Here is a 72,089-nt window from a genome sequence, read left to right as displayed (position 1 = left end):
GATCTTGTGTGATTGGTGTGCTTCTAAAAATAATAATATAATTTTATTAATTTTCTCTCTTATCCATAATTATTTATATAACTAGTTTTCAACATATATTGTTTTAGTAATTCAAATGGGAGATTTACAAGGAAATAATAAAGAAAAAGAAAAAGAGAAAGAAAACTATGAAGCTTGGACCAAAGAGGATTCCGATGAATTATTACAATTGATAGTAGATGCTATAAAAAGAGGATAGGATATTATGGAGAATTATATATTATTATTATTTATCTAGACATTATTTTTTTTAAAATTTTTGTCTTTCTCTTTTTAAATTTGAATGTATGAATTTTTTTTTAAATCTTATCAAATGTCAAAATTCCACAAAATTTCATAGAACCCATTAAAATCCTGATTTAAAAGTCTTGTAGAATCCATTAAAATCCTAATTTTAAGTCTCCTAGAATCCTGCAAAATCTTAAAAGTCATGAAAATCCTACAAAGTCTTTTAAAATTCGCAGAAATTTTTTTAACTAAAAAAGTCCTTTAAAATCTTAATCCAATACACCCCCCTTAGTGTACGAAATTATACTAAATTACAAATTAAATTGCTCCAATAATATTATTTATTAATATAGAGAAAGAGGTACTTCATGTCTCTATATTTTAAGAATTAGAATAAAATATAAAATAAAAATAAAAGTGAAAAAAATAAAATAATTACTACTTTTATAGAAAGAAAAAAAACTCTCAAACATAATTTTACAGTTATTTTATTTTTAAGTTATCGTGATTTTTTTTTTTAATTTTATTCTTTAACTAACAAATAAAAAATATTAATAGATAAAAATGTCAAACAAAATTTATATACGAAAATGGAAATTTCTCTTTATATATGTAATTTTTGATTATTAAGTATTAATTTTGCTAATTTTGATATTAAGTAATAATATGTCCCTTATTATACTATTTTGATAAATAAAAAATAATTTTGATAATAAGTAATAATATTAAATATTATAATATTATTTTTTCTCTATTTTTAAATTAGTCGATTTAAAATATATTTAATGAACAATAACAATTAAATATAATGATTTTATAAATACGTTGTTATCAAAATGATTAATAATATATTATTTTAATTAATAATTATATGAAGAAAAATAAATAAATAAATAAATAAATATATTATATATATATATAAGTATATTTTATATTTGTGTGCAAATAAACATTATTCGATCAAAATTTTAACTTTATAATTGTGGTTGGTAGCATGTAATGAAATTTAATGGACATAATTGAATTTTAATAATAAAATAAATTGTGTAAAAATAATATTTTATTAAATATTATTAGTTGATCAAAACTTTTAATTTTATAACCGCGGTTGGTAGGATGTAATTAAATTTAATGGCATAATTTTATTTCATAATAAAATAAATTGTTTGTGAAAATGAGACTTTATTAAACATTAGTCATAGATTGAAATTTTAACTTTATAACATCCGTTGATTGAAAGTAATTAAATTTAATGAAATTAATTGTATTTAATAACAAAATTAATTTGTGTGTGAAAAAAAAACTTGAATAAACATTAGTCATTCATCAAATCTTAAATTTTATAATAGATGATGGAACTAAATTTAATAGATCTAATTGTATTAAATTGTTGACATTAATGTCATTTATTATACAATTTTAGTAATTAAATATGAATTTGATATTTTTTATCTAAGTAATAATTTCTTTATTTTATTGTTAATTTTGATTTATTAGAAAATGAATACTGTGTTGTTTCTCCTTTAGGACTTTGTTGGTATTGTGTGTGGGTAATGTCAAGGCACACGTGTTTGAAACGACAATAGTATATGGGTTAGTTAAGCTATACTGATTACAAGTGATCAACCGAGTAAAATATAAAGTCGGAAACTTAGTTCCTAATTAAGTATCGAAAGGTTATAATATTTGGAGGATAGTCAGTGAGCTAATTCTATAGGAGGCTTAGTTAAGGTAACTAATGTCTTGGTAGGCTTGTACCCAGCTGTTCTATCCTAACATAGTACTATACTTCCTTGTTTAAGTGACGACATCCGAGAAACCGAGTTGTAGTGTTGGAGATTTTTATCCAATTTGTTGTTAATTGCTAGCAAGCAAAAAAAAACACCATGTGTTATCGGTTCGGTAGGATCAAGCCTCTTCAACTACTCACCCTATGTTGTAGGAGATCTCCTAGTTGAAATGTGTGACAACACATATAGTTACTATGTTGAGCATACAATGTGTTGAGATGATTGTGTTGTTCATATGCTGCATTGAAATGTGATGAAATATGTTGTTGTGTTGATTTGTGTTGTATGTTGTGATGCTATGTTGTTGTGTTGCCAAAGATGTGATGATCTTGTGATATTCCTAGGTTGTATATATATATATATATGTTGTTTCTTTTTCCTAGCTTACCCTTACTTGTTTTCATGTAGTTTGGATTGCGATAATCATACGTGATATGGGAGCAAGGCAAGGATAGGCCTAGAGTGTTGCAGCAGAGGCCATACAATGGCACAGGAGTTGGATGGTTTTGGTGACTACCTATTGTTGATAGACCTTTGTAGATAGTTATAGTTGTTTGACAGGTAACATTAGTTGTATATTTACATTTGCAGGATTACTGTATGTATATTGCACATATTGGAGTAGTTGTTTCATCCTAATATATATGCAATATTATACTTGTTATAGTATTTGTAAAGGGTTAATCACCTATACACTGTCAGTGTAAAAAATTTTTACACTGACAATCAATTATATCTTTTAATTGTGTCATGTCACGGTTAAAAGTAAATGTGTTTATAGTGACATGACACACTTAAAAGATATAATTGGTTGTCAGTGTAAAAAAAACTTTACACTGACAATATATAGGTGATTAACTCATTTGTAAATATTTAATCTCAAGTTAATAGTTATGTTATTTAATGTTGAGACATTGATAGATCATTACATTATAAATACTTAAATAATAATATATCTAAATATTTTAAAATTGTAAAAGTAATTATTAACATATATATCCAAATGTTTTTATATAATAAAAAGTTTATTATATAAGATCTTAAATAAATTATTTATCTAAACAAACACCCAATCTAATTGATGATGAACCTAATGACCAACGGGCTCTCTATAGCACATACAAAGTTTTACCTATTTATTTTTATTTTATACAATGCACAATAAATTATAAACTTAAGAGACAAGTGACTGCAATTGACAAAATAGTGGAATTGAATTTCAAAATTAATAATAAACTTCTATTTTTTTTTAAAGATTATATATTTAATACGAAATATCTATTAATATTCTCAATGTCGACTAATATCTACTTAATGCTGACATACTTCCTTTAAAGCATCAAAGTTTATTGTTTTATGAAGACTTATATAATTTAGTTGACCGTGGGTTATGAATTTTTTTTGTGAGAATTTTTTTTTTTGGGTTCAATTTCTCGTATGAGCTTTTTTCTTAATGACTTAGACATTTCTAATTAAAGTATACTAATATAAGGTAGATTAAATCACACATTTTCACATTCTTGTATTCATTCTCTGAAGTCTTGATGTTAGAACACCCAACAAAACCCATCCAATATAACCCATAACCTACCAAGTCTAAAAATAAGCCAACTCAAGAGTCAAGAGTTCTATAAGGGACAAAAAATTACAATGGTGGGATTGGTCATTTTGGACCTGTGACCAAATCATCATCAAGCCTAGTGCACATGAACACGCTTTCTGTAGCACATAGATGGTTTTAATGTTTCTTTTTAAATTTATATAATGCACAAGAAATTTTATATTATAAGAATATAATTAATTAATTAATGTGTAAAAACTATTATTAATATTTAAATTTAGTCATAAGTATTATTAATGTTATCGAAAGTAAAAAACTTATAGTGTAATATTAACATAAAAGTTATTTATTTTTATAAAAATAATAAATAATGAAACTGACTAAGATTATTTTCAATTAAAATTTCATTTTATGTTTATTCAATACATTACAAAAAAAATGTTACATATAATGATATTTTTTGTATGTCATTATAGATACAATATAGATAGGGATATATCTATTTGACATATAGTTACACATAATTTTAGTGTTAATTTTGAATGAGATTTAACAACATATTTTATGTGTCATTATAGCTATATTCACATTTTTTAATAATATACCAACATATATTATATTTATTATGTGGATAATTTTTAGTGGTATGTATAGTGTTACTATAAGGTGAGTGTTACTACATGACAATTTTCATATAATGATAACATAAAATTATTAATAATTAATAAATAAACAGCTTAAAAATTATTATGATTTTCTTTACTGAAATTATACCAATATATCATTTTATAGAGGGAATAATTTTTATGAACTGCTTTTTTGGTCTTCATTTTTACTACATTATTTTACCCTTAAAAATATTACAGATTTATTAATTAACTTTTTTATTTTTGCACAATTTTTTGGTATTATTTGTAAGTTACTTTTTCATTTTTATTTGTAAACATAACGTATTACTCACTGTCTCCCTCGATCCCTATTTTCAATTGTTGACTCATTTTTGTAATTTCCCCCCTACTTTTTTAGACCACTAATTATCTAAATTTATAATAAATATTTATACAAATAAATATTATATTTAAACATATAAATTATAAATAAATAGATATTTTAAATATATAAATTATATTTTAAATTTATGATAAATAATTTCTATTATAACAAAAATTATTTTTATTTATTGATAATTTATTTTAAAAATATTAAAATTTAATTTATAAATAATTATAATAAATACAAATTGAATTAAAAATATAATTAAAAATTTATAAAAATTATTTCATTTAAAAAAAATTTCTAAAACATTCTCATATTAAAATAGTGGTGTGTTTAATACTAGTAGTTGATTATTTCCTTATTCATGGTTCTAATTTTTTGATTAAAGCAATTTTTCTGATATTTATTTAGTATCACGTAAACGTGATGTTTGATATCTATATATCTATAACATTACTAAAAGATACTTTATATCTTGGTGTTTATCTATTTTCTTTTTATCATTTTATTCCTTTAATTAATTTGTTTAACTATCTTTTTATTTTTTATAACTAATTATTATTTTTCAGTTAATTACACATTATTAATTTTATTTTATTTTATTTTTCTAGGTCGGTGCCTCACTTTCACTGGTTTGATGCATGCAATGGGGAAAAGCAAAAGAAAACTTTGTGTATGATGCTCTAATCTTATATAGCTGACTTAACCCAACCTAAAACTGATGTTGATTTGCCCTTACATTATTTATAGAAATATTATTCTCGGAAATGCAATATTATTCTCCAAACTGTTCCATATACTTAAAAGCTTTTCTATTTTCCCATATATTTTGTTACTATCTATTCATAAAAAAAACCTAATTTAATTAATAACTTGTTACTTGAAGAAAATCAAACTCATATTACTTGAAGCAGCAGACATTTTATATAAAGTGCATATTTGTGTTAGGTTCCTAATTTGCAAGGCAACAATATCTCTTAAATAAAAATACAATTTTATTATCAACAAGTTGTTAGTTGCATTGTTATTGGATTCGGTCCTTTTAAATAAAGTATTAAGTTCCAGTTTTATATATAAAAAAATATAATTAAAAAAATTTACTAAAAATGATCAACTAATTTTTTTTAAAAATAATTAATTATTAACAAAATTAATAAATACTTCGTATCGATGATATGAAATTTAATTTTCAACCAAATAAAGAAAAATACGATGCGATTAACTCAGAATTTCTATAACTAACTCAATGATGAAGTGAGTTTTTTTTTTCCTTAACAATGTTTGTCACTAAATTGATTAAAGAAAAACATACAAATCATTATTCACCAAAAGAAAAGATATATAAATCATTTAATTTAAAATTGTCATAATTTTAACTAATTTAAATTCAAAAGTAATTAGATATATATTTTCCTGTGTTTTGTAAAATTATCTTATAAGATAATTGAAACTTATAAACTATAAGATAGAAACTTAAAAATTAAAATATATAAATTAATCGATTGAATTAAATTTTTTTATATAAAAATCATCCATAAATGTAAATAATATGAAAGTGTATATATATTTGTTTGAGATAAAAAAAAATATAGTAAATTAATGAGGATAAAAAAAACTATAATAGCTTAAATTAACTAAAGTTTATAAATTATTTCAACTAATAAAAATAATATAGAAACAATTATATTAAAGTTATGTACCAAACAACTTTATTTTAGACAAATTAATTTATAAAACACACTAATATCATCTCAAACACATTCTTATTTTAACCAAATCTGCTAATTTAATGATTGTAAAAGTCTATATTAAGATATATATAAGGTGTCTCTTGTAATGTTAAAATAAAATAACTAATGTGCATATAGATTTCGTGATGGAACCTGAGAGTGATGAATGCAAGTACAATAGGAATTACACAAATATTGGAGCCCACAGGTGAAATGTAAAGTCCACTCCAGGAGAAAACTGTTTGAATTTTTCGTCAAGGGTGACATCCTAGAATCCCACGTAACTAGGAGAAATGTTCCTTCTTCTAGCTAAAAACAGTAGTTGAAAATTCTTCAAAATCATCAAAAGAAGACACATGTTAATTTATATAAGTAAAATATTCATTAATATTTAAATTTTCAATCAACAGTACACGCAGTCAGAATATGTTTCAGAAGGTAAGTTTTGGAATCATTTTTCGTTGCTAGTTGCATGTAGCGCAGCCTCTACTGAGAGGGACACTTAGTGGATAAAAAGCGAGTCTCATTTGGCAACTTGTGCAATTTTGACACGATTTAGCTAGATTAGACCATATCATCATTAATTATTTTATGTTCAGAATTCTTAACCTCTTTTGACTATTATATGCACTATTTCACTCCTTAATTGTCGAATCTTGTTCTTCAGGAGTTAGTTCATCAAGTTGCTGAAGTTAGTTTAACGTCCCACTTTTCTGATTGAAAAAATTCTTGTCATTGTTGAACTGCTTCTGTTTTTGCTGCAATCAAATTTTTCCATAGAAATAATTAGTTGTTGCCCTGAAATTTAGTCACATAGGAAAACAATGAGTGATCCAGATATTTAAATGCTGTCGTCTCATGTCTCATCTTTGATAAATATCCTGCCTTTGCAAATATCTAAAAGTCATAAATAGCATAATAAAATATCTGGGCTTGATATAGCACAGCATTAATTAGCAATTTGGTTTTATGAAAATAATATGTCATTTGAATTATAAATATATATAGGCCGCCACCTTCGAGTAGATTTGATTAGGTATTTATTTCTCCTTTTTCAAGTTACCACTTTAAGCACGCAAGTTGCCCTAGTTGAGAGCATGCTGATTGATATAATATAATATAATATTTCTTCTATTGGTAACAACAAGCAGACTCTAGTGACTCTTCAAAACACGTGAACTAAACTTCAAAGCAAGGAGAGTAGAATAGGAAATCACTGCCAAAAACATCAAATCATTTAACAACAGTTTATAAATGCTTTTAAATTTTTCATGTCTTAGGTAAGCTTATTATTTATTTATTTTTGTACTGTGGATGAATTTCTCTTCTGTTGGTTAATTAGAAGTTAACCTTTAGCATTAAGCAAGTCTAAAGTGAATTTATTAACTAGTCGAAAAAATAAATAAAGAAACAGATAGAAATTTTTAGAATGTTATCGTATATGATTCTTTGAAGTTTTTTTTTTTTTTAAAAAAAAGCATGTATACATTAAAAAATTAACTGTTAAAAAGTAAATAAGGATAAATTATATTGGAGGAAATAGATAAAAGAAATATAGAAATAAAGTAGTTAGTAGTTTAAGTATTTTGTTGTTTTGTTACCTGTTATTCTATTTTAATATTTCTGTTGTCGCAACTCAAAAATTTCTGATCTCGCGATCTATGGTTTAGACATCCATTTGAAAATCTCATCAATTAAGAAATGTCTGGACACTAGACTAATCCTTAATTGATGATTTTAAAAATATGTTCATGGAGTCGCTACTAATATTTTACTCAAAACATTGGAAAAAGAAAAGGTTTTTAAAAGTCCAATAATATGACCTTGATAACCAGAATTGGGTTCGGGGGTCGGTTACGTGTAGGGAAGGTATTAAGTACCCCTACAACGCCCTAAATCGGTATATGATGAAGATAACATAATAAGAATTAATAGTTTAAATATTTAATCCCCTTTATTAATGATTATTTACATGAAAATTAAATTACACGATGAACCCTAAGATATCTACATGATTATGTTTATTATAGCAATATATGAAATAAAAGAAGAGAAAGATAGAACAAGAGATTGATGAGTAATACCTCGTAGCAAACTTTATTAGATCTTCAACTATGAAGATTTTAGGTGCTTTGCGACAACCTTTCACACTACAATATGTCTCACAAAACTCAAGAAATACAATAAGAGAGAGAGAGAGAAATTTCGAGCTTTAAGGAGTCTTGGACAAAATTTTTGAGGCCTGAGAACTATGCCCGATGTATGGTACAGAAACATGAAGAGGGCACTCCAATCAAAGAATAAATTCAAGTTTGTAGATGGAAGCATCAAGAACCCAGGAACTTCACATCATCTTTATGATTCTTGGGTCAGATGTAACACCACTATTTTTTGGTGGATCACAAGAACCCTACCACAAGATATAGCTCAAAGTATAGTCTATTTTGAGAATGCACAAGATTTATGGGAAAATCTCAAGGACATATTCTCCAAAGGTGATTACTTTAGAATCTCTTACCTTCTTCAAGAAATCCATTCCATTAAACAAGGTGATAGATCTGTGTCTACATATCACACTGAATTGAAGACTCTATGAGAGGAATTGGAAGTCCTCAGAGAAACACCTTCCTGCACATGCAACGTCAAATGCAGCTGCAAATTTTCCAGCACTGTAAAAAGGAATAAAGAAGTTGAATATGTTATTTGTTTTCTCAAGGGTCTTAATGATCAATACAACACAATGAGGAGTCGAATTTTGATGATGGAGCCTCTTCCTTCCATAAGTAAAGCCTTTTCTCATGCTCTCCAACAAGAAAGACAATTGAGCAATCCAATCATCCAAGAATCAAGAGTTCTTGCAGCCACCACTAATACTGCTAATAATTGGAAAGGGAATTTTGTTGGAAAAGGTGGAGGATTTGCTGCCAAAAGTAGAAACAGATCTTTTGGTCAAAGTAACACACCCAATAAGGTTTGTACCTTTTGCGGTAAGGAAAACCACATTGTAGATACTTGCTATTTTAAGCATGGCTTTCCACCAAATTTTAAGTTCAAAAATAAAAACGTGCAATCTGCTGTTAATAACCTTAGCACAAGCAAGACACCTGAAATGCAAGAAAATGTGGGTTCTAATAGTAATTACAAAGATTCACCTATTAGTATCAGCCAAGAACAATTCAATGTACTTCTTGATATGATCAAGAAAGTCAATCTGCAACCTCAGGGGCCTACGGTTAACCAATTGACTCATAAGGACAATGATGAAACAATCCTTCAGTTTACCCACCAACAGCAGCATAAAATAGGTGATCTTCTCCTACCCAGTATTTGGATTCTAGACACTGGAGCTACTAAACATGTATGCAGTTCTTTGAGTTATTTTAGTAAATATCAATTTATAAATCCTATTCAAAATTGTCAAATGGAAATTTTTCTGTTGCACATATCTCTGGAACTCACTTTTCCTAACATTTTTCCCTTGATAATGTGCTTTATATACTAGATTTCAAATATAACATCATTTCTGTTCAAAAGGTTAGTGAAGTTTTAGATTGCAAACTAATTTTTGACAAGAATTTATGTGTCATGCAGGACCCAACTACCCATAGGATGATTGGGCTTGCTAAAGCTAACCAACACCTTTATTTGATGCATAATCCTTGTGTATCTCATTCCAATTCTATTTGTAATTCAACTTTTATTTCTAAGACATAGAATAAGAATATGTTTGATTTGTGGCATTTTAGACTTGGTCATCCATCTTACCAAGTTCTAAAAATTGTGAAGAAACGTTCTCCTTATGTTGAGTTCAATGACAATATTGTTTGTGATTACTGTCTTCACTAGTGGAAAAAAGGCTTTTAACATTGGTTATTTTCAACTTTTAAAATCGGTTCCATAATCGATTTTAAAAGAGCCGATTTTAAAAGTTAACTTTTAAGATCGGTTATTTTTGTAACCAATCTTAAAAGTGCTGGCTTTGAAAAAAATTAAACTGGAACGGGCCGTTCCAAAACTGGAACAGGTCGTTCCAGGTTGTTAATAAGACTACTTGAAGAACGGACATCAGAACGGGCCGTTCTACTTGCAGAACGGGCCTTGCTCCTTGCAGAATGGGTTGTTCTCCTTGTAGTACAGGCCGTTCTCCTTGCAGAATGGGCCGTTCCAGATTCAAAATTTACCCAAAATGAACCTACAACGAAAATAGAGACAAGAGAAGAGCATGAGAAAACGAAAAGAGACACAAGAAGAGCATGAGAAGATGAAAATCAAAACGAAAATGACAACGAAATTTACCTTATTGGAGACTTTAGAAAATGAGAGCGCGAGAGAGTAAAAAAAGGAATGGAGGGAAAGATTAAAGAGAATGAGAATGAAGGGAAATATAAAAGGTTTCTAACGATACTTTTATAAATTGGTTATTTAAGAACCGATTTTGTAAGTAACACTTTTAAAATCGGTCATAAAATAACCGATCTTAAAAGTACTTTTAAGATCAGTTAAATTTTAACCGATCTTAAAAGTGTTCATATTATTTACAAAATTGCCACCGTGTCACTTTTAAGATCGGTTACCTTGTAACCGATCTTAAAACTCTAATTTTAAAATCCAATTTTTGCACTAGTGCTTGCTAAACAATCTAGGCTACCTTTTCCTGATAGTAATTCTAAATCATCTTCCTGTTTTAAACTTGTTCACATGGATATTTGGGGACCTATTGCAATTACTTCTATTCATGGACATATATTTTTCCTTACTATTGTGGATGACTTCTCTAGACATACTTGGACTTTTCTTATGAAATCCAAAGCTGAAACCATAAAACTTATTCATAATTTTGTTGCTTTAACTGAAACTTAAATTAACAAGATAATTAAAACCATCAGAACTGATAATGGGGCTGAGTTTCTCATGCATGATTTTTATGCTCAACATGGAATCTTACATCAAACATCTTGCATAGAAACTCCACAACAAAATTCTTTTGTGAAAAGAAAACATAGGCATATATTAAATGTTACTAGATCCCTCCTTTTTCATTCTAATTTACCTAAAGTTTTTTGGAATTGTGTTGTTAGCTATGTTGTACATATTATTAACAGATTGCTCTCTCCTATTTTAAATAATTTCTCTCCCTTTCAAATGTTGTATGACCAGTCACCTACCCTATTGGATCTAAAGGTATTTGGTTGTCTTTGTTTTGCGGGTACATTGTCCCAAAATAGAAACAAACTTGATCCTAAAGCCTCCAAAGGTATTTTTCTAGGCATCAAGCATGGCACTAAAGGATATCTTGTGATGGATATATCCACCAGAAACATTTTTATATCCAAGAATGTTTTGTTTTATGAAGATGTTTTTCCTTTTCATAACAAAGTTAGTGCTTCAGATCTTGATCATGATATGATTAACACTAACAATTTTTATTTCTTATTTGCTGACATTCATGTTTCCACACATAATACCAACATTAATGTTATTTCTAATGATCATAATAACAACATAAACCATCATGATGAGTCTCAAGTTCCATTAGAGTGCAACTCACCTGATGCTACCCCTACCATTATCAAAAGATCAACTAGAACCAAATATCCACTCGCCTATCTCACCGACTATCATTGTAATTTGTTAACTGGTCATGACACTTCTATCTTTAAAGATGCCAGGTACCCACTTAGCACTGTTCTATCTTATAGCAATCTTTCTCCTACACATTCACATTTTACTCTTATTATCTCCTCTCTAATTGAACCAAAGAACTATTTAGAGCTAGCCATTAAATCTGAACATTGGATTAAGGCTATGCAAAATGAACTTGATGCTTTGCGCCTAAATAGGACTTGGTCATTAGTTAATTTGCCTACTGGTAAGGTGCCTATTGGCTCTAAATGGGTCTATAAAATAAAATATAAATCTGACGGCACTATTGAAAGATATAAAGCTCGTTTGCTGGCAAAAGGGTACAATCAAATTGAAAGATTAGATTATTTTGATACTTTTGCTCCTGTTGCCAAGATAACTACTGTGAGAATGCTTCTTGCTATTGCTTCTTGCCAAAAATGGGAACTTCATCAACTTGACATTAATAATGATTTCCTTCATGGGATTTAAATGAAGAAGTATATATGCAAATCCCACAAGGCTTAACTTCTCCCAAGCCTAACCTTGTATATAAATTACACAAATCCTTGTATGGCTTAAAACAAGCTAGCAGGCAATGGTTTGCCAAATTATCTAATTTTCTTGAAACCATGAATTACAAACAATCTCCTAATGATCACTTTCTATTTACTAAGCACATTAATAATCATTTTACTATGATTCTTGTTTATGTTGATGATTTAATCATTGGTGGCACTGATTCATCTGAAATTGTCTCCATAAAGGGCATTTTAGATGCTCAATTTAAGATCAAAGACCTTGGTCACCTCAAGTACTTTCTTGGTTTAGAAGTGGCCTGGTCACACCTTGGTATTCATCTTTCTCAACGAAAGTATGCATTGGATTTACTTTCTGACACTTGTTTTCTTGCAACCAAACCCGTTCCAACTCCTATGGTGAAAACCAACAAAGCTTCACAATCAGATGGTACTCCCTATGCTGACCCTGCTGGTTACAGAAGGCTTGTTGGCAAGCTTCTATATCTCACAACAACTAGACCAGATATTTCATTTACTGTGCAATAATTAAGTCAACACATTTCTTCTCCCTCCACTGCTCATTACATGACAGCCACCCGGGTTCTTCGATATCTCAAAGGGAATCCTAGTCAAGGTCTCTTCTACCTTGCGCAATCTCCATTACAACTGAAGGCTTTTAGTGACTCAGATTGGGGTTCTTGCCTAACCTCTCGTCGTTCTATTTCTAGTTACTGCATTTTCCTTGGAGATTCACTGATTTCATGGAAATGCAATAAGCAGTCCACCATCTCCAGGTCTTCATCCGAAGCTAAATATCGTGCCTTAACCAACACAATTTGTGAGATTCAATGGCTCACTTATCTTCTCCATGACTTTGTCATTCCTTTTACTTCCCCTACTCTCTTGTACTGTGACAATCAATCCGCCAAATATATTGCTACTAACCCTGTTTTCGATGAGCGCAACAAGAACATTAAGCTTGACTGCCACATTGTTCGAGAAAAGCTTCAAGAAAAATTGTTTCATTTGCTCCCTATCTGCTCCACTGAACAATTGGCTGACATCCTTACTAAACTTCTTGAACCTATTTCTTTTAACTACCTCTTATCCAAGCTGGGAATTCTAAATATATACTCTCCAGCTTGCGAGGGGTATTGGAGAAAATAGAGAAAAGAAATATAGAAATAAAGTAGTTAGTAGTTTAAGTATTTTGTTGTTTTGTCATCTGTTATTCTATTTTAATATTTCTGTTAATTAGATTCTATTAGGATTAGTTATTCCATTGGAAGTTTTAGCTCTTGTATATATAACCCTTCTATTGGTGTATCCGATAATGATGAATATACAAAAAATAATTTTCTTTTACTTTCTCTTCTATGTACTGTCATAATCTTTTAAATTATGTAACCAATGCTTTAATTACATAATAACAAATATTACAAATGTTGTAAATTTTGAGCGTACACTAGTGCAAAAAAGGGTATTTACGTCACCCAATTTACGTCGCAAACCACAAACACCGACGTTGTAAAAACGCGGTGGCAGTTTCGTAAATAAGTGGAGACTAATTTACGTCGGACCTCTCGTAGACCGACGTAAATTAGGTAATTTACGTCGGGTACCTCTATTCCGACGTAAATTTACGTCGGTCCCCTTTAGTCCGACGTAAATTTACGTCGGTCCCACCCACGTCCGACGTAAATTTACGTCGGAGTCCACCAAGGCCGACGTAAATTTACGTCGGCGAAGCCTTATCCGACGTAATAGTTCTCCTATATTGCCCCCAAAGTCCCATTTTCATTCCCGCGCTCACAGTTTATACGAAATCCTCTGAATTACTTGAGTCTCCCACTGCGTTTACGGCTACATTCAACGTATCCAAGTTTGTAAGTGTCAGCACGTTGGTCGTTTGAGGTTAGTTTGTTGTCCCCGTAATTTATTTGTTTTTTTTTTGCTATTTGTTCCTCTGGAACGGCCCGTTCTGCAAGGAGAACGGGCCGTTCTCCTTGCAGAACGGGCCGTTCTGCAAGCAGTACGGGTCGTTCTGCATGGAGAACGGCCCGTTCTGCTGGAATTTTTTTTGTTGTAATTTGTTGATCTGGAACATCCCGTTCTAGTTTCAGTACGGGCCGTTCCAGATGCATTAAAGAAGAGACTTTTTTAGGCATTGACCTTTAGTTTACCATCAATTTTTTTGTGAGTCGAACAGAAGTTGACCAAGCACATTTGTACATATTGAACAACACTGATGAAGTAATTCCTTACATATCAGAACACATAGATGAAATCAAGATAGCACACCCTCGGATGACTGAGAAATGGGTATTGAATGAACATAACAAGAGTTTTTTAGCTTAGTTTAAGAAAAAGGTTTATGGTGAGGTTAATGCTTCTGATACACTTTTGAGACTCGCGCGTGGGCCTAACAACGATGTCATTACATTTGGTGGGTATGACATTAACAAATATTGTTTCTATACAAAAACAGAAGATGACAAAAGTAGAGTACAAAATAGTGGGGTTACAATTCAGGCTGAGGCTGTGCACTTTGCTAGTTCAAAAGATAAAAATCCCATTACAGCATCCATGAGTTATTTCGGAGTCATAGAAGACATATGGGAAATTGATTATGTTACGTTTAGAGTGCCTGTGTTCAAGTGTAAATGGGTTGATGGCAATACAGGTGTGCGAACAGATGATTTAGGGTTTACTTTGGTTGATTTGAATAAGGTCGGCTATAAGGATGAACCTTTTATTATGGCATATCAAGCAAGACAAATTTTTTATGTAAAGGATCCATGTAATGAGAAATGGTCAGTGGTCCTCGAAGGAAGAACCATGCATGGAACTCACGAAGATGAGTCTCTAGATATGCATGAGACACCGTCTTTTTCAAGCAGATCATTTGGTCCTATTGCAGACAATGAAGTGGATGAAATACATGCTATTCGAAGTGATCATGATGAAGGAATATGGGAAAACATTCCAACCTAATAGGTTTCTGTTTATGTATTATTTGTTTTTTTATTAGTTATTTTGTTGCTATATTGTTATTATCTTTTTTACTTTATTTGTCTATTCAATTAATTCATTGTTTTAATAATGACAGTTTAATTTTTTCAGAATTATGGAGGATTCTGGGTCTGGCAGTGGAAGGAGGGAAGGTAGATCTGTCACTCGATTGTCTGGGTTGACAGCTGGGCGCATTGCCAAGGAGAGGACACCGGTTGAGGTGGATCCTCGTTCTGGCAAGGCATCAGGCCCAAATGCTGCCAAGTTTAAGAGCTATTTGGAAGTCCTAGCTCGACGACATGTTTCTATTATCATTCCATCATGGGATGACGTTCAGGAGGTTGATAAGAACCTCATGTGGCAGGATATTCAGGTATATACTTTCACATCCTTTCAATATTATATAACTTAAATACATTATTTATTATTTGTTGTTATTTTCATAGCAAAATTTTGACATTCCCAACACTGAGGGCATGAGGAGGAAGATGTTATCTGCCCTTGCCAGCAGGTGGAGAGACTTCAAGACTTTCTTGACACGAGAGTATGTATTTGGAGAGCGCCAAAATGAGACTCCCTGTCTAAAGTACCAGATCACTGATGAGGAGTGGATGCAATTTTGTGCCACTCGATTGGACCCTTCGTGGCAGGTTAGTTATTGATAACTTTTACATTGACACAAATACTTAAGGTATATTTTAATTTATCTCATTTTTTTTTTTGTATTATTGCAGGCTAAAAGAATAGCTGCCCAAGAACGACAAGCCAAGAATGATGCACCTCATCTATTGTCAAGAGGGGGATATGAAAGAAAAAAAAAAGCAAATGAAGAAGGCTAGGGCACAGGCAGCAGGGGTTGAGGATGCTGACCGTGTGGAGTCACCTCCCCGCCATGAGATGTGGATAGCAGCCCAGACAAAACCAGATGGGCAAATGACTTCTGAGTCTGCAAGGGTCGTTGCTAATAAAATAGTAAGTAAAAATATACAAATTAAGACTCTTCATTTCAACTCATTTAATTCATAAGATTTTTTAATCTTCCTTATTGTTGCAGGAGGATTTAGTTGAGCAGAGCACCCAGGGCTCATTTGTTTCCGATGGTCGGAATGATATCCTCACAACGGCCATAGGAAAGCCAGAGCACGGAGGTCGTGTGCGTGGTGTTGGTGGTTCTTGGAGCCACCGAGATTTCTTTGGTGGCCGATCATCGAGGAACACTGTCGACTCTTGCAGTCAAGAGGTTATACAGAAATTGGAGCAGAGATTGGAGATGCAGTTTGAAGAGAAACTGAAGAATATTGAAAAACAGTTTGAAGAGAAGTTTGAACTTTTGGCTCGTTCTCAGCAACAGACTGCAGTTGCTCATGATGGTGTTCGAGTCAGCACTAAAGGGAGTTGTGCTGCTCCAAATTCCTCAGGGGAACATGCTCACACTGATGTACCAAACCAGTGCGAGTTATATGTTGAGGATGACCCCCCACGGTTAGTGGCTATTGGCCGAGTATTTGAGGGTGGCTCAACCATCCATGGTGTCCCTCTACAGCCAGACTAGACACGGGTTGTGGTTGACCAAGTTCAAGATGCTGCTGCTCCAGTGCCTTTGCCCAATACAGAGGTTCAACTAGTGGGGCAGGCAACCGGCACATTCTTAGCTTGGCCAAAATGTTTGGTCATGCCGCTTTCAGCACGGGCAAAGGTAATTATATTATTGCTCTTTTAGATTCTTATAATTCTATTATTGTTTAACTAATTTTGATTATTTCTTTAGGATTTTATCGATCGTGGTAAGGAGGTCATGAGAGAACCTCATGTTCATGATGCTAATATCGCAGAAGCTGAGGATGATCCCATATCTAAGCTTCTAATCAAATTACCACGATTAAAGAAGCAACCAATTCAATTGCAGTGGGACATTAGAGTTTTTGGAGTTGATAGCTCTGATGTTCCACTATACATATCTCTGCCTGATGCATTAGAGATTATTGGGGGAAACTCCATGTTAAATATATCTGTCATACAGTTGTGGGCCATGTAAGTCATATTTTCTTTTATGAGTCTAAATTTACAATAATTACATTTAACTTATAATAATTATTTGTGTTAGGTACATGGACAAATTGAGTGTGGAGCAAGCACAAGCAGAAGTATATGGATTTATTGAGCCTCAATCCATCCAAAAATCAGGAAACACTCAGGTCCAGATCCAACAATATATGCAAACATGGATGAGTGACTCAAGAAGACATATATACATGGCTCCATACATTGACGGGTTAGTTTTTTAATTGATTTTTTAATCATGGTAATTTTTTAACTGATTTGTTTGTCATACAATGTAGGTCTCATTGGCAGTTAATGGTAATCATTCCTAAGGAATATACCGTGGTGTGGTTTTGTTCACTTCATCGAAAACCAAGCCAGGAAATTAAAAGCCAATTACATGGGTAACTAAATTTTTTCATTATGTTTTAACACTGTAATTATATATATTGGCTAACATTTATTTTTATTTCAATTAATTAGAATCGTGTCTGGAGCTAATATATTAAGTGGAAGAGCCAGATCATCAAAGTCATTGCATTTCATATACCCTAAGGTTAGCAAATTAATTCATACCGTCAATAATATTTAAATTTATTGACTTTGGAATTAATAGTTATTTGTTTCTCATTTTAGTGTAATAAGCAACAAGACTCGTTTGAATGTGGCTATTACATCATGTATTGGATGAAAGCCATAGTTTCTGCGGGTATTATTGATTCTTGGGCGCAGGTAATTCATATCAAAATTTATTTAACTATATTTACCTTTAGAATAATTAACATTGCATATTAATGACACTTAAATTACCCTTTCAGGTCTTTCAAGATCCATCTCCATTGCCCGAAGATGAGATGCTCAAGATAAGAGAACAATGGGCAACTTTTTTTCTAAGTTTAGTTAGTTAGATATTATGTTTATAGTTTGATAGTTAGTTATTTAGATAGCATTGACAAACATGTTTTATAGCTTTTTTAGGATAATAGGATTTACATTGTCATAATTTATGTTTTTTAAGATTTATATATTATTTTCTTTTTGTCATTCAATTTTGAAATACAATTTGAATTTCTATTCTGGACTACCTGGTTTAGATTTGGTATTCTGGATTATATTTATATGCAGGTGTTGGGTATATCAATTTACAAACGTTTTAAAAAAAAAAACTGCCACAATTTACGTCCGACATGAGGCCCGACGTAAATTTACGTCGGACAAGGCCACGTCCGACGTAAATTTGTGGCATGATTTTGCCCCTTTTTACGTCGGTCTGGAAAAATTCCCGACGTAAATTTACGTCGTCTTCCAGAGGCGACGTAAATTTACGACTCCCGTAGTAACGTCGGACCCTTTTCCGACGTAAAAGGGTCAAAATACACGACGTAAAACACCCTTTGTGTACTAACTCAATAATCTAAATTTAACTTATTAGAATATTAATTATTGTGTACGATTCTTTGAATTTTATACAAAAATGCGTATACACAAAAGAATTAACTAATAAAAATAAATAAGGATAAATTATACAACTAATGTTTTAACTAACATCCAAGTTTGGTAAACTTAAAACTTAATTTAATCATGTAAAACTAATTTATAATGTATAAATTATTTTTTATTTATATATACTATTTTAATTATATGATCATTCGACGTGAAATTTATAATACTCATTACTTTGACTTCACTTTAGATTACTTACAATCCAAATGAAATAAAAAAAAACCTCGTTTATACTATAATATTCGTTATCTATTGATTTGAGAAATTGAAATGATCACAATTTTCTAGCAGACATTCAACCAATTAACAATCAAGTGTAATAAACTTAAAACCTAATATATAATATAAAAATCATTTTTCATTTAATATATACTATTTTAATTATATGGGAGATTTGTAAAACTGACTGCTTTGACCTCACTTTAGATCACTTGCAATCCAAATAAGATGGAAAAGCTTCGTGTGTACTATTCTATTTTGCATTGATTTGAGAAACTGAAGCGATCACAATTTTCAAGCAAATTCAATCCTTGCACCAACATCTTAGAAAACCATGCAGGCCCGAGTCCAGATTCCATTGTTTAAAGCACTACAATAAAATAAAATAGAACTTTAGTAACATTTAATATTGTACCTGCTCAAGGATACACTCGTAGTCTTCTTGGTAAGAAGGGCCGAACGGATACTTCAAACGGATTCTTCAGAGGGGGGAGGCACCTGCAAAAGGCACTCCAACGCTCAAGTCAGGATAAGCACGATATTCTAGGATAATTAATGAACAGTGACATACCTTGTTACGTGTGACCTATTTATAGCATCTGACATGGGCCTGAGCGTGATGGGCCCTCTCAGATATTTACCAAATTAGGTAATACGGTACTAATTGGTCGTTTAGGCTTTAATCATGTACTTACCTTTCTTGATTGTGATTACTTGTTATGACTTGCTTAACCCTTCGGCAAGAGGCCGAGCCGGCTAATCAATACTAGTCGGAACGGCAAATGACCGAGCCGTCTAGTCCGTATACGGCAGCCTGTATACTTCCGGTATGTTCTATGTCGGAACGGTACCTGACCGAGCCGAATCGATGAGTGATGATGGTCCATATTTGCATTAACCAGACTGATGTCGGTTCTCGGCCTCATGCCGAGCCGACGTTGATGGTGATGCTTGTACGTGGCTATGCATGGGTGTCTGACGAAATGGCACGTGTTGGCCCACGTGACCGATACGGTCTCTCCGGTACACAAGCCCCCCAGCCTTTGAGGAACGAAGCGACGCGAAAGGTTAATGAAATAAAAAGAGGATTTTTGAATCGGTGTCGTGAAGAAGAAGCCAAGGGTTACAACTGATGGTGGGATATGAAGGGTTGTGACCGTTGGGTATTTGATGGCGTACGCGAGAAGTTATGGTGGGAAGCGAAGGGATATAACCGTTGGTCATTAATGACACATGCGAAGAGTTGCGCGCCCTAGACCGTTGGATCTAAATGATCCAACGGTAGGCACGAGGGGGTGTCTCTTCAGTTGCCTATTAAGAACGCCTATAAATAGATGTGTAGGAGGAAGGGTTTCCACATGCAAACTTACTAGCTGCTCCGAGCCGAAGATATTTGAGAGCGTTTTGAGTACTCAACAGCAATTGGTCAAGTTCAATCATCAGGTACGTAATGGCTAACCTGGACATTGTTCATGTTGACTCCTCTGGGGATGAAGAGGGATCTAGATTAAGGACGACGCCGAACCAGGAGGTAGCGTCGGCTTCAGCTTCGAATGGGGGCGATTCCGCAGAGTCGGCTTCGGGGTCCGATCGGTCGCAAAGCGGGAATGATTCGGCATCGGCTGTGGGTTCTGAAGATCAGCCGAGTCGGGGTGGGGAATCGTCAAGAGTTTTTCCTCCCATATCGACTCCCGGGTATTCGTGGGTACATGGTGAAGTTGGTAGTGTATACTCTCGGTATACGAGCAAGAAGTCTCTTGTGGACTTCGTATCAGCCATAAAGTTTTTAAACTTTCCCGAAGATGAAGAGCCTTCTGCTATCTTTTTCCAACCGTGCCGAGGTGACGGGGCTTCGAATCCAGACTTCGTTTATTTGAATCAAGGGTCGTCCAAATACCCATTCTTTTACGTGTATGATTATATGTTCCGGGATCTGAAGATATCCCTCCCTTTTGACGATTACTTCATGAGTATACTTCGACTTCTTAATGTGGCGCCGAGCCAACTTCACCCGAACACCTGGGCCGCTATGCAAGGGTTTAGGCATTTGTGTCTAGCCCTCGGTCTCCAGCCCACTCCACATCTATTCCTGCACTTCTATACGTCTCGGCCAACGAAAAAGGCTAAGTGGCTGTCGTTGATTCGTCACAATGATTGCTTGCTGCAACCTTTTACCACCTCGTACAAAAAATTTAAAGTGGGATTTATGAAGGTGGTGATTCGGCCAGAACCAGGAAAAAAGTATTTCTTTGATGCCGAAGGGAATCCCCTATTTCCCTTGTATTGGACCCGGAAGCCGCGCAAGTACGACACGGTTTCCAAATCACGCATGTCCCCGAAGGAGAGAGGAAGTCTTGATTTTTTAAACAAGTTGCCTCGGCCCTTACCATGCCGTCCTCTTGTCCGATTGTTTGATTCGGCCGATGTGGTCGAAGAATTAATCGGTATGGTATTTTTCCTACTTGTTTGAATTCAAGTGTTATCATTGATTTTGACTAATGATGTGCAGGTATAATGGCGGCTCATGATGATTTGGATATCCGCAACTTGCTTCGGAACCAACTTGCATCGAATACCGCGAATAGGCCTGCGCCCGCCGCGCGCGTGAATCAACCAGCTGGTCAAGGTAGCGGGGTCGGACCCACGTCTCGGCCGAAGAAGACCACCCGGCCCCAACCTGAAAAAAGAAGGCCTGACTCTAGGGCCGAGGAGGAGAGTCGCCGGGCAAAACAGCGCCGAGTGGCCAGCCCCCCTGTTCCCGAAAGCTTGTCGGCACCAAGTTTCTTGGCTGGCAATGTTAACGCTCAGGATTTCCTGAGTCAAGACCTGACCTCCGAGGTAGGGCAGGGGCTGCTGAGCCGAATGAGTTCGGCGCAGAAATAGAGCTTCTTTTGTGAGTTCCAAGTGCGCGCTGTGGCCATGGCACAGAGTATTGTCATGCAGCCGAACGGTGAGGCTGATGAGTTGCGCAAACAGCTAGCTGAGCAGGAGAAGTCTCTTCAAGAGACACTGGCTGCTTTGACCGACGCCCAGACGGCTAGTAGCAAGTATCAGGCCGAGATGGATCGCCGAGGAAGAACCGCTGATGACTTGGCCTTAAAGGTACAGCGTCTCGAACTTGCTCTGAAGGGCGAGACTGATAAGGTGACAGCTCTGAGCAAGGAGCTGGATGCTGAAAAGGCTGCCTTTGGTGCTTATCAGGAAAAGGCGCGCGCCAAGGTTCTCAGTCAGCATCAGGCCGGTTTTGCTCAAGCTGCTCGGCAGGCTTGCTACTTCGGCGACTTTCCTCCTGACTTCCACCTGGACATGACAAAAGATTTTTTCCAAGGGAAGTTGGTGGATATGACCTCCATTCCACCTGATCAGGAAGCCGACGAGGAGGCTCCGGCTCGGCCAGCTGGGCCGAACGAAGAGGAGACTCTGAACGAGGAGGCTGCGCCTGAGGATGGTCCAGTTCAGGGGGAGGCAGAAGTAGTGTCTTAAATGTTTCTTTTGTATTATGGGGCCGATAGCGCCTATTGATAATGTACCTTTCTCTTTTAATGAAATTTCTCCGTTCTTTATGTTATAACTGGCGTGAACTCTTGTGGTGATTAACAACTTAATTTGCGTGAGCCGTCTCCTTGGTCGAGAGATATCTCGGGAAGGAAGACTTGAATAATTAATTAAAGCCACATCCTTGGCCAGAGATATCTCGGGAGGGAAGACTTGAATAATTAATTAAAGCCACATCCTTGGCCGAGAGATATCTCGGGAGGGAAGACTTGAATAATTAATTAAAGCCACATCCTTGGCCGAGAGACATCTCGGGAGGGAAGACTTGTAGGATTGAGAGTCACATCCTTGGCCGAGAGACATCTCGGGAGGGAAGACTTGTAGGATTGAGAGTCACATCCTTGGCCGAGAGACATCTCGGGAGGGAAGACTTGTAGGATTGAAAGTCACATCCTTGGCCGAGAGACATCTCGGGAGGGAAGACTTGTAGGATTGAAAGTCACATCCTTAGCCGAGAGACATCTCGGGAGGGAAGACTTGTAGGATTGAAAGTCACATCCTTGGCCGAGAGACATCTCGGGAGGGAAGACTTGTAGGATTGAAAGTCACATCCTTAGCCGAGAGACATCTCGGGAGGGAAGACTTGTAGGATTGAAAGTCACATCCTTAGCCAAGAGACATCTCGGGAGGGAAGACTTGTAAAAACTTTAATGTTAAAAATGTATAGTAAGTCAAAGATAATTGAACTGTGTTTTTATTGATTGGATGCCTCATTAAAAATCTTGCCGGCCAAAACCTCTTTTCACGATTTTTTAAGAGGAGAAAAGACCGGTTCAAGGAAAAGAGTGCATCATCATAGTTGAAATGTAAATACATGATGTTGATTCAACTGTAATATGTCTTCAAATGAGTAGAATTCCATGTCCGAGGAACGACCTTGCCGGACAGCTCTTCTAACTTGTACGCTCCATTGTTGAGGACATGCCGTATCCGGAAAGGGCCGTCCCAGTTGGCTGATAGCTTCCCTTCTGAAGAGTTGCGTCTGGCTGACCCGGTTGCTCTCCATACAAGATTACCTTCGTGAAATGTTCTCGGCTTAACACTTGAATTGAAACGGCGTGTCATGCGTTGTTTACATGCCTCGGCCACAATCTGTGCTTTTTCCCGTGCTTCATCGAGGACATCAAGCTCGGCTCGGAGTGAATCATTGTTAGACTCCTCATGGAAGTGCTGTCTTCGGAATGATGGCTCTCCGACTTCAACCGAGATCATGGCGTCCGCGCCGTAAGTCAAGCGAAAGGGTGTCTCTTTAGTTGCTGATTGTGGTGTACATCGATACGCCCAAAGGACCTCTGGCAACTCTTCGGCCCATGCCCCTTTTGCCGAACCGAGCCGTTTCTTTAGTTCGGTGAGGATAACCTTATTGGCCGCTTCGGCCTGGCCGTTCGACTGGGGGTGTTCAACTGATGTAAACCTATGCCGGATGCCAAGGTTTTCAAGGAAAGAGTTGAACTTTTTGTCCGTGAATTGTAGGCCGTTATCCGAGATGATGGCATATGGGATGCCGAAACGGGTAACTATGTTCTTCCAGACAAATTTCTGGACATTAGTGGCGGAGATGCAGGCAAGCGGCTCGGCCTCAATCCACTTTGTGAAGTAATCGACAGCTACGAGGAGAAACTTAACTTGTCCCTTCGCCACCGGAAATGGGCCGAGTACATCAATGCCCCATAAAGTAAACGGCCATGGAGAGCTGATGCTATGCAGTTCAGCAGCTGAGGCATGGATGAGGTTCCCGTATTTTTGGCACTGAACACATTTCTTGACAAAGTCGGCGCAGTCCCCCTTCAGAGTTGGCCAATAATAACCGGCCCGCAAGACTTTAGCTGCTAAGGTTCGTCCTCCGGAATGGGAGCCACAAATACCCTCATGGACTTCCCTCATCACGTAATCTGCTTGGAGACTATCTATGCATTTGAGCAGCGGGGTGGAGAACCCCCGTCTGTAGAGGTCCTCGGCTATCATGGAGTACCGAGCCGCCTGTGTTCGCAACTTCTTAGCTTCCAACGGGTCGGCCGGTACTGCGCCGTTAGTGATATAGTTCCGAATGGGTGTGGTCCATGAGGGTGATTCATCTATTGCCATGCACTCGGTTGTTACGCTTGGGGAGGGAACTTCAAGATGAATAGTGGTGCGCAGCTGTCCCGGCTTCCGGCTGCTGGCGAGCCGAGCTAACTGATCAACTCGTTCATTATTGCTACGCAAAACATGGCGAACCTGAACCTCGCTGAATTCATCCTTCAATTTTTGGAATAGATGATAGTATTGTAATAAGCTCGCATCTTTAACTTGGAAATTATCATTGACCTGCTCGGCCACTATCTTTGAGTCGGTCCAGCATATGACTCGCTTCACATCCATCTCGGTTGCCAACCGCATCCCAGCTAGTAGGGCCTCGTATTCCGCTTGGTTATTGGAGGCACGAAAACCGAACCGAAGGGACTGCTCAATTGTGACGCCTGAGGGACTAGCCAGTATCACTCCTGCTCCGCTGCCTTGGGCGTTAGAAGACCCATCGACATGCAAGGTCCATGATTCGTCTTCAAAACGCCCCGAAGGGGTAAGCTCGTTAACAAAATCAGCCAAGTGCTGCGACTTGATTGGACCTCTCGGCTCAAAGGACAAATCGAACTCTGACAACTCGACCGACCATGCCATCATTCGGCCGGCAATCTCTGGTTTTCTTAATACTTTTGCCACTGGACAATCGGTCCGAACAATTATCTTGTGGCTATGAAAGTATTGTCTCAGTCGACGAGCAGTGTAGATGAGTCCTAAGGCTACCTTTTCAATTAACTGGTATCGTCGTTCGGCCTCCTGCAAAGTCCGACTAATGAAATACACTAGTTGTTGCCCTTCTCGGTTTTCTTGTATTAGCGCAGCGCTAATTGAGCTGTCGGAAACCGCTAAGTATATGATCATGTCAACGTTGGCAACTGGTTTGGAAAGGACTGGGGGTGTACTAAGGCGCTCCTTGAAATGTTGGAATGATGTTTCACACTCCTGGGTCCATTGGAATCGCTCGGTCTTCTTGAGCAAAAGGAGGATGGGTCTAGCTATCTCAGCTAGGCAAGGAAGAAAACGGGAGAGCGAAGTGAGCCGACCTGCCAACTTCTGAACTTCTTTCAGGGTACTTGGGCTTTTCATGCTTAGAATGGCTTGGCACTTGTCAGGATTTGCTTCAATGCCGCGACTGGACAACATAAACCCTAAAAACTTGCCGCCTGAGACCCCGAATACGCACTTGTCGGGGTTGAGTCTCATTTGGTGGTGCCGAAGCGCGTGAAACACATCAGTCAAGTCCTGTGCGTGTATAGATACGCTACTTGACTTTACTACCATGTCATCAACGTACACCTCCATACATCGGCCAATGTGGTCATTGAAAATTTTGTTCATCAACCGTTGGTAAGTGGCTCCGGCATTTTTCAGGCCGAAGGGCATAACTCGGTAACAGTAATTGGCTGTTTCGGTGATGAACGCCGTTTTCTCTTCATCCTGAGGGTGCATTCGGATTTGGTTATATCCGGAATATGCGTCTAGGAATGACAGGAATTTGTGGCCAGATGCCCCATCGACGAGCCGATCAATGTTTGGTAGCGGATAGGCATCCTTCGGACAGGCTTTGTTCAAATTAGTGTAGTCAGTACACATGCGCCATTTCCCATTCGGTTTCTTGACCATTACTACATTAGCTAGCCAAGTTGAGTAGTGTACCTCCCGGATGAACTTGGCTTCTAGCAACTTACTCACTTTGGCCTCTATTGCCGCCTTCCTGTCCTCCCCAGCCTTTCGACGCCGTTGAGCGATCGGTCTTGCTTCTTTGCTTATGGACAATTTGTGACAGAGGAAATTAGGATCAATGCCGGGCATGTCAGAGGGATGCCAAGCAAATAGGTCACTATTTTTGAGGATCACTTGGCTGACAGCCAATTGTTCCTGCTCGGACAGGTTGGCTCCTATATAAGTGACTTGTGACTCCAACACCCCTACTTGGATTGGTTGCTTGTCATCAACAGGTTCGACTCTTTCGTCTTGATCGATCCGGGGATCAAGGTCCACAGTCGAATGATGGGACACCGAGTGAACCCCACTCGGCCTCCTAGGTACCTCGTCTTTTATTCTTGCCAGTCGCAAACTAGCGAAGTAACATTCCCGCGCCGTCTTTTGGTCGGCATGAACCGTGACGACTCGTCCTGACTCGGCCGGAAATTTCATGGCCAAATGAGGGGTAGATACGACTGCTCCGAGCCGATTCAGTGATGGTCGTCCAAGGAGAATGTTGTAAGATGTGCTGGCGTGTACCACCACATATTTAACTGAAACATCTCGGTATTCGGCGCCTTCAAATCCAAACCGAGTCGACAACTTGATGTATCCCTTGGTCTTGACCCGTTCGCCGGAGAACCCGACCAAGGGTTCATCATACGGAACTAGCTCGGACTCCGGGATGCCCAACTGCTTGAACGTATTCCAGTAGAGGATGTCGGCCGAACTTCCTTGGTCGACCAGCGTCTTGCGTACAATACAATTGTGAATTTCGACGCTGATTACCATTGGATCATCCTGGTCCGGATCGATGCCTTTAAAATCAGCTTCTGTGAAAGTTATAGTGGGAAGGCGGCGACGAGCGGATTCGACGGCATGAACATGCCGGACAGCTCGCAGGTGTCTTTTTTGTGCAGATGAAGACGAGCCACCTCCAGCGAATCCCCCGGCAATGGTATTGATGACTCGCCGAGGCTGTGCCGAAGGCTCATCCTCTCTTCTATCTCTAGACCTACGTTCTCTACGAGAACGTGTTTCTGTCCTTTGTTCGAGTTGGTCGCGTCTCCGTGGCCGGTCTTCGTATCTCGATCGATTTGGACGCTCAACGAAACCTTGCAGCTGTCCCTGCTTGACTAAGTCTTCAATCTTATCCTTCAGAGCCAAACAATCGTCAGTTGAATGCCCACGGTTGCGATGATATCTGCATGACTTGGTTGTATCGGCCCGGGGAGGGGTTGATGCTCGTTTTGGGATGACCAGTATATCCGAGGCCAGTGCTTGTTCTAATACTGCTGACCGGCTAGTATTGAGGGGTGTGTATTGTGAGTACCTTGGTCCCCGAGGAGGCTTCTCGCGGGGAACCAACTCTTTCGGTCGACTCCGAAAACTCGGCTCGGCCAGCTTGTCAGGTTTTGTTGACACTTCTACTCGAGCTTGGTTCCGGAACTCGGCCAATTCCTCCATCTGCATATACTTGTCGGCTCGCCGACGCAAATCATCCATGTCTGTAGGGGGTTTCTTACAAATGCTGTTGGCAAATGGCCCTGGCTTCAAGGCAGTGGTTAGGTGGTGTAGAGCTACAGCAGGGTTTAAGTCTCGAATTTCGAGCGCCGCTTTGTTGAATCGGCTCATGAATGTCCGAAGAGATTCCTTCTTCTCCTGACGAATGCTGATTAGTGCCAACGAGGTCAATTGGTGAGGCCGACTGGTAGCAAATTGAATTGTGAACTGGGAAGCCAACGTACTGAACGAATCGATAGAGTTGGCCGGAAGCCGAGTAAACCAACTCAGTGCTCGTCCCTTTAAGGATGTTGGGAAGATTCGGCATAGAGCAGCATCATCGTTTGTGCTTAGAGTAACTTGAGTCAAGAACACATCCACGTGTTCGTCTGGATCGGTAGTGCCATCATACTTGTCTAAGGGCAAAGACTTCCAATGGTCAAGGAGTGCCATCTGCATGATGTTCGGGGTAAAAGGATGCCGATGTGCTCCGGCCGGCAAAGGTTGGATCGGTCGACCGACCGAAGCATGCGCAGCTGGAGCGGCGACGGAGGTGCGGGGAAGAGAAGAGTGAGGGCCCTGCGAGTGGAACGACCCCTGTGTGTGAGTTGTCTCAGATGGTTTCCATGTGGGATCCCGGTATTGATTTTTCAGCGCAGCATTCTCTTCTCTCAATGCAGCCATTTCGGCAGCATCTCTCTCTCGCTGTTGTTTCATGGCGATCATTTCTTCCTTCATCTGGCGCACCATATCGGTCAAGTTTGTCTCCTCAACCGTCTCGGCCCCGGACTGATGCTCGTCTTCAGACTGTTGCCCTTCGAAATCAGTATTCCTTGTCTTTACCATGATTCTTTTACTCGTAAACTTTCAGTGCTTCTGCAATGCTATCGGTTCGGCCCCACGGTGGGCGCCAAAATGTACCTGCTCAAGGATACACTCGTAGTCTTCTTGGTAAGAAGGGCCGAACGGATACTTCAAACGGATTCTTCAGAGGGGGGAGGCACCTGCAAAAGGCACTCTAACGCTCAAGTCAGGATAAGCACGATATTCTAGGATAATTAATGAATAGTGACATACCTTGTTACGTGTGACCTATTTATAGCATCTGACATGGGCCTGAGCGTGATGGGCCCTCTCAGATATTTACCAAATTAGGTAATACGGTACTAATTGGTCGTTTAGGCTTTAATCATGTACTTACCTTTCTTGATTGTGATTACTTGTTATGACTTGCTTAACCCTTCGGCAAGAGGCCGAGCCGGCTAATCAATACTAGTCGGAACGGCAAATGACCGAGCCGTCTAGTCCGTATACGGCAGCCTGTATACTTCCGGTATGTTCTATGTCGGAACGGTACCTGACCGAGCCGAATCGATGAGTGATGATGGTCCATATTTGCATTAACCAGACTGATGTCGGTTCTCGGCCTCATGCCGAGCCGACGTTGATGGTGATGCTTGTACGTGGCTATGCATGGGTGTCTGACGAAATGGCACGTGTTGGCCCACGTGACCGATACGGTCTCTCCGGTACAAATATAATTTTTTTTAATAATAATAAAAATTACTATAAAATTTTTTATTAAATTTTTTTTATATTAGTTCATTATAAAAAATTTATTATCGATAATTATTTAACAATAATAAATTAATTATCTTTATTTTATTATCTAATAAAAATATTAATGACTAATATATATTAATTACTAAAAATATATTTATATTACATCACAATTTATTATTAACAATAAATTATTTATTATAAAAATTTAAGTCCCACATCAATTATAGATAAAATAATTAAAAAATATGTAAATAAAAATTAACAATCACTTTGCAAATACCATATCTCTTACATTACCATAATAATCATAATAATCGTCATCAATGCGCCCTAATTACAATTTGTACGAGTTTATCGAAAAAAACGCGATCACCGTTACATGGAAATAGAATAGAATATTAAAGATAAGTTACTCAACTATTACCATAATAAGATTTTACATAGTAGATTTTAAAAAAACAGCAATTGGCTTATCATGGCACTAGAACCATAGATAAGAACTAATAAGCGTGATGAACAATCCAATTTCGTCGCATGAGAAGCAGCTCATAATTTAAGTCCTTCATCAAGGTCTGTATTAGGAAAATTGCCTAAAAATTCAATTGAGGTACGCAGAACTCAAAAACTTGACTTTTGTTTGTTGCATTCCAAATTTTAGGTAATATTCGGTGGAGTCTGGCACGAGACTGAATCCACCAGAACCCAAAGCATCCTTTGCTTCTAATGGCTAAGGATTTTCATATTTATAGACCTCTAATTAAGGCAACTGTTTCCGTTTCAAAGCAAGAAATTGAGATGTTCGTATGAAGGGAATGAAACACAAACAATTGGGCACATGAATATGAGCCAAGTTATTGAAAAATTTAGAGCCACAAGAACTGAATCTTGATTTGCACTAATAAAGTCGTTTCATGTTTGTCTTTGATTGCTTAATTAGTTCCTAAAATCTCAACTTGCAGCAGGTGGTGTTATTTGTCTTTTTTTTGTTTTTAGGGGTGTGTGTACAATGCGATTAGTGTAGTTTATTAAGTAGTGGCCAATATTAACCAATCAGCGGATTTATGTCCCAGTCCCACATCGGGTCATATTAGCATAGAGAATCAAATTAGCACTTATAAGATAAAAAGTTTTTCATTGTTAAAAATGTGATTCCTCAGGCAATTAATATGATGAGGAATGGTAACATATAATATTAGAGATGTGAGTGGGGTGTTTGTTCCAGTCTGGTTTCGATACATGAGCATTTATTTTCTTGAACCAATTTGATCATACTTGAAGTTCAAAATAATTTACTATTCAACTGGTTCTGTTGTGCTTGAATTAAGATAATGGTAGGTTTGAGTTTTTGTATATTGTTTTAAAAAAAGGAAATTGTTATGGTGTTCATTTTTGGTACATCAAATTTTAAAAAATAAGTTCAAAATAACAAATTTTAGATTAAAAATTTTAAAAAATAAGTTTAAAATAATAAATTTTAGATTAAAAATTAAAAATTTGTATAAGATAAATTAATAAAAAGACTGATTTAAATAAAAATAATTAAAAAATTAATTTTTATAATAAATTTTGTTTATATGTGATAAAATTAAAAAATTTAAAACAAAAAATTATAATAATATTATAAAAACATTAAAATAAAAAAATAAATAATACAGATGAAAAATTAATTTATATTATAAATTCAAAAAAATTATCACCAAGAAAAAATTAAAATATATTAACAAAATATTAATATTAAACTAATATATTAATATTAAACTTTTTTATAATAGATGTTACATTAAGATATAAATTAAAAAATATAAAAATAATTTGAAGATAGAAAATTTTATACAAAAAAATTATTAAAATTATTAAATTAAAATAAAAATAAAACAAGTAATTATAATAAAAAAATTAAAAATAAAATAACTGTTCCGGTACCTCACAATTATAGTGGATATCGTAGAATTTCTCTTAAAAAAATTCGAGTGGATATCGTATAATTTCTCTTAAAAAAATTCGAGAGTTTGCTTGATTACAGAAAATGTTTTTTGTTTCTATTTTTAAAAAATATTTTTATTTTTAAATTTGAATTTAGAAAAGTTTGATTTTGTATCCAAAGAAATCTTCATGAAAACTTATAGGATTAGGTAACTATCTTGAAAAAGACTCAAAATTAGTAATATGATTGGTACATGAAATGATTTTTTTTAATAGATTTTTTATAGAAATTTTGAATGTTTTTAGATTTTTTAATAAAAATTTTAAATAAAAAATCTTGATTTTTTTTATTTTAAGAAATATAATTTTTGAGAATTACTTTTATCGTTTTTTTATAAAAATATTTGAAAAAAATAAAAATCTCTTTTTTTTTTTACTTAGAAAATTTTTTTATATATATAAAAAGATCACAATATCTCTTTTTAAAATAGAAAATAGTCATTGAACACGTTAATACTAGATTGATGATTTTGATCCTTTGACTAAAGACATATCACTAAAGATTTTTAAGGATCATATAACATGAATAATTTCATGATGAGTAAAAAAATGACATAAAAAAATATAATCATTTTATCTCTAATTATTTTTAAAATTAAAAATTTTCATTGAGTAAAAAAATAAAAAAATGACACATAAAAATTATAAATATAATTACAAAGTAAAATTTAAAATAAAAGAATTTTGATATGTGATATAACTTAAGATATCTTAAGTTGGTGGTGACTAACTTATAACTTACGATGTTTTCTTTTGGTAAAAAAAAACACTTATAGATATTTTAAATTTTAAAGAACAATCATAAAATATAAAGTTTACAAAAATTTAGCAACATTATTAAAATGTTACTAAATATCATTTTTGATAGAATTTGTAAAAATAGTCATTAATATGTAAAATGGTGAAAGTCTTTAGTAGCATAATTTTTATTTTATATTTAATAAAATATTGTAAAAATATATTAACATTTACTCGTAATTTAACAATATTTTTTTAATGTTGCACAAAACATATTTTATTATTTTGAAATTTATGAAATTGAAAGGTTATGATTTCTAAAAAAAGAAAAAGAAAAATATCAAATGATTGAAACTACATATTAGTCAGTTATAGAAAAAAGAAGACTCCTCTTCTCTGCTCTCATTTCCGTTGTATGCGTGTATGATTGCGAAAAGCGCAGTTCGGAGTAAGTGATGTTCTTTCTGTTGTGTCCCACATCGAATGATATTGTAGAAGAGAAATAAATTGGGTCTTATAAGAAAAGAAAATATGATCTGTTTTACTCATGATCCTTCAGGCAGTTAACGGGATGTGATGAGTGGTCAAAACTCGCAAGTGTATGCGAGAGGGGTGTCCGCTCCCGCCTGGTTACGACAATGGGGCACTCTCCCTTTAACCAATCTGATCCCTAACCTGAAGATCAAAAGTAATTATCAGTTGAATGTTTAAAATATAAATTAAATCATATATATCTATAATAACTTGGTTATTTTTTTAATTAGGATTCATCAGGTTGTGTTAATGTAGTCTTCTACTAGAAAGTTATTACATTTAAAAGGAAAGTTATATAACATACAAGAAATTTTTAACTTAAGGTGGATTTACAGTTAACAATTAAATACATGCACAATTAAATATGTTTCAATTCAAGGAATATTTAATATTTTTAATTTTCTAATAGATAAAATGATTACAATATGTTAATCTATTATTTTTCTTTTTCATTTATGATTAGGACTAGGAGTATATATATAATATTAATAAGATATTTTTAATTTTTCATATTTAATGATCAACTCAAACTAATCTTGTTATTGATTGTGCTGGTCGAATTTGATAAAAATATATATAAATTTAACTCAATTTAATCTATTTTTTTATTATATATTTATAGTTGTTCAATTTTAAAAATAATATACAACTTTAATAATGATTATAATTTGATGATATAGTTTAAAAAGCATGCTATAAATAATTAAAATAATATATAATTATAATTTACTTGTTGAAATATACATTATATTTTGAGTTAAATATATTTAAATTTTTAAATTGAAGATAAGTGTATTTTTAGTCTCTCAAATTTAAAATTAATTTTTTAATTTTTGTAATCTTAAAATTTTTTATTTTAACTTTTAAGCTCGAATTTTATAATGGAATTTGTTAAGTATTATTACATAAAATTTATATTTTTGTTAATAAAAATATTACATTAAACTTAGTTGATGATGTATAACTACTTCAATCAGTGACTCTTAAATATATTATTGATGACTCAATTGATTAAAATGAGATTTTTAAAGATTATAAGACTAAAAATAATAATTTTAAATTTAAAAAATAAAAAAAAATTATCTTAAATTTGAGAAATTAAAAATATATTTAAATTTTATATTTTATATAAAATTATTGAATGATTAAATAAGATGATTTCTAATAATAATTTAATAATATTTAATTATAATAATTATTAAGCTTTAGTTTATTATACTTCTAAAATACTATAATTTAAATTATCAAATTCATTTAAAAATAATAATTGATTTATAAAAAAATTAATTTATTTGAACAAGTTTTAAGTGTGTATTTAGAGAAATAATAAATTAAGTATAATATTGTAATTACTTTTAAACATGTACTAAAACTATGATAAGTGATTGACAAAAAAATTGTGCACTTTGCCGAAGTTAAAAGGACTTTATATGTATATATTCTAAAAAAAATGGAATTAAATTCATGAAAAATTATTTTCTGTAAATAATAGTTTGCCTGAAAAAGTTTACAAAGGACATGTGAAATAGTTCAAATAAATAGTAGTTATCAAGTGGGTGATCTAGGTGTTCTATCTTTACTATCATATACAAAACTTATTGAAAAGTAAACAAGTAAAAGAAATTATTTTGAGTATTGAGATGTAAAATTGACGAGAAGATATTAGTATCTTATATTATAGCCCATCCATTATATCTAAAACACTAGATCTTTGGTACTCCAAACCTTCTGTTGTAATAGGTGAACCCCCAACACTCTTGCTATAATGGCAAACTTTGGCACTTCTTTTCTTTGTCATCACAAGATTCTCACTTTTGCTAACTCCTGGATTCCTTCTTTTCATGGTTACCTCCTCTAACAATCTTTTATCCTCTTGAGAAAGTTGAGTTCCCAAAGGCTTACTAATACTGTCTAAGGATATAATTTGTAGCATCTTTGATTCAAAATCAGGTGGCTTAGGAGAAGTTTTTGAGGGCATTGGCTTGATGGAATTGTGTCTGTATCTTACAAAAGTAACCAAATAGTGAAGTTTGGCCAATAATTCAATAATGTAAAAATCTATCTTTTGCTTCTCAGCATAGTATAGTGTCTGCAGACGAATCAAGTTATTTTCTTTGGCTGTCTTTTCACCAAATTGATTACTGCAAACCACAATCATATAAAATTACTAAATATAGTTATGCTAACTTAAGTTATCCTCTATAAAAATAATAATGATAATCAAACAATTTTTCATTCAAATATACCAAACAAAAACTAACCTTGCATTTGCCCATTCACCAACCCATCCAAAACCTTGATGTGCTCTGTCAGATACACGAGTGTAAAAGAGTATAAAAAAAACAAGCATAACATACCTAAGCAATTTCAGGGATATCTGTCTTTGACCTTTTTTATTTTACATAGATAAAATATGTTTTTTTCTTTAGAGGTTTAGCTTTTGTCTTCTGATTTTTTTGTTGACTTTTAACTTTATTTTATTTTTTTAAAATCTATTACCACTTAAAATTTGATATCAACATCCAAGATTTTATATCATCACAAAATATTGCTGAAAGTAATCATTATATATATATATATATATATATATATATCATATTATGATTAAAAAATAACTCTTAAAAAAAGTAAATTTTAACTTGATTTATCACTACAAAATTGATTTGTATGAAGAAAATTGTTCTTATATATATTATTATAATTATATTAATAGTCAAATTAAATTCTCCAGCAAATTTACTGAAAATGGTTAGCATTGACACATGGATAAATAATATAATTTTTTTAATGGTCTAAAATAGAAAAAACTTAATAAATATATGAATTCAAACTCTTTTTAAGCAAATAGTTTTGATGTCATCTTAAAAAAATAGTAGGTGACTATCTCATTAGTCAATGTCAGATTTAACAAGAATTATTTTTAAAATGTTAAAATTAAAATTAATGGAATAATTTTTAGAAAAATAAAATAAAATTTACCATACTTACTAAGGCCAACATAAACAAATGGAATTTTCAGATAACAAAATGAATGTTATCTTACTTGGTCGTATTTGTGGCTAATGGAGTAAGCCATTGCAGAATCTTATCCATTTCATCTTTGACCTGAGTGATGGAGAGCTACAGAAAAGTTCCATTCAGCATAATCAATCAGAAAATAAAACTTCAATGATCAACAAGAAGAAGCATGTGAGACCATGCTAGGAAGGAACATACCTCTTTCATGGCATCAACATTTTGCAACCGGGAAGGAAGTGCATTTTTAATATTATTAGGCAACCCATGATACAATGTGTCCCTTATATTTGGAGGAAGAATGGTTGGGCGACATGCCTGATATAAAGTTAGAAACAAACATTTTATTTAGAATACAGCAACTTCAACTTGTTAAGGTTATCCTAATAATACTAGCATAGTACAAACTTACAATCATGTTTATCTGATTGACAATGTTAGCATAGTGCAATGCCAGACCAGCTTCACCAAGCCTTTCAGAAATGATACCATGCTTGACAGTGGTTGCATCTGCCATAAATTCACAACTATTATAAAATTTTGAGACAATTAATTAGGAGGAAAATTTTTAAAGATAAGTTTCCATGTTTGTTAATGATATGCCAATAAAATCTAAGATACAAATCAAACTCACATTCATCATCAGATCACAAACAATAAAAGTAATGCAAGTTTCACATGTTGTCGATTTCCAAAATCCTTTTAACCCGCATGCAAATCCAAACAACAAAAAATGAATAGAAGAGAAAATTATTAAAGGTGGCATGTGATTAGTAGTTAAGACTTATACTCTAAGCTTATTTAATATTAATTAATTCCTTGTGCATAAGGACATTCATGTCTTAAATTTATCAGACACATAACAGTTGATTTCAAATTAATAGGAGATATGATTTCATACCATGATTTCCAAGGTACTCCAAAATTGTTTGATCTATATGGGTAACGATATCAATAAGCTTTTCTACTATCTGCAATAAATAAATTCACAGAACAAGTCCACTGTTGTAAAATACTTGTCCACAGTCCAAAACTTCTCTAATGCTGGAAAAGAGAAATTATGAATGAATTTAACTGGAAATTTAAATGAGAAACTATTCCATCTAAAAGTATAAATGTTTAATTACCCTTTTATCCTATAATCTCGTAAATTTTACCTTAATTTCTTATTATTAAAAATATTGTACTTTAGTCCTTCTATTTTTGTACATACTGTTTTTGTTTCTTTTAAATTTTTATAATTTTTTTTTAACTTTTGTACCAATGTCCTAAGATCTCATCTTAAAATAATCTAATTCAATAGGAAGATAAATAAAGTCTGATTAAAAATTATTTTCATCGAGAATTAAACTTGAACACTGTCTAAATGATTTAACCTTAAATTTAACATATTAAATAATTATATTCAACTTCTTGATTAGTTTTTATAATTTCATAAACTTTATCTTTTAGTCTCATAATTATAATAGACATTAGGAGATCAAAAGAGAATAACAATTAAACCATTTATAAAATAATTATAGGAGACGAAAAAATAAAGTTTATAAAATTTTAGGAACCAAATAAATAATTAAACCATTTATAAAATAGTTATCAGAATCATAATCTCATACCTCTTCCAAATTTCTGGACCAAAGAGATTTCTTTTTCAAGCTCCTTACAAGCCTCCTTTGATGTTTTATCTCACTGTGAAAAGCTACGAGACTGTCCCCTACAATTATAAAGAAACTGACCAGTCAAAAATAAGTTAAATGCTGCAGATTATACTTTGCAGATATTGTGTATGGCTGACAAAGTCACAATAAATGATAACTCTCAGGCAGACCAAAAATTAAGAATATATTTTAGTCAAATAAAAGATTCTGTTGCTATTGAGACAAGAGAAATGGAAACTATGAATATATATTTATGTATACTGATTATGATGAAGGGAAAATAACAGAATTACTAGCTAACTCAAGCTAACAGTACTAGAAGGAATCTAATTAACTTGTTTGTGAGTTAAAATCAGTTTTTAAATGAGTTAAATGAGAGAACTATCATAAATTAACATATGCATAAACTAAAATCATGACAATACTTTTACTAGATTCTAACTCAAACATAAATAAGACAATAATCTTAGAACACGATAAAAACTAAAAACATCATTGGAAATGAAAGTTCCGTTAGGTGAAACTATATTATGAAGTTTCTAACCGTTGAGAGGAAGATTTAAGGATTCCATTTCCTTGAGCTTGTGCTGATAATCTTGTTCAAAACGTTCTAACGCTGTTAGCTCGTGATATAATTCCTACGCAGAAAAAAGAACAAGTTATTAAAAGAAGGAACTAATAAAAATTAAATAGTAAAGCTGAACTTTAAGCACATCAGAAGTAGGAAACACTACTAATACAAACATCGCATAGATTAAATACATAGCAAATATAAATCCATCTATCTGGTATGCTACAAATTGCATATTTGTAGTACTGAAAAATATAAGAATCGAAACCAGACAGACACATGCAAGATAAACAAAAGATTGAAATAATGGCTTTGCTCATTGCTCATTCATCTAGCAAAACTTCATTTAAAATTAAATTACAATTTTCTTACAGCAGTATTCTGAGCTAGAGTGGCCAACTCCTGCATTGTCTTTTCTGCCTCTACCCTTGGTTGCTTGTTGTCCAAGATATCCAAATGTAATCTGAAATATTTGTAATTATATGAGAATTTAATCACGAGAATGGTAAGGATAAAACTTAAATATAGTACTACAGGTACAATTAATGTTGTTTTCCAATTAGAATTGAAGTTTAAGATCCCAATAATCTTGTATTACATATTTTACTTAAGCCAAACTCCAATTCTGAGTAGAGAAAAGTATCAACAACACTTAAAACCAAGCAAATACACCTCAAGAAATATCGATCTAGGTTATGCCACTGAGGGTCCTTGCATATATTTCCAAATCTAGCTACTTCCCGGGAGAAAACATTGAATTCTTCCCTGCAAATTCCCCCAAAATTCAGAGATAAAGAACATCAGAGAAAGGAAAATATGTACACATCCAAGAGAATTCAAAACTCCATGATATAAACAAACAAAAGACCTTTTGTCAGCTTCAACAAGACCAATTAACTCCTTTGTATCAATTGAAACTAACAGTTGCACCCCATCTGATTGTAAAATCTCCTTTTTAAGGAACTGAATGTTTTCTTCAGACAGTGATTGAAACAAGAGTGCTCCTTTGTTTATTGTGTTAGCTACTTCAAATGCCAATATAGATATTTTGTTTCCTCTAGGAGCCATGCCAGAGCTAAACCCATTACTAGTGCTTAACTTGGGCATGCTACTTCCAAGTGAGTCCAGAACTTCTACTGCCCTCTCCCCAGCTCTTCCCAGAAAGGAGCCTTTGTGGGAGCCCTGTGAAAAGGAGAGACTTCATTACAACATCAAATTTCCAATGCAAAGGGTCCATAAAAGAATCAGAGATTCCATTCGATGAACTCAAATAACAGTAGAAATTAAGAGTCTGTTTGGATAAACTTCTTAAGAAACACCTCTAAGAGAGAAAAATAGGAATGAAAAATGAAATAAGTTTTTCTATAAGTTAAAAATAAGATTTTGGATAAATTAATAAAAAAGAATTTATACAAATTAACTTATATATAAGTCAATTTTAACTTGTGGATAAGCCTATTCATTTATTCTTCTTAGAATCTGATTGAATACATGTTTGAAAATGTTTTTGAGTTTCGCTATTGAAAATAATAAACTTTTTTCAATAGAAAAGATCTCACAAATACTTCTAAACTTGTATCCTAACATGCTATTATTATTTTTCTTCGTAAAAGTGTTTATGAAAATGTTTACACAAACATACCTTTAATGTGCTTATAATTTGATGATTCACCGAAGAAAAAAAGAATAAAAAGACAGCATCCATAAGGGATTCCCAAGCTCATATTAAGGAAACAGACAGTTCACTGCTTGAATCATGTAAGAATCAGGCAAACAAGTCTATTAACTGTTTCCGGGTTGTGACTATTCCATGGAAAAGTTTTCTATTAGTTTAGAATGATCGATATGTAAAATCAGAACCAATGCTTATGAAGGTCTGCAATCTCTCAATGATTAGTTTACAGTATGCAAACAGGTCCTCCATCTTCATAAATAATTTGTTGACATATCTCTTCAGTGAGTTCAGTCAAAACAATAGCGGATTGCATAAGTGTAATTAACCTTCAATTTTATCGATCTTCCAACTAATTTATAATTGATCATTTGTAATAGCAAACATGTTTCTGATTACCCCCATCATTATTTTCCTAACACAACATTGTTACAGAAAAAAAAATTCCGCTTACAAATTTAGCAAAAAAATAATTAGAATGCTCCGAAAAAGCATTTACATAGTCATTCAATAACAGTAACCATAAACAGTAAAGTGTGTGTTTGGATTGTTGTTTCAAAACCACTTAACTTCTCTTTGCACTTTTCAAAGCACAAAACGAAAAGCAGCAACAATAATAATTGATTGGAAAATAAAACGTGGGTTATGCTCAACAGAACTGTAATCCAAACACATCCAAATATGTTGACTTCATAAATAAGATCTTAAAAAAAATGTTTACTCTATATTTCAGGAGAATAATATGTAATTCGCTACCACTCAACCAAATCAATTCAGCTCTAGATTCAAAAATCAGTATAGGGAAAATACCAGTTTTCCTTCTTTTCCACCAGTGAGCTTGAATTCACCAGAAAATCCAGAGTCTAGTTTCTTTTGCTTTCTACCACCATCAACAGCCCTTGAATTTATACAAGAATCCCCTTTCCACTTTGCAATGATCTTTAACTTCTTAATCTTCCCCAAGGCTTTACCTCCAACCTCTGCGTTTCTGTTTTTCTCAGCCTTACTAGCTGAACAAACTGACCCCATTGAGCTGCAGAAAGTTTCAACGCCTGCTCCAATTAAGCTTCTACTTCAATTAACAAGTGAGAGGAATGACTTTACATCTTCAAGTTACATAACATGGAAAACAAAACAGCAAAAAAATTTAAAAAATATTGGCCTATTGACTATTGACTTTTGTTAATTAAATCGAAAACAATAACATTGACATGCATAGTTTATTATAAGAAGTGAGAATAAAAAAATAACAAACCAAACCAAACCAAACCAAAGCTTACGATTCAAGAATCCACCGAATATCACCACCATAAGTGTTCCAATGGGAGCATACCTATTTAGTACTATTTACAAAGAGTATCCAAATCCAAAACGGAAACTCTAGTAGAAGAATTGAAAACGAGGGTGAAATGGGAGAGATAATTAACGAATATGGCTTTGACTGAAATGGAATGAATCTCATAGGAACATGAAGGATATTCGATGTTGAATTTTCGGAACACATAAAATAACTAGTGATGTTACTTGTGGCACAAATAATACAATAATTTGTACAACTAAATTACAGAAAACAAATCTAATTTCACTTGAACTATCGGAGAATAGAAGTAAAGAAGAAATGACATAAGAGACGCGTAAATGGGACCGAAAGAAGAGGAAATTTCGAAATGGGACCAACGACTGCTTCAAACTTTGATGGTGTGTCAAATGTCAGTGTCGTGGACTACTACGTATGAAAGAGAAGGCAACGTGAAAATGCACAAAAGTGTAGTGCCTAACTTGTCCCAGTTTGTTTGTTTTAGGCAAAGGTTTTGTTTTACTATACTCACTCCTCGTAACTCCACAGTTATTGGTGCAGATGATAAATATATAAATTATGAACTTGTAATTTTTTTCCGTTTAGTATTAGTTATTATCCGTCGTTAAAATTAAATCTAATTAATTACGTTAATATCGAGGAGTTTATTTATTTTAGAACTAAATGAGCATTTGGTCAACCCAAATGCAACGTCACACCCGTTTTTTCTTTTTAGAGTCAACGTCACAATCGTTGAATTTAGCACGTTAATCACCTTTAGTTAACAACATTTCCTTTGTCCTTTCATGAACTTTCCATTAATTTACCTTGGTTGAGAGGAAGGAAAGTGAGCGACAAGAAAATAAATGAAAATTGAAGAGAAAATGAATTTGATTTTTTTTTGTGAGAGTTAATTTTTCTCTTGTTTTTTTTTTTTTTTTTATTAAACAGGAGAAAATAATAGTATTTCATTAACTCTTTTTCTTTTCTCTCATTTTTTTTTCCTTTCACCTATTTGGAACATATTGTTACAGTTAGAAGTTTGTTCATAAGGATGAACTTAGAATCGAGTGTTGATGCGTATAAAATTTTTTGGGTATTTTTGATTGGTGTTGAGCTACTTGTAGCACAGATTCGTATTTCTTTGAGAAATAAAATTCAAAAAGTTTATTGATGATATCAAGGAGTTTGCATCCATAAACATAAAATGGAATGCTTAATGTTTCTTAGATCGGTGAATTAATTGGGTTGGTGAAAGTTGAACGAGGAGGGGGTTACCAACATTTAGTTTTTAAACCTTCCATGCACTTAATAATTTCATTCGATTCACATTCGTTATGAAAATAATCATCTTTATTGGCCTATTGATAAGGTTAAGATAGTATGTATGAACTTAAGTTCAGATACGTTATTATCATTGTAATTATGATGAATTAGAAGTGGTAATTGAATGAATTCAAAAATAATTTGAAACTTAATTTAATAATTAATTTGTTGGCTTGGTTCATGAACCAATTGAACTAAACTTTATCTAAAGATTGAATTCATAAATAAATGAGTTGAACTTGAGTATATTTTGAATCATTTATTTCATAAATTGACTTGATATATAAATATATAATTTATATAATTAGTTTTTCATTTAATGCCAATTTTTTAAAATTTGAAAGGATCTTCAAAACTTAGTTTTAAGTTAATAATAATAAAATAAGTGAACACTTTAGAATTTCATGATAATCAATTTTTTATATATTATTTTTTACAAGGTGGAGTAATTTTTACTTATACACACTTTGGTTGTAATTATATTTCTTTGGAATCTTGATGGAAGAGCATGGGCTAAAGGCCCAACCACTAGAGCAATGGCCAGGAGGTTACTTGAAGATTTGACTGCTTCAGAGCTTAGTGGGCCCAATGGGCTTGGTGGGCCTAGGGTGCTTCTCACTTGGACTATGATTGAATGAACACCATGTTTGAATGTATTTTCTTAGCATAGGAATTTACTTTGTTGTTGGTCTTGTATTTTGACCATAGATTAGGGTTTAGGTGTATTGGGCTTAATTTTGGGCTTCTTGGGCTTTGGGCTTTTGATACCCAATATTGGACTCATTCTCCTTCTTGTATTTTTTTCCTATTCATTGTATTCACTAGACCATTGTATTTTGGTCATTAGATTAGGGTTTAAGGAGGATTAGTAGTTCATTTGAGTTAGGACAAATTAGGTTAAATTTAGGATGGATTTAAGTTGCATTTAGGTCACACTTTTGGCACCACCTTGGCTTCACAAGTGTGACATCGAAATGCAACCCTAAATACATATTAAATTCAACTTAATTTGCATTTAGCTACACATGACCGGTTATGCACATGTGACACAAGGTTTGAATTCAAATTTGAATTTGAATTCAAACCTTGGCGCCAACATGTGACCTATCATGTGGCGCCAAGTGGCTTCCCAAAATTCGGTGACCTATATGATCCCTCCTAAAACAATTTGTATTCACTTTGATTCATATTGAAATTTGAGAGCCATTGGCCGAGTTTCTACCTCAAAGTCTTCTAGCTTCTCACCTCAAAACCCTAGGAGAGTTCCATTCTTTCCTTCTCTTGGAAGTGAGTAGTCCATTGTTTCTTGAGCTTGGATACTTCCCTCCATAGCTTAGGAACCTCAAGTCCGAGAATCATTCTTCCTCAAGTGTACATCTTAGTGGAATCCAATCTCTTTGAAGAAGATCCTAGCATTGGCGAATTCAAGGAGGAGAGTAACATCCACTTCTCCTAGTCTTCTCCATCAAATCTGATAAACTATGACTAAGGCCAAGGAATCCAAGAGGTAATATATTGAAGGAACCAAGAGAAACGGGATGATGGACCATGAGCCAAGGGCCTAATCACTAGAGCTGTGGCCACCTTGAAGACCAGTGGACACCTTGAAGACCAGTGGGCTTTCCAAGCCCAAGGTACTCTTCAATTTGAACCACTCTATCATGAAGAGAAGGCATAGTCCTAGTTGTAAATATCTTGTACATAGTTCTCTTGTATATGCTTATTTTTGCCTTTGTATTTGTGAGACACTTTAGTTTCTTTTATTAGTCATTGTATATTGATTCTAGGGTGAGTTACTTAGAGAGTTTGACTCTATTTAACCTCCTTTGTTGATACACTCATTTTCTATTTTTTTAGTAGGAAAAGAGGGGTGGCATTTAGCAATGTTTGAGGGTGTGACTAGTAACTGGGCCAGAATTGGGCCTAGGCAAAATGTTACATATTGGACTCATTTTGCTCCTAATTTTTCATAGATTTGATTTAGCTAGGTTTCATCATTATTGGATGAACCTAACTAAACCAAATCAAACATTTTTGAAATAATCAAAGTGAGCAAAACTTGAGTTAGCCGCCCACCTTGCCTAGCTTCCTCTTTGGCCGAATTACTTCTCTAATTCTCAAGGAGTTGAGAAGCTTGTGCTACAAGCTTCTCCTTAGCTTGCTTTCCAAGCAAGAAGCAAGCTAAGTGAGAAGCTTGCTCCACAAGTTTCTAAACTCACCTAGAAGGTCAACTAACCTTACCATGGTTCCTAGTGAACCATGGTTAAGGTTAGCTTGCTCCTTAAGCTACCTATCTCTATATATTTGTAATTTCTACTCTTGTAATCACTTTTGACATTTATGAGACTTAGGATTCAGAAATTCTCTCTCATTTCAAGAGTCCAATTTCATGGAGAATCTCCTTCTCCTAGAAGCTTCACAAAGGAACTTTTCCTTTGTGCTTGGTTCCTCAAGTTTCTCTCCTTCAAGAGAAACCGAACCACCTTGGGAAGCATCTTCAAGCTTTTGAAGCTTGAACTCATCCAAATCACCCATTAACGTGAAGAACCTCAAGAGAAAAAGGGACTTAGCATGGTTCAGCTTGAAGAAACATCAATCTTCTCCAAGTAGTTCCATCAGTTTTGGTATCTAGAGCCTTGGTGCTCTTGAGGTTATGTGTTCTAATTTTTCTTCCTTGAATCCGTGTTGTTCCTTCCTTGTCTATGTCTAAATTTGTGTTTGCTGTATGGATCTAATTCTATTACATATTTTGATAGATCCTTATGTCACATATGAAGTAATTGATTCATGATTTTTGCTTGTTCCTAATTCCTTGTATCAATGTGTTGTGTGCGCCTAGGTTTCCATTGAACTTGTGCGTTTTGTATTTTTGCTTGAGTCTCTCCATTCCTTAACATGTGTCCATGATTGGACAACATTCATATAGCATTAGTTTTGTTTTTGAATCACTTGTTTTGTCTAAGAAGTCATGTGTAGTCCTTACATGTTGTTGAACTCCTAGATTAGCTTGTTTGACCTATTTTTTTTGTTGTTTTTAGAGTCTACATTGATTCGATTTTTGCTTATTAAATCTGAACCTTAATACATGTGCTTTTGCTTTACATGATTGAGTTCTTAATTTGCTATTAGTCCTAGCAAATTTCTTAGAGTTAGGTTTCCTTTATGTCTTGTTAAAAGTTTTGTCAAAAAAAAAAGTTAAACACTTTTCCTACTAGGTTTCTTTGTGTCTTGCTTTGTGGCTGAAACTTTTAACACTTTTTAAGTCCTCAAAACAGAGACAAAACAGAGGTATTAGTGTGTTAAAATAATTAGAAAATCAAAAGAAAAAGTGCTTAAAAATTGGACCTAAAAATAGTACAAAATTGTGAAGCACTAGTTGAACACCTCTTGTTTTGTGTGGAATTTTGGCAGCAGTATTTTATGGTTAAATCCGAGATTCTTGCATGATAAAAAGGAATTAAACTCCTGTGTCAAAAAGAAAAAGAAAGAACAAAAGAAGTTACAAAAGAAAACAAAAAGAAAAGAACACAAGAAAAAGCCAAGGAGTAGAAATTTTTGATTAGAATTGCTCTCGGATTTGTAATATGTTTGCCTTCTAAATTTTTCTGTCCAGCCACTTATACTATTGCTTTGAGTCTTATTTTGTTTTGTATTCTTAGATTTTATTTTTTAATCTACTCTAGTGCCATTGTTAGGTTTTTCCTTTGTGTGCTAGCCTTTCATTTGTGCCTTAATTTTTGCTTGTCAATTTTTTGGAACTCTTTCTAGTCTTGTCTCTTTAATTCTACCATTTGGTGTAGCCTTTCTAAATTGTGCTTTTTCAGTTTTTCCTATATAACTCCAGCAACTTAAGGTGTGTTGAGTGCCTCTTTGAAGGTGTGGAAAGCCAGGTACAAGGGTAGCATCTTGAAGTGTTTGTGGAAGCCTAGGAGATTGCTATTCTCTTTGGTGGAAAACTCTTGGTGGGAGACAAACACCTAGAAATAACCAACATCAAGGGTATTCCTAAGAGAGGAGAGATACACTTGGAGAGGTTGCTGCACTTGGGAGAAACTTCGAAAAGGACACAACAACAATTTTTGAGAAAATTTGTGAAAACTAGTTACTAGTTTAGAGACGAAAATTTTTGTTTAAAAAATTTTCCTTGTTAAATCCATCTCTAAGTTTTTCACTAATTTAGTGGCTAAATTTTGCTTTCTAAACTTTTGGTGCAACCATTAATTTCATTTCAAGTGAATTTTCATTTCATTTGAATGTGAATTTACATTTCATTTAGTGTAAATTTTCATTTCATTTGGTGTAAATTTACATTTCCATTTCTTGTAAATTTTTCAACTTCTCATTTTTGTACAAGGCCTTTATTAGGAGTGTCTTGGAGTGCCTTTGGTGTATCTCCATCTCTCCTTAGTGTTTTCAAGTAGGTAAAAACGTGTAGTGCTTGTGAGAGTGGTCCTTGGAAGTCTTTGGTACTTTCCAAGCTCTCACCTAGGTTTAATTGCTTTGAAACACCTAGTTTATGTTTTCTTGCCTTTAAGTTTTCTTGCAATTTAGGTTTTCATGCAATTTATGTTTTATGCAATTTATGTTTTCAAGCAATTTATGTTTTCAAGCAATTTATGTTTTCAAGTCTTGATTGCATTGCTTAATTGTACACATTAGGCACTTGCTTGTTATTTTTCTTTTGAAAAGAACTTTGTGAAAAAATTTTGTGCAAGGCAAAGTACAAAGGGGTTTAGAGATTTTTACTTGAAGAGGCTTGGTTATTAAGTGACTCGATAGTAGCTCACCTCCCTCCAAAGTTCAATTTGTACTCTTATACCTCCAAGTGCCAAGTCTAGCACTTCCAAAAATATTATTTTCTTTAAAAGCTATTTTTGTGTGAAAAATTCTTGTTGTTTAAAATGTCTCTAGATTATGATCCTAGTGAAAGTGATGGCTCTCCAAAAAGTATTTCTTACCTTACTAAAGAGCTTAAATCACTTAAACTATGGAGAAAGCAAGAGGCCTTTCAAAGAAAAAAGGAGAAAATTGAAAGGGAAGGCCAACTTGCTTATCTTGAAGAAGAATTGAGACTTCTTAAACAAGAAGAGGAAAAACTTAAAGAAAGCATGAGAAAACAAAAGAGGAGAAGTAGGAGCACCCACTCCCAATACACATCTCCTAATGAAAGCATTAATGTGGGTGACCATTATCAACCTTCCCCTAGAAGAATTATTAAACCTAGGGAATCCAAGGTGGATCTCCCTCAATTTTTTGGGAAGGATGATGTGGAGGCTTACCTTGATTGGGAGATGAAGGTACAATAACTCTTTGCTTGACATAGGGTAAGTGAAGAAAGAAAGGTGCCACTTGCAACCCTTAGCTTTCAAGGGAATGCAATGTATTGGTGGACCTCTTTGGAAAGAGAAAGGCGTCTCCACAATGATCCTCCTATCCAATATTGGAATGATCTTAGGAGTGCATTGAGGAGGAGACACATTCCCTCTTACTATGGTAGGGAGCTTATGAACAAGTTCCAAAGGCTCCAACAAAAAGATATGACTGTTGAACAATATAGGCAACAAATGGAGCTATACATGATGAGGGCATGTATTAGAGAGGAGGAAGCCACCACAGTAGCCAGATTCCTAAGTGGTCTTGACTTAGATTAGAGATCAAGTGGAGCTACTACCCTACATGGACCTAAATGACTTGGTCCAACTTTGTGTAAGGGCAGAACAACAAATGTTAAGAAAATCTTCTTCTAAAAGAGAAAGCTCCCACTCTAGATCTTTTAAGAAAGATTACATGGAGGAGGAAAAATCTTTTGAAAAGAAAATTATTTCAGAACCCTCCAAGGAATTGGCTAAAAGGAAAGAGAAAAATAGAGATAAGGATAAAGATCTCATCACTCCACTCACTAGCACAAAGACTAGTGATATTAAATGTTTTAAGTGTCTAGGGAGAGGCCACATTGCTTCTCAATGCCCTACAAAGAAGGTCATGATTTTGAGAGGGCATGACACTTATAGTAGTCAAGAAGAGACTACTACCTCCTCTTCAAGTGAGAGTGAGGTTGAAACAAAACTTCAAAAGTCCAAAGTGGAGCCAGTTTATCCTTATGAAGGAGAGCTCCTAATGCTTAGGAAAATCCTTCATAATCAACCTAGTGGTACCCTATCATAAAGAGAGAACATCTTTCATACAAGATGTAATGTTTTAAATAATGCTTGTTCTCTCATTGTTGATAGTGGTTCATGGTGCAATTGTTGTAGCACTAGGTTGGTTAACAAGTTGAGTTTAATTACTATGCCACATCCTCAACCATATCATTTGCAATGGCTTAATAAGGATGGGGACATAATAGTTGACCAACAAGTGAAGGTTAAGTTCTCCATTGGGAAGTATGAGGACCAAGCTTTATGTGATGTAGTACCAATGGAATCTTGTCATATTTTGTTAGGAAGACCATGACAATTTGAAAAGAAAACTATACATAATGCTCTTACTAATGAAATCACCTTCACTCACAAGGAAAATAAATTTGTACTTTATCCTCTCTTACCTCAACAAGTAGCTAAAGATCAAGCACAAATGAAAGACAAAAGAAAAAGGAAAAAAGTAGGAAAGAGTAAAGAGGAAGAAATATCCTCTAAGGGAGTTATGACTAAAGATAATTGCTTTATCACTAGAAAACCTATGAAAACTGTACTATTCGTACCGCGAAGCCGAGCTCTGAGCTCGGAACCACAACGCAAGCCGACCTCGGACGCGCACCGCGCGACATCAGCTCGGCATTTAAGTGAATCACAATTGATTCCCGAGGATCTCGCCCCGGACGAGATCCACTATCTAATCTTATCATATCTTATCTCAGGCCCAAGGCCCAAAGCAACCCTAATTCACACTAAGGTACGTGCATTACTTATACGAGATTCATACTCCCACAAACACTAACTTTAGCATCGGAGTCTCTTTTGCAGGTACCACCCCCATTTCGGAGCACCAGCGTACCAGTGAAGGAGGCTCACCGATCTTACCTGGCGGATCAGCTCTACAGCAGATTTCTGGTAAGAACAAAAACTATTCTCTTTATTCATAAAAACCTTAACTCTTATCCTCACACTGCCACTAGTCTTGAAGAAGAGATTCACAAATCCATTATTTTTAAAGAAAAAGAATCTCATCTTCAAGGTTTGGTGAAAGAGAAGTGGAATTCACTTAGTTCCACTTCTCATACTACTTCCTTGGTGGTGCCCAAAGTAGATAGCCTTCCTTTACGTAGGACTTTTCCTACCTTAGTTGTTTCAATAATGCACCCAATTTATGGAATATATTATTTGTTGGATATAGTATATGAACCTTCAAGGTTCCTTGTGACAAATTCTTTTCATAACTATCCAACAAATAATATAATCTAAAATTGCTTAGGAAATTTTCTAGTTGTATTTTCTTTGTTTTCTAGGAAATGCCTAGGTTACCACATAGGGTACTTTAGGAAAGATGTTCTAGTTTTTAGGATTGAGTCTTTAGTGTGCTATAGTTTTAGTTTTAGCACATTTTTAAGATTTAGTAATATATCTAGTCTATGTTTAGGAGAGGATTCTATTCATTATATTAGAAGGTCTAGTATCATTGATTTCTTTAGGTTCCATGAAAGGATTCCTTCTAGGATATACCTTTCACATTTATTTGTTGAGAATATCACCTCTAATGAATTGTATTATATATTTGTAGGTGTGGTCGATCATCAAGAAGACCCTTGAGATTTGAGGTCAAATCTTTTTCAAGAGGGAGGGGATGATAGACTATGGCCAAGGCCAAGGAATCCAAGAGGTAATATATTGAAGGAACCAAGAGGAATGGGATGATGGACCATGGGCCAAGGGCCCAATCACTAGAGCTATAGCCACCTTGAAGACCAGTGGGCTTTCCAAGCCCAAGGTACTCTTCAATTTGGACCACTCTATCACGAAGATAAGGCATAGTTCTAGTTGTAAATATCTTGTACATAGTTCTCTTGTATAGGCTTATTTTTGCCTTTGTATTTGTGAGGCACTTTAGTTTCTTTTATTAGTCATTGTATATTGATTCTAGGGTGGGTTACTTGGAGAGTTTGACTCCATTTAACCTCCTTTGTTGATACACTCATTTTCTATTTTTTTAGTGGGAAAAGAGGGGTGACATTTAGCAATGCTTGAGGGTGTGCCTAGTAATTGGGCCAGAATTGGGCCTAGCCAAAATTTTACATATCGGACTCATTTTGCTCCTAATTTTTCATAGATTTGATTTAGCTAGGTTTCATCATCGTTGGATGAATCGAACTAAACCAAATCAAACATTGTTGAAATAATCAAAGTGAGCAAAACTTGAGTTAGCCGCCCACCTTGCCTAGCTTCCTCTTTATTCGAATTGCTTCTCTAATTCTCAAGGAGTTGAGAAGCTTGTGCTACAAGCTTCTGCAAGCTAAGTGAGAAGCTTGCTCTACAAGTTTCTAAACTCACCTAGAAGGTCAACTAACCTTACCATGGTTCCTAGTGAACCATGGTTAAGGTTAGCTTGCTCCTTAAGCTACCTACCTCTATATATTTGTAATTTCTACTCTTGTAATCACTTTTGACATTTATGAGATTTAGAATTCAGAAATTCTCTCTCATTTCAAGAGTCCAATTTCATGGAGAATCTACTTCTCCTAGAAGCTTCACAAAGGAACTTCTCCTTTGTGCTTGGTTCCTCAAGTTTCTCTCCTTTAAGAGAAACCGAATCACCTTGGGAATCATCTTTAAGCTTTTGAAGCTTGAACTCATCCAAATCATCCATTGACGTGAAGAACCTCAAGAGAAGAAGGGACTTAGCTTGGTTCAACTTAAAGAAACATCAATCTTCTCTAAGTAGTTCCATTAGAATCGTACTTTGAAACCTTGCAAAGTTAATACAATAAGTTATGTTTTTTTTTTCTTTTGAAAAAAATAAACATTCATTTTATCTAAAATTTATTATTAACTTAAAATTTGAAATGTAGAGAGTTTGAACTGAATTGCGTTTAAGTTGAAAAAATAAGTTCATGTTGAACTTGAATCAAATTGTGAATTGAGCTAAATATTACCGAGCCGAATTGAGTTGAACTAAGTTTGACTCAGGTCGATTCATTTATAATACTATGGTAGATAAAAAAAATACATTGAAAAAATTAGTTAGTTAATTTATTAGCATTAGATTTATTATAATTATAAAATTGATGACCAATTTAAATTATATAAATTTCATTTATGCATCAAAGAAGACATATTTATTATTAATAAGTACCTACAATTTAAATATATTATTAGTATTGATAATATTATTGATAAATTATTGTCAAAAAAATATTATGGTACAATAATAATTTAATAAATATCAATTAGAAGAAAGTTAATTATAAAGTAATATTTTAGACAAACATATTTGTTATATATAATTTAAATTTATAATAAATTATATATATATATATTATGTTTAAATATATAAATTATATTTAAAATTAGTATACATAAATATTTTTGAACATGTAAATTATGTTTTAGATTTATGATAAATAATTTGTATTGTATAAAAAAAATATTTTTATTATCAAAATTTATTTTAAATTATTAATATTTAATTCATAAATAATAATGATAAATAAAAACTAAATTAGATTAAAAGTTAAAAAAAATCCCTGTAAACTTTCTCATTGAAGAAAAAATTATAAAAATACTCTCTAACAAAATAAAAGTTTATGTTTAATATATATGAATTGATATATAATAAAGTCCTTTTAAAGAAATCTATTATAATTGAAAATATGTAAATAAAATTTTTAGTGACTAAAATATATAAATTAGATACTCACTAATTATATCATATATTACATATTATAATTATTTAAAAATATATTAATATATATTAATTTATATTTATCAATTTATTAGTTTATTTTAAATATTTAATGATATTATTAATACTAATAATATATAATTTTTATATTTACTAATACTAAATATATGCTCTTTGATACATAAATGAAGTTTATATAACTTAAATAAGTTAACAATAATATAAATTAAAATATTATAAAAATAGTAATATATTAATATACTAATAATGTTATTAATATTATTACTAATATATATATATATATATATATAATTATCTAATAATTATAAACATATATGTAATTCTGAATTTTGTTGGAAGTATATATATAATAGCTTTCATTAAAAATTTAGAGAAATTCATTAACTTAGTTGTTAAATGTTATTGATGAAGATAAGAGTGAAAGGTTAAATTCTCATTTTCTAAATTTAAATATTCTTAATCTTATTTTCACACCAGAATCATCGTGTCATTAATGTCATCAAAATGATGTTGTGATGTTTGATATAAGATCAAATGAAAACTCAACGAAAATACTAAATAATAAATGTTATGCGTGAATACTCCCCTTCGCTCGCATGCTATTCTCGTAACCTTTTCTTGCCACCTTTTGGTCAACACGAAACATCTATATTGAACTATCCTTAGCAGAATACTTAACTTTTAGATAAGCAATTGATATCACTGTGATAAATGTTTATTTTATCTAGTAATTATGACTATTTTAACATTTATCTAACTAATTAAGTTTGAAAGACATTTGTATTTTACGCTTAAAATATTACAAAAATTAAAAGGGTTATGCAATTATGTTAATTTGTAAAGAATTGATGAAAATTTTACTTGTAAACCCTTGTTTTGTGTCTTGTAATTTCAATGAAGTTCCAAAGCTTCAAAATACCTCAATTTGCTCAAGCATTTCAAAATAGCTTAGATCATTAGAGGCAAAGAGCAAGATTGGCAATAGATCCAAATTCGCTTAGTCGTTCTAAATGGATTGAGCAAATTTGGTCTATAGAGGAGTGAAAAATTTGATTCACAAGGGCTTAGCAGATCTATAAAGGCTTAATTGATGCTGCTTCCTTCACCCTAAAGAATTCACCAATCGGCTCAGTTGTTTGGAAATGGTTGAGCGAATTACTCTCTCTTATGTATACTTTGTTTTATTTACTTGACATATATTTAAGGAAAGAAAATGAAAGAGGGGGACCAAAATAGACAAGGGAGCATATAGAACAGAGTTGAAGGACGAACGTCAAGGATTACCATGGAAGGATTATGGGTTTAATTTCTTCTTGTACATTCTCTTTGTACATGGAGGTGGCTCTCATTACTATGAGTAGCTAATTCAATATTTGTTGAGATTGAATGTAATCCATTAAAACTTTTATGTAATTTTTTTATTTATATATACATGATCATCTAATTTGTTCATATATATAAGCACCTAATTTGTTCAAAGTCGGTCACCCAAGAAGAATGTTATTGTATGAGGATGGGGCATCCACCACCAAGTATCGTACCACTAATGTATTCGCCTACTTGCCATCACCAAATGTGGTTTCTAAGTTAGCATAACCTTAAACCATGATTTTCTCACCTGCGAATCCAACCAAAGCTCCTATATATGGTATTAAGAATCATCCTAGTATAACATGTTTGTTGAACTACCTTGGTCCAGCAAAATGCGTTTTACATTAAAACCCATAAGAATTGTAGAAATGATGGTTAGGTTCATGAGGTGCCATTCCATCATAGTCATCATTTGAGAAAGTGATATCAGGATGTCGACTCTCTCTTCTTTCCAATATTGTCATTATTGATCGAGCATATCTCTTTCTTGTTGTTGGCATAATTTCTCCCCTAAAATGCTTTCAAAAATCTTGTTTTAGTCCCCATATATTGACTGTTTGTTACTTGATGTCCTTCCAACCGAGGGAGGAGGCATGGGTGGATCTTTACCATTTCGATCATCCCTAATTTTTCTCTCCCTAGAACCAATGCTACTTGAATACCTCTTTTTACAAATTTTGATAAATGTCTTTCGTTTATCAAGCATTCAATTTTTCCTAATAAGAACGAAACATTTCTTTTTATCATGGCCAAACATCTTATGAAACTAGCACCATGCTAACTTCTCCAACTCCTAGTTGTGGTGAGAAAGTAAACATGTTGGCATTGTTCACATCCCTAAGAATATGTTGCCTAAGAGCATTCAAAGGGGTCTAATGTTCTGCCTCTATCTTTTTATTAGTTTGACCTTCCTCCACCTCAATGTAGCTTAAGGCACATGCCCTTACATAAGCTATCTATTGGTATTTCCTTCTCCCAAGAGACTCATTGATCTCCCTCAATTATAAACCTTTTGAAATGTCGCAATTGCCTTTTTTTCATCGAGAGATGTTATCCTTATCGAGACCTTGTTAAACCTCAAGAGGAAAGCTTTCAAAAGTTCCCCCACACTATTGTTTTAAGTAAAAAAGATTTGGTGTGGTTGGGTTTTTTTGCTTATTTGTTGCAAATTATGCTACAAAAAATTATCTAGACACATTGAAACCCGTTATGTAACGATTCAGCAGACTACTAAACCAATGCAAAGTCACTTTCTTCAATGTTCTCATGAATATCTTGCATTGCATTCCCACACTTTTTCTACTGATCAAAATATAAGCATAAAAGTTTGTTAGATATTGACTAGGATCTTGCGTTCCATCAAATAAATCAACTTTAGGCACCATGTAATCTAGTGGAATAGGTTATGCCTCAAGTTCTGTTGAGAAGGGTTGAAAATCCCTCAACACCTCTACCATCAAATCTCCTTCCATCATCCTGAGGTTGGCCTATATCGTCTTTTACATCTCATGAGCCCTACGTTGGATTTCTTCATTCTCCCTCTTAATCTCCTCCACTCTCCTCCTAGCTTGAGCATTCTCTTACCTTTGGTTGTTGATCATAGCCATCATCTCCTCCATCATTGCTTGTTGCACCTTATGCTTCATCGCTACTCCTCTTGCCATCTACATCAAAACCTCCTTACACTTTTTTTAATTAATAGTCTTAGGGCGTAGGAGAAGTTTCACCATAACCTTACAATGAACACCAAAATGTTTCAGTCTGAAGAATGTCATAGGGTTAATCTAGTTACTCAACCAAAGCTAGAGTATTTAAAAGTGAATTTAATTTATTCATCCTTACTCTAGTTTTTATACTTGATTGCCATAGGTGTATGGGCCCAAGAATTTCAAGATTTGATAGGTTAGTTACTTATCATTAGGTACTTGATCTTAGTTAATAAAGATAAGACTTTGTGCTAGATATAGGTCGTCTATAGTTGAATTTGTGTCGACAACCCCTGATGGATCGAGTTACTTAGTCTATTAGGAATAGATTGGTAGGGTACTCAACTAGAACCTCTTAGCCAAATCCTCTCGATCATAACCTCTCAGTTAGATCTTCTCAACAAAAAGTCAAGAGAGGGTACACTTGCCCATCACCCTCAAGCATGAAAGGTGTAGAGGCTAACTCAAAGTATGCTCTCAATGAATGTTCAAGGTACTCAACTAAAATTTCTCAACCAAATTCAAAAACACGAAACTCATTATTGAACAAGAGTGACAATTAGCTTAATCTTGAATAAATAATAATTTAAACATTAACTTATTATTATTATTGTATGATCAAATTGGATCAAATTATAGATCAAAAACACAAAAACTCATTATCTAACTTGTATAATGTCAAATTTTGATTGAATTAACTCAAATATAATTCATATATATATATATATATATATATATATATATATATATATATATATATGACCCAAACTTATTAATTAGTTGTTTTCAATCAATTCGCAATTTAGGTAATACCCCCCGCTTACAGCCTAATCCATTATAGAAGTTAAACTCATTGATCGCTATTAATTCTGACACGCCCTGAATGGATGAAATGATTAACGGTTATACAATTCACTTCAAAGCTAAGGTGATGATAGATCCTAAGTCTATTTCTTGGTTACATATCAATGCGTTTGGTATAGAATGATGAAGGCTAATATAAGATTTAAATCTAATGTTTCATATTTCAAAATGTTAAATTGGTGCGACATTGAACATTGATAAGTATATCGCAGCACCTCACCCCATCAATGCAGACAAACGTCGGTAGCCACGTGCATCCCACGTGGTTTCCAACTAGTATAATATAATAAAACAATCGGTCAAAAGAAAATAATGGAATACACACATGCACAGTTTATTTTATGTGATATAATATAATCGAATTATTTTCTTATAACTCAAAAAATGGGAGATGGGACAACCGGACAAGGATACATATTTATACAAGCTACTCAATTGCACAACTTGTCATAAAGCACATGAATGAAAGGATCTTGATCAACTCTAAATAGTAAGTAAAAAAAATTACGGTTGAGAAACATGCAATAATGTAATAGTTATAAAAAGAAATGTTCAGTAAAATAATCTTTTCTACTGAAAAAAATATAAATGTAAAAAAAAAATTGCCTCAAGATTAATTTTTCAATGTTTAAATTGTTACTAACTAGTCCTTTAAAAATTGTTTTATCTTCAGTCAAAAAATGTTATTTTATCTTATTTTTTGTGTAAATTTCGTGGTGAAAATCTGCAATCAATTCTACCTACCGACATTATTAATCATTTGTAGATGAACACAAATGTAATTAATTACATTGCAAAGTTACATCCATTCAAGACAACATGACTTGTGAAGTACGAGAGTATCCAAAATTGCACCTTAAATTCGCTTATAAGTAGACTTTTTCGTAGCTTGCCTATCAATAAAAACACTAATTGCAGCAGTTGTGAGAAAGGCATGTGTGTCACCGTTTCTGCATTAAATGCGTTCATGAATACTTGTTTTAAATATGTCAATTTACTTTGTATGGTGAAAAATGATACAGTAGTAGCTAGTATTTGTCGATAAATAAAATAAAAGAAACTAAAAAAGAATGTATAAATTATTTGACGTACGTACTATAACATGTCTTGTTAAATGTAGAGAGAGGAAGTGTAAATATGAAAAAGATAAGATTGGATTGACGTAGGCCAAAAATGGAGCGAAATAGTTGGAAGAGAGGTAGGGACAGTTATGCGCTGGTACAGTTGGCGTCTCAACAAGCAAAGCCACGCAACACTCCAATAATTCCATTATTACCCTCACTCTCTTTCGCATGCCATAAAATAACCATATAAATGTGGTGTTCATTTCACAACACAACACAAAGTGAGTAACGTAACCATGAGGGAAATATTGCACGTCCAAGGAGGACAATGCGGTAACCAAATCGGTTCCAAGTTCTGGGAAGTCATATGCGACGAGCACGGCATCGACCCCACCGGGACGTTCGTGGGCGACGCCGCATCCGATCTCCAACTCGAGAGGATCAACGTCTACTACAATGAGGCCTCCGGCGGAAGGTACGTTCCACGGGCCGTCCTCATGGATCTCGAGCCCGGCACCATGGACAGCATCAGATCCGGCCCATACGGCAAGATCTTCAGGCCCGATAACTTCGTCTTCGGCCAGTCCGGCGCTGGAAACAATTGGGCCAAAGGCCACTACACCGAAGGCGCCGAGTTAATCGATTCCGTTCTCGACGTCGTTCGCAAAGAGGCCGAAAACTGTGACTGCTTGCAAGGTACCTACTTTACTTTCTTTTTCTCTTTTTCTCTCTAACTATAGATCTATTACCAATGCTACCAGATCTCGATTCTCCAACTATAATTGCCTTTCCACTGCAATAATTGATCAATGCTTCATTATTTTCGTTTTTCGGGAACTTGTCGGGGTCCCATATCGTGTAGGGTCCACGTCGCAATATTTTGTGATGCGTCCTTGAATGAAAACCAAGGAAATATCTATATATAAATATCTTTTTGTTTCCCGCGAGTCGCGACTGTGATAGTGAAACAGTGTCGGTTTAGTAAGCACCGACAATGTGCTTTTAATGGTTTTCCTTACTAGTAGTACTAGTGTTCCGTGGTTGTCAAATTTGTAGATAAACTTTGGAATTAAGTTTAGGGTAACAAAATTGGACTTAAGTGCACCAAAATTTTATTTCAATGTAGATCTTGGAAAGAGCGATAGTTCACTAAGTCCATGAGATTTCAAGTACATCACGAAACAATGCAGATTCCATGCATCAGAAGATTATGTTATAAACGTAATAACTTGGATTCCTTAATCAAATTTTCTTAAAAATATTATTGAATATTCATCTTGTACATATATATTTACCTTCTCCAATGTCACTGTCGATGGTAAATATTGATACTAATATATATCATGATTAAAAATAAATTGTTTATTTATTTTAATCAGCAAAAGAATTGTTTAGTGTTATTGTGGTCTTGTGGAGTACTTCATATAGAATGGTGCCTTTGATTAAAGTAGCTTGCGAGATGCTACGGGTATATAATCTGATTTTTGACACTGAATGAATGCCTTCATGAGATTATACTAGTATTTGTGAGCATGGATCTATGTGATATTGTGTTGTGAGTTTTTATATATGTTGAATTGTTTTACTCAGGTTTTCAAGTGTGTCACTCTCTTGGAGGTGGCACGGGTTCTGGTATGGGAACACTCTTGATATCGAAGATCAGGGAGGAGTACCCGGACAGGATGATGCTCACTTTCTCTGTTTTTCCTTCTCCAAAGGTCTCTGACACGGTTGTGGAGCCCTACAATGCTACTTTATCAGTGCACCAACTAGTAGAGAATGCAGATGAGTGCATGGTTCTTGACAACGAAGCACTCTATGACATTTGCTTCAGAACCTTAAAACTCACCACTCCTAGTTGTAAGTACCCCACTTCACTTTCCACTCGGATCAAGCATTTATACATTCAGCAATTAGCTAAAAACCCAGTAATTAGTTAGGCACTTAACCAATAATAACTTGGTTAATTTTGTGATTTATAATTGCAGTTGGTGATCTGAACCACCTGATATCTGCAACCATGAGTGGTGTGACATGTTGCTTGAGGTTCCCTGGACAACTAAACTCTGATCTGAGGAAGCTAGCTGTGAATCTGATCCCATTCCCACGTCTCCACTTCTTCATGGTGGGGTTTGCACCTCTCACCTCACGTGGCTCTCAGCAGTACGTGTCCCTCACTGTCCCCGAACTCACCCAGCAAATGTGGGACGCCAAGAACATGATGTGCGCCGCCGATCCCCGCCACGGCCGTTACTTAACGGCGTCGGCGATGTTCAGGGGAAAGATGAGCACCAAAGAGGTGGACGAACAGATGATCAACGTGCAGAACAAGAACTCATCGTACTTTGTCGAGTGGATTCCCAACAACGTGAAGTCAAGCGTGTGCGACATCCCTCCCAGGAATCTGAAGATGTCGTGCACTTTCATCGGTAACTCGACCTCAATTCAGGAAATGTTCAGAAGAGTGAGTGAGCAGTTCACTGCAATGTACAGGCGCAAGGCCTTCTTGCACTGGTACACTGGTGAAGGAATGGACGAGATGGAGTTCACTGAGGCAGAGAGCAACATGAACGATTTGGTGGCAGAGTACCAGCAATATCAGGACGCAACGGCTGAAGAGGATGAGTACGATGAGGGGGAGGACGAGGAGCATGTTTACGAGGAGCAGTAGTTGAATCTCCACCAACTTTCGTAATCGGTTTTTCTGTCCACGTTCTTGGTTTACTACATTTGTTGCTAGTCATGTATCTACGCCTATTTGTACTAGTTCCATTCTCCTTATATTTTCGTCTCCCTTTCTGAGTTTTTGAATTGTTTTCTATGTGCCTTGCAGACCATATTATTGATTGTTCTATACTTTGTGTAAGTGTATGAATAAGAAAAGGTTGACTTCTAGAATTCTATATTTGGTCGGGTAAGGCTTGCACGTGAGATACCATCAAGGCGTGTCTTTTATTTGGTTTAATTATTCATTTTTCTTTCCTCTTGTTTTCGAAACTAGAAAACGGGAAGAGAGCAAAGGAACTATATATGTCTAACCTCCGCAAAATGCGATAGTTTAAGTAAAGTCTATTAAATCATTAGATCAATTTAGTTATTTATATAATATAATAAAAAGTTAATATATATATATATATTATACTATAATAATAATATAATTAAATAAATAAATTTTAATACAAAATTAAATTATTAATATTATTAATAATTTAATATATGCATTAATTTACTATATTATATTATATTTTTATTTTTTATTTTTTAGAATTAAATTTTAGTAATAAGTCACTTTTTTTTATTATGCTAATTAAAAAGAAACTCGTTCACATATTTAAAATTAACTTTTTCATTATAACGATTCAACAAGTTACTACATGTACTACTGAACAATTATTACGTAGTGGAAGACTAAGCAATATGTATCAACGTAAGAGTTTATAATATTGCCTATAACTAATACCCTATGAATAGAGGTCATATACAAAATATAGTACTAAGAGTAAAATAATTTAAATGTTGATCCACGTTTATACAAAATCTGACTACATAGGAGTAACTAACATACAACAACCAAAATTAGCCACCTCTAGTATAACTATCCTCCAACTGCATAAACTATCCTGCTAATTTTGTCTTACTTTCATATCAAGTATGGTCATCGTAGTTCTAACCACAAGAAAAATACAGGGTAAGCTTGTGAAAAGAAATCAACATAATAGCTTATAAAGAACATCCTCATAGCAAATATATATAACTTACAACAAAACAACATCAATGACAGCTAAACATCTCATAACATGTATAACATATCAACATATTCATCATATCCAATGTGTTGTCACACATGTCAACTACGAAGATCTCTTACATCTTAAGATGAGTAATTTAAGTGGTTTGACCTTATTGGATCATAACATGTTGATATGTTACCAGAAGCAACAACTAACATTGAGGTTAGAAACAACAACTAACATAAGTCAGATTGATTTCTCAGGTTTTGTCATTCTAATAAGGAAGTATGATACTATGTTAGGGTAGAAGAATTTGGGTATGGGTCTATCACGAAATTAGCTTGCAAATTTAAGTCACCTATGAGAAATCTTTCGATACTTTACTCTCCAAATACCACAATCTTCCAATACTATGTTAGAGACTAAGTCCCCAACCCAATACTTTACTTGATTGGTCGCCTTATACATGTGTACCTCAACCTTACAAACATGAATACCACATAGAACCTAGAAGAGACAACCGAAAACAATGTACCCATTCAAAACCCAATTTGCTTACTGAAGAGTTCGACACAACGTATATCCTCACAATGAGATATTAAGTTCAAAAAAACCTTTAACTCTTCTCTAATTTCTATGTATCGTAGCTAAAACATGTATGTAACCTACATATCCATAACTTATCAACTTAATAACTTTATCAACTTCAACATTCAATTTATCAACTTTAACATCATACAACATATACAACATTCAATTTTCAACCTTACAACATATCAACTTAAAACAACCTAAACATCGTACATCTCTACAACATAAGCAACTTGATAGAACAAAAACACAAATCAAACCAAACAACATAAAAAAAACTCACAACTTCATATCTTGTTCAACTTACTACTTATCAACTCATATATCATCTTACATCATCATTCATACGACTACGTCATCATAAATCAACTACTAAACAACTTAAACAATCTACTTTACATCACACCACTCATTCACCATTATTAGACTTTTAAACAACATTAAATAACAACTTCTCATCATACAACTTGTGTTCGACATCACTCATTTGGTGCCCGATACCACTGAGGCAAGGAGTTCCCTGTCTCACCCAGGCTTGACATCGGACCATCCGTGCCCGATGTGATTGAGGTAGAAAGTGCCCCTAAGTCTCACACTTGGCATGGAGAAACCCACGTTTAACCTCAATCACGTAGAGTTCTTTCTGCCTAACTCTCACACGACACCACTCCACTATCGCCTAACACGAATCCAAACAAAGATTAGCCTCTCATCTCATGTCTAGTGTCATTCAACCCACGCCTAGTGTGATTCCAACCTGAGGCAAGTATCTCTCATAACACTCGGCACCATCAATCTTGTGCCCAATGTAAGTGAGACATAGATCTCTCTTTGGGGCCACACATGACACCTTGAAGGAGCACCCAACATGATATCAGGTTTTGCACATCTATATAATCCAATTTTGCCTAATCTATCTAAAATTCAGCAATCCCGACAACATGCAATGTAGTCAACATCCTATATACAACATATACAACACAATTTCATCATTAGAAACAACATGCAACAAAGCATTTAACAAGAAACAACTCAATTTATCACACTTCTCTTCAAAACCATGAAACTCTCTCAACGTCATCTTTTAAATCACTGAACACCTTCAACCAACTCATTCCAATCATCACAACCATAGAATGCACACCAAAAATTTGAAATCATAGCTTCCATACTGCTCAAAGAAAATCCCCAAGGAAGAGAAGGGGAAGAAATGACTTCGCACACCATTAGCTTAAAATTTTGACCCTAGAGCTCAGATTCTTCACTACCTCTTACTAGAATCGGCTAAGAAAATGGTAGGAAAGGAAGGTTCTTAGTGAAATGAAGAAAAAAGAAAGGAGAAGGGAGAGATAATTCTCTCTCTATCTTCTTTTTAAAGTTCTTGGAAAACTTGAATTGTGAGCTTTTTTTGTGAAAAAATTTCTTTAATACATTTTAAGCAGACTCCTTTTATCTCTGGTCCAACCCTCTAAAGAACAATGTACTCTTAGGGTCTCTCGACTCCAAAGCTCTCAATAACAATTGTCAAATCAAATAATAGGATCATGAGATGACAATATTATATTCATCTTATCTAACTTTATTAATATAAATTGAATTTTTAAATAGACTAATAGGTCTGATAATTTTTTTCAAAAAAGTTATTCCAAACGTACAAAAGAAAAAGTATATGATAAATAATAATAAATTAAACTTAGGTCTTAATTTTTTAATAGAAATTAGACTTATACATTCAAATTACTCTAATTTATGTTTTATTATAAATATATTTTAAAATACTTTTTGTATAAATATATGTTTAAAGCACCACAAGAAAATTCGAGATTACAGACGGCCAGAAACCATGAGTAATCCCAAAAATCCGTGGGTAATAGTTCATTTTCGACGGATTACCGACGGACAACAATCCGTCGGTAAATTACTCGTCTGAAATATTTACCGACGGATTATAATCCGTGGGTAACTTTCCGACATATTTTCCCACAGATTTATCCGTGGGTAATTTCCCACGGATTCGTTCGTGGGAAATTATCAACGGATTCATCCGTGGAAAATTACCCACGGATTCGTCCGTGGGAAATTACCCACGGATAAATCCGTGGGAAATTACCCATGGATTCGTCCGTGAGAAATTACCCACGGATAAATCCGTGGGAAATTCTGTGGGAAATTATATTTTTTTAAAAAAAATTCAAAATTGTATTAAATAATTATCCTATTTAAAGATATTAAATCAATCATAATTATATAAATCAAAACAAGTTCATTCATACAAAATAAAATGTCATACATAACAAATAAAGTTTAGGAGTTCAAATTTAAAAACAACATATAGTACGATCAGTAAAATTATAACATAATGTCTAATAATCTGAATATCCAGGTGAATGTTGTTGATGTCGGTCATTAGCTTGTTCATCCTCTGATGGTTGCCGATTGTCTTGTTGTTGGTCTTGTTGGTATCTGTTTGGTTGTTGATGTTGATGTTGATGTTGCCGATTGTCTTGTTGTTGGTCTTGTTGGTGTCTGTTTGGTTGTTGATGTTGATGTTGTTGTTGTTGAAAAGTAGTTTGCATAGTAGGTGGTAGGAGTGAGAGTATAGCATTGAGAAATGTGTTGAATTAAGTATGATAAAAGACATTGACTCAAATCCTGAAGACATTGAGAAAAAAAAAATGGTGATTTGAGGGGTTTAAATAAATAAAAAAATTAATTTTTCTTAATTTCAAAATTAGACTTATGGGTTAAAAAGATTTGATGAGTCAAAATCATATAATTTAACTAAAAATATTATAAAACCTGAAATTAAAAAGAGATAAAAAAAAACTTATTTTTGGATTTACAATTTATGGTGCAGTTATTTTTGGAACCAGGTCTGTATCCGTAGAACTAAACAAACACGTCGAGTCCTTGATGAAAAAAAATAACACGTCGAGCCTAAATAAAGCTGAAGCAAATTTTAAAACGCATATTCTGCTTGTTAATAGCAGGTAGTACTTCAAACAAACCATCAAAAAACTAAAATCAATATTTTGAGAATGATTTATCAAATTAAAACCCAAGAAAATGTAATTTATACTAATTTATAAAAGATACCCCTTTTGGTAATTACATTTGTAGACCATCATACTCTTTTATTATTAAATAAAATAAAAAATCAATAATTGTTAAATGGCTTAAGCATTATTATTATTAGTCTTTTTTATTTCTACTTTTATTTAAATTTTATATTTTGAGAAATATTCATAAATACTCGTCACAATTGTTAAATGGGTTACCTCGTCCCATTATGACAATGCCTATAAAGCATTTTAGATCAATCTAACCTAAATTTCTTACAATTTACTTATTTTGTAGTGTTATCTATTCTGTTGACCTATTAGATCAAGTCAAGTTGACTTTTCTTATTTTATTTTCTATATTTATTCTCAATTTATAAAGAAAAATAAAAAATAAAATCAAGTAGATTTTGGATCATATTAGTCCACTATGTCCTAAGACTTTTGTTAAATACATCTCTCTATATCAATAATACATCTTCGTTAATTTTTTCTTCCAAAATTTTCTTACAATTTATTAATTTTTCTAATTATTTTTTTGACTTTAGGAAGTCCGGTTGTCCAATTTTTTCCAAGCATTTCTCCTCCATCACACACATGCATAAAACAAACCCCCTTCCAACCCCAACCCTTACTTTTTACATGCACCTTGTTTCTCGGCTTTTCAACCAAAATAAGTTTTAAAAATACCAAAAATAAAAATTTTAAAAAATTATTTACTAAAATAAATAGTTTCTACCACGCTGGAAGTAGAAAATGAAAAATGCAAAGAGGGTATGCGTTTTCCATTTAGGCAAGTTTTGAATAGAAAACACACATTCCCTATGCATTTTCAGTTCAAAATTTATTTGAACAAAAAAATCCACACCGCTGTGCATCTTCTATTACAAAATTATTTGAAATTGAAAAAATAAATTAAATTAAATAATATTTATTTTTATTATTTTATTATATATTTATTTTTTACAAAATATGTATATTTTAATTTGTATTGTTTTATGAAATTTTGTGTGAAAAAAATATAATGTTTCTTCAATCTCAAATCTTATGGCTTCATAATCAAATCTACGAACAATATGAGAGGTTGTATCTTATTGATTTTTTTGCATTGTCTCCATTAACTTACGACAATATTGTTCTCCTCTTTCAGACGCTGCCCCCGCTTCACCACGTCTTTGATAGAAGTACTCTACTAGTCTAGAATACGTGCACTTAATTAGAGTAGTAACAGGCAAATTTTGAGCCCTTTTTAATATCCTATTTACGACCTTTGACAAGTTTGTTGTCATGTGATCATATCTGTGACCTTGCTCGTCATTTGCAATGCTCCAATTCTCTAGTGAAATGTTATCGATCCATCGACGTATTTCTGGACTTACTTCCCGAAACTTTTGTAGTCTCATTTCGAAATAGTGTTTGCAAGTAGTGTACAATGTGACAATAAAGTATATTAATAGAGTAATATTTGTGTTTAAGTTCAATGTAATTAAATAACAAATAACAACATACCTATATTAATTAAATCTTCTTTTAGCTTGACATTCTTGAAATGGTGGTTGAAATTGTTAGCAATGTCACGAATGCAATAGATATGGTATGCATTAGGTGCTTGCCAACCTAAACTTGCATTCCCTACGAAAGACTTAATACTTTGATGGCAATCTGATATCAAACAAATGCCCTTTTTTGGATTACATATTGACAAGTTTTGGCCAAAAACTAAGACTAATCGCTTAATGTCTCTCCCTCAACAATTACAAATGCCAATGGAAGCACTCGAGAATCGCCATTCTAAGTGGTTGTAATTAGAAGAGTGCTTCGATATTTTCCATAAAAGAATATTCCATCAAGTTGTATAATCACTACTAGAAAATTGCAAAATAGCGACCGAAATTTATCAGTCGCTATTTAGCGACTGATTTAGCGACCGATTATGAAAAATAAAAATAGCGATCGATTTAGCGACCAAAATAAGTCGTCGCTATAAAATCGGTCGCTATTTCGGTCGCTAAATAAAAAATTTTGCTTTTTTAGCGACGAAATTAAATTCGGTCGCTATTTCGGTCACTAAATTATAAATTTTGATTTTTTTTAGCGACGGAAATAAATTCGATCTCTATTTCGGTCGCTAAATTATAAATTTTGATTTTTTTAGCGACGAAATTTAATTCGGTCGCTAAATATTAGTTAAAATTAGCGACGGAATTGAATTCGGTTGATAAAATAGTAGTTAAATTTAGCAACCGAATTGAATTCGGTCACTAAATTATAAATTTTGATTCTTTTTAGCGACGGAATTTAATTCGGTCGCTAAATATAGTTAAAATTAGCGACGGAATTGAATTCGGTCGCTAAATATTATTTAAATTTAGCGACAGAATTGAATTCAGTCGCTATTTCGGTCGCTAAATTATAAATTTTGATTTTTTTAGCGACAAAATTGAATTCGGTCGCTAAATAGTAGTTAAAATTAGCGACAGAATTGAATTCGGTCGCTAAATATTAGTTAAATTTAGCGACAGAATTGAATTCGGTCGCTAAATTATAAATTTTGATTTTTTTAGCGACGAAATTTAATTCGGTCGCTAAATAGTAGTTAAAATTAGCGATGGAATTGAATTCCGTCGCTATTTCGGTCGCTAAATTAGAAATTTTGATTTTTTTAGTGATGGAATTGAATTCGGTCGCTAATTCAGAAATTTTGATTTTTTTAGCGATGAAATTAAATTTGGTCGCTAAATATTAGTTAAAATTAGTGACGAAATTAAATTCAGTCTCTAAATCAGAAATTTTGATTTTTTTTGCGATAGAATTAAATTCGATCTCTAAATATTAGTTACAATTAGCGACGTAATTCTATTCGGTCGCTAAACATTAGTTAAAATTAGCAATAGAATTCTATTCGGTCGCTAAATATTAGTTAAAATAGCGACAAAATTCGATTTGGTCACTAAGTAAAACTTAAAAAAATTTATAAATTGCTTAAAAGTGATGATAATATTGTTGTTGAGTATCAATCCCATTTTTTTTTTTGTAAGAGCAAAACATTAATTTATATTAAAAAAAATATTTATATGCACTCCTACATAATTAATATCAATAGTTATTTATGTGAAAAAAAAATTAGAGGTTTTTTTTATGATTGGATTTTTAGGCAATTTTTTAATTAGAGAATATGAATTTTAAAATTTCTTATTTATTTTGATCCATATTTATAATATATATTTCTAACTTATGATAAATTTATTTTTAAATAAATTTTATATTTAAATTTTAAATTATTATTTTATTAATGGTTGATAATTAGAAAATAAAACAAGGATAAATACATTTTTTGAATTTTATATCTTAGATTTAAGATGAATAAATATATTATAAGTTAATTAATAATTTATTTAAAATGTTAAAATTTAATTTATAAAAATAATATTTTAAAAGAGAAGGGTTATAATAACATCGGTGTAACTTTTACTAAGTATTACATAGCTCAATAACTTTATATTAAATGTGAATTTTATAAATTCAACCGTTAGATTGAAAGTTTTTTACTCTTAGATCATATATACAAAATCTTATATGAATTCAAGATGATTTGATACTTCATTCTTGTAAAACAAAATTGACGTAATATATACATTTCAAATAAAATATGAGCAATTTGATTACTTTTAAGTTGTTTAATTTTAACAAAAATTGATATAAACTTATAAAGTGATATGAACTTTCAATCTATCGGTTGGATTTACAAAATTTACATTTAATATAAGTTTATTGAACGGTGTAATACTTAGTAAAAGTTATGCTAGTGTTATTATAACCCTTCTCATTTTAAAATATATAAATTATTACTTAAACTTTTAAATTTATAATAAATAATTTAAATTGTATCATAAAATTAATTTTAAATAGAAATAAGTAGATTATTAATTATAAAAGTAAGTATATATATAAATAAAGATTAATTAAATATAATATAATTATTATTATTAGTAATATAATTATTATATATATTATTATATATTTACAACAGTCCGGATATACCAAAATGATAAGGATCAAAAAATAATATAAGTATGAGATTGGATAGTTGAGGATGACTTAAATGAATTAATTTGTACTACTTATATTAACAACATGCATTTTCTTTTCGGTAGCTTATCTCATAAGAACTTCACAGTTAAGCGTGCTTGACTTGAAGTAATATAGGGATGGGTGACCTTCTGGGAAGTTTCCAAAAATTATGTAATTAAGGACAAAACATGCTAAAAACTTAAGTATTGTGAAATAAAATCCTTAAGAGGTCAAATATGAGTGGTTCATAGCGACCAAATTTGCGACGTTTATAAAATTTAATAAAATAAAAAATAAATATTTAGCGACTGATTTAGTGATCGATTTATTCGGTCACTAATTTGGTCCCTCATTTCAACCATTTAGCGACCGAAATTTTCGGTCGCTAAATAGCTTAGTGACCAGGGTTTTAGCGACTGAGTAAATTCGGTCACCAATTCGGTCGCTAAATAGCTTAGCGACCAGGGTTTTAGCGACTGATTAAATTCGGTCGCTAATTCGGTCGCTAAGGTAAATAGTGACTGGTTTTTGCAAATAGCGACCGATTTTTGCAATTTAGCGACCGATTTTGGTGGTCGCTAAATTGCATATTTTTTTGTAGTGAATGGGTTTAGTAAAATTGAATTGATGGAATTCCTTCTAGCATTGATGAAGAAGAAATATCAATGGGAGGCCTCCTTGACTCCAAGGATCAGGATTCTTCAAGTGTTCTAGTGTTGGATGGTGATGATGGCCGAGAATGGGAATGGAGAAGTGTTTGATGAAATGCTTGAGATGTACTCTAGGGTTTGACTCACTCCGAGGTAGATGAAGGCCACTCTTAGGGTTTGTAACTCAAGGTGAAGAGATGAATGATGGTGGCCGAAAATGACCTAGGTATACTAAGGAAAATATAAAGGCTTAAAGGCTCACTCTATATCATATTTCCAAAGTAATTACATGTAGCATGGACTAGGGTATTTATAGATTAGGTTGTGATGTCATGGCCTTTCATTCAGGGTGATAGCTAGGTCTAGATGTGTGCACATTTCCATGCTAAATGTGAAGGAAATGCAACACAAATCCATGTCAAATGCAACCTTAAATGACATGCCTACTTGGTAACCAATGATGGAATCTTTGATTTGAGTAAGCTACATCTAGGTGCATAATAAGATTATCTAACCCATGTGCCCTCCTCTTGGGCCTAAGCTTGTCCAAACCCAAAATAACTCTAAACAACACGTTTAGGCCATTCCTCCCACCTTATAACAATTTCCTAGCTATAAAATAAAATTTTAAAATCTAAGGCACCCCAAAATACAAGGATAAAATAGGAAATACAAGCAAAAACAAATCCTATATCTAAGGTACCCAAAATACAAGGGTAAAATAGGAAATAAAACACAAATCTTATACTAATAAGGTTGAGTTGCTAAAGCCCACTAAACCAAAAGTAGGCTCACTCTTCTTATGATTTTCAAAACTAACGCATTCCTCTTGACTCTTTCAATATATCACCTGTTGGTCTTCTTGGCCTTAGTGTGATTCCATCATGAACGCATCACATGCCGGTTTGAATGCCCAAAACATACGTCTAAATTGCTGAAAATTTTCGTGTAGTGCACCGTTTAAGACATAATCATTCTGTCTTAAGAATGTATGTTGATCTTGGATAAACTTGAAGCATTTTATCCATTTATCTTGGCAATAAATCATATGAAGCGTCCCAATCTCCAAAAACTTTTGATATTACTTTTTGTTTGGCCTTCTATGTCTTCCAAAGTATGATATCTTGTAATTAAATTAACCAGTAATTCTTTCTTGTGTTAACGAAATGGAGACTGAAACATTCTCTCTGACCATACCTATAAATGATATGTAATATAGTTAATTATGTTTCATATAAATAACATCTAAAATATTTGTATAATTATTGATTAAAATAATAAATCTCACCCAAAATACAACCACATATGAATTCAGAATCTAATTTATTGTGATCTTGAGATAACATTACATAATGCATGTATGTCGGCCACCCTATTTCTTGATGACCCATTTATTATTAAACCTACTTGATATTATTGCTCTCATCATCCAAGGACAACCATCATTGTTGTTTGGATACTTTAAAGACAATACCTTCAAACCAGATGCAATGACACGAAAAAGCATTCATTGAAATCAACTACAATATTTCTTTATTTATTTTTACGTGTTAATTAATTAACATAATTTATAATACTTCACAAAATAATTTCAACGTAATAAAATAATCATGATCACAAATATTAAGAAATTAATTATATTTTCAAATTAAAACTTGTAACTAACATTTAGTGAAACTATTAATCCGAATACAAATTATGAGAATAAATAAACACTACCTTGCAAGATAAATTTACAATATATATATATATATATATATATATATATATATATATATATATATATATATATATAAATATAAATAAAACAACATATCAAGAACAAAAACAAAATATAATCGAACAAATAATAATAAAAATATAATATAAAACACACATAAATCAATCATATTTTAACAAAGCATATTATTAAATTTTGATAACAATATTTATTTTTTTCACAAATTTTAAAATTAAACTAATATACAATATTTTGCACACAAATTTACTCAATAATAAAATAATGAATGTCACAAATATTTAATTCAAAAAATATAAACTATAAAATAACAAATATAACTAAAAAAAATATATCATAATTAATCTTTCATTTAAATAGCAAAAACATACATAACATTTAAATAATCACAACATTTCTTTATTTCTAAAAGTTAACTAATTAGCTATACATATAATATTTAACTAAATAATTCCTAATGTTTAAAAACTCACATACATATGATATTTATACAAAATAAATATTATCACTAACCTTTAACTAACTTATGCATAGAAAAATGTTCCAATGAAAGGAGAAGAACAACTGAACAATATCAATAATAAGAGAATGAAAATATGAGAGTTTCTAACAGTGAGAATGAAAATACTGAAAGAATGAAAGAATGAAGGTTGAAAGAGTAAAAGATGTATTTATAGGAGGAAGTGAGAGCTGAAGGTGAGTCTCCAAAAATTCAAATTTTGAAAATTGCTAACCAATGGGAGAACACAAATGCAATGCGCACATCCCCCCTCCTCTTTCTCTTCTACGCGATCAACAACAGAAGGTGCAGGCCCCCCTCCTTCCATACACTATGCATCACGTGACCTTCAGACTCTGCGCACTGCAACTACGTACCCTTCATGCATTGCAACTATTGTAGGAAAGGGAACAGAAGGCATAGGCCCCCTTACTCCTTCCATACACTGTGCG

General features: G+C 33.3%; 3 protein-coding genes and 1 non-coding gene across 11 annotated transcripts; 3 read left to right on the top strand and 1 right to left on the bottom strand.

The window, feature by feature from the left end:
* The first annotated feature begins 13,957 nt into the window (after positions 1–13,957).
* Positions 13,958–19,098, top strand: LOC145952205 (uncharacterized). Of its 2 annotated transcripts, none has more exons than XM_083064433.1 (5): positions 13,958–17,195; positions 17,268–17,943; positions 18,023–18,095; positions 18,176–18,271; positions 18,358–19,098. In XM_083064433.1, exons 2-5 carry the CDS (start codon positions 17,855–17,857, stop codon positions 18,445–18,447), a joined length of 348 nt encoding a protein of 115 aa, XP_082920559.1. In that variant the 5' UTR covers positions 13,958–17,195; positions 17,268–17,854; the 3' UTR covers positions 18,448–19,098. The 2 variants fall into 2 exon arrangements, with proteins under 2 accessions (XP_082920559.1, XP_082920560.1); XM_083064434.1 differs by lacking the exon at positions 13,958–17,195 and having other exon boundaries at positions 17,484–17,530; positions 17,604–17,943.
* A 13,838-nt stretch (positions 19,099–32,936) lies between these two features.
* LOC114915557 (small nucleolar RNA Z279/snoR105/snoR108) lies at positions 32,937–33,039 on the top strand. The gene has a single exon (XR_003803645.1). It is a non-coding gene; the product is annotated as a small nucleolar RNA Z279/snoR105/snoR108 (small nucleolar RNA).
* Positions 33,040–34,363: 1,324 nt separating this feature from the next.
* Positions 34,364–41,445, bottom strand: LOC109793731 (protein PSK SIMULATOR 2). Of its 7 annotated transcripts, none has more exons than XM_020353195.3 (13): positions 41,096–41,445; positions 40,626–40,867; positions 39,012–39,325; positions 38,816–38,908; positions 38,516–38,606; positions 38,117–38,210; positions 37,531–37,628; positions 36,819–36,888; positions 36,330–36,427; positions 36,119–36,235; positions 35,946–36,022; positions 35,164–35,208; positions 34,364–35,043 (listed from the first exon to the last, which is right to left on the bottom strand). In XM_020353195.3, exons 1-13 carry the CDS (start codon positions 41,124–41,126, stop codon positions 34,578–34,580), a joined length of 1,836 nt encoding a protein of 611 aa, XP_020208784.2. In that variant the 5' UTR covers positions 41,127–41,445; the 3' UTR covers positions 34,364–34,577. The 7 variants fall into 7 exon arrangements, with proteins under 7 accessions (XP_020208784.2, XP_020208789.2, XP_020208788.2 ...); XM_020353200.3 differs by having other exon boundaries at positions 40,626–40,848; positions 41,096–41,444; XM_020353199.3 differs by having other exon boundaries at positions 41,149–41,444.
* Positions 41,446–57,517: 16,072 nt separating this feature from the next.
* On the top strand, positions 57,518–60,199 carry LOC109791986 (tubulin beta-7 chain). Its single transcript, XM_020351359.3, has 3 exons — positions 57,518–57,994; positions 58,889–59,158; positions 59,287–60,199. Exons 1-3 carry the CDS (start codon positions 57,595–57,597, stop codon positions 59,967–59,969), a joined length of 1,353 nt encoding a protein of 450 aa, XP_020206948.1. The 5' UTR covers positions 57,518–57,594; the 3' UTR covers positions 59,970–60,199.
* The last annotated feature ends 11,890 nt before the right edge of the window (positions 60,200–72,089 follow it).

Source organism: Cajanus cajan, chromosome 9, assembly GCF_000230855.2.
Source record: "Cajanus cajan strain Asha chromosome 9, NIPB_CcT2T_4, whole genome shotgun sequence".
Taxonomy (NCBI): Eukaryota; Viridiplantae; Streptophyta; class Magnoliopsida; order Fabales; family Fabaceae; genus Cajanus; species Cajanus cajan.
The sequence above is the reverse complement of the archived record's forward strand: the minus strand, read 5'-3'. Positions and strand labels throughout refer to the sequence as shown.

Excerpts from the sequence above, each read along its gene's own strand:
- LOC145952205 (XM_083064433.1), top strand. The coding sequence starts at position 17,855 with ATGGTAATCATTCCTAAGGAATATACCGTGGTGTGGTTTTGTTCACTT. Across the intron at positions 17,944-18,022 it reads ATTAAAAGCCAATTACATGG|AATCGTGTCTGGAGCTAATA; the intron begins GTAACTAAATTT and ends TCAATTAATTAG. Across the intron at positions 18,272-18,357 it reads TTATTGATTCTTGGGCGCAG|GTCTTTCAAGATCCATCTCC; the intron begins GTAATTCATATC and ends TTACCCTTTCAG.
- LOC109793731 (XM_020353195.3), bottom strand. The coding sequence starts at position 41,126 with ATGGTGGTGATATTCGGTGGATTCTTGAATC. Across the intron at positions 39,326-40,625 it reads GTGGAAAAGAAGGAAAACTG|GGCTCCCACAAAGGCTCCTT; the intron begins GTATTTTCCCTA and ends TCCTTTTCACAG. Across the intron at positions 36,889-37,530 it reads GGTCCAGAAATTTGGAAGAG|ATAGTAGAAAAGCTTATTGA; the intron begins GTATGAGATTAT and ends TATTTATTGCAG.
- LOC109791986 (XM_020351359.3), top strand. The coding sequence starts at position 57,595 with ATGAGGGAAATATTGCACGTCCAAGGAGGACAATGCGGTAACCAAATC. Across the intron at positions 57,995-58,888 it reads AAACTGTGACTGCTTGCAAG|GTTTTCAAGTGTGTCACTCT; the intron begins GTACCTACTTTA and ends TGTTTTACTCAG. Across the intron at positions 59,159-59,286 it reads AAAACTCACCACTCCTAGTT|TTGGTGATCTGAACCACCTG; the intron begins GTAAGTACCCCA and ends TTATAATTGCAG.